The sequence below is a fragment of the Miniopterus natalensis genome, chromosome 21 (assembly GCF_054644295.1).
Source record: "Miniopterus natalensis isolate mMinNat1 chromosome 21, mMinNat1.hap1, whole genome shotgun sequence".
Classification (NCBI taxonomy): Eukaryota; Metazoa; Chordata; class Mammalia; order Chiroptera; family Miniopteridae; genus Miniopterus; species Miniopterus natalensis.
Genome location: NC_142101.1, coordinates 8,654,645 through 8,715,713, shown reverse-complemented (window position 1 = coordinate 8,715,713; position 61,069 = coordinate 8,654,645). Strand labels below are relative to the sequence as shown.

The window sequence follows — 61,069 nt, the reverse complement described above, 5'->3', positions numbered from 1 at the left end:
CTGGGGTCTCCTCCCTGTGGCCTGACCCTCCAGCCCGGTGTCTTCACGGCCCGGTCTTCTGAGAGGGTAATAAGAGAAGCTGGGGGGCCTCTGAAGGTCATAGAGACCTCTTCTGCTCCCTTCTTTTTTTAAATATGTTTTTGTTGATTTCAGAGAGAGGAAGGGAGAGGGAGAGAGAGAGAGAGAGACGTCAATGATGAGAGAGTCATGGGTCGGCCGCCTCCTGCTCGCCCCCTGCTGGGGATCGGGCACGAAACCCAGGCAAGTGCCTTGACCAGGAATCGAACCGGCAACCCTGTTGGTGCCTGGGATGCCCAACCAACTGGGCCACACCGGCCGGGGCTGGACGGTTCTTCCCATGCCTGATCCCGCCCACAGGGTGCTCCCACCAGCAGCCGTCTCTTCCCCTTTTGTCTCTGGGCTGCGCTGGCGTGTCTCTCTCTCCCCCTCTCTTTCTGTCTCCAAACACAAACATACTCAGGAGGCCCCTATCCTAGACTAGACCCTTTCTATAAATCCACCGCCCAGTGTAAAAGCTGAAAGTGCTCCATATTGTTCCCAGCCCCCCTGCAACTGGAGTGCAGTCATGAAACCTAAACCCCGAATCAGGGTCCACTGGGGCCCAGAGCCCGGCCCAGGGGCTCTCTCTGGCTGAAATGCCAATTTCAAGGCTGGGCGCCGGGAGCAGCCATGGCCAAGGTGCTTAGGGACACGTGGCATTCAGGGCCAGTGGTCTCAGAAACAGTAGGTTTACAACATATGGATCTGGGGGAACATAAACATTCAGGCCGTAGCAGGCCCTGGTTTCTCTGCCTTCCCTGACCACCCCAAACAGCTGTTCCTCCCGCTCCCTCTCCCTCCCTCCTCTTTTCCTCCTCTGTCCCCTCAGTTTCTGGCACAGTGTCTCTGTCTGTCTGTCTCACCCCTTCCCCTCTTACCCCCCCCCCGGGTCCCTCCTCTCTCTCCTGTGAACTTCTAGCACAGCGCCTCTGTCTCCTTCCAGAACAACCCCCTTCCCTGATGTTCCCACTCTTGGTCGCATCTAACAAAGAAGCAGAAATACCCCCAATTACCTTGACTGCTGGATACTAAGCCATCGAGCCCAGAGAGGCAGCGATTGCCGCTCAGCATGTCATGGATGCCACGTGCAGTGTCATCCGGCTGCGTGGGCCACGCCTGCTTTGGAACAGAGCCCAGACTGCAGTTCTTGCCGCCTTGCTCTGAGGTGTAGAGCGCGGAGCCCTGGGGGGCCTATTGTGAGCATTTCTGAAGAAATTCTGGGCCCCATCTGCATGTCCTTCATCACTTGGCTGCCATGCAGATTGAGAACCAAGCTTTGTCTGAAGCTTCATCGTTTTCACAAGCAGATGGGCGTTCGAGTGTCCACTTAGTTGAGCAGCGGTGAATGTCTACACTCCAGCCCCCCCCCCTAAGAACACAGCCCCCAGCTCTGTTAGGCTGGGGAGCAAGAAAATATTCTCCGTGGATGGTTGCCTAATGGATATGGTCTCACTCCCTTGCTCTAGGTTTCCAAGCTCCAAGTGTTTTCCTTGCATTCCAGCCAGCCCATTAGAAAACGGTACTTCAGGAGCATCACTCCGGCCCTCACAGACCTGCTTTTTCTGAATTGCACTTGGCATGAGAGCACTGGCCTCATCGAGGCTCTGCAGGAACCAGCCAGAAGGAACTCTATTAAATCCACTCAAGACAGGGGCCGTGAGCTGGCCCGCCACTCCCCCCATTGCCCCTGTGACACCCAGAGAGGTCTGCCTGGGCTCTTGGTTGACAGATTGACCTACTTTTACCTTCTGGGCGCTGAGAGCCTGCGTCTGTTGCTTCGGCCGCTCTCTAGTGCAGAGCTTTGCACTGACCGCCCACAGGCTGCTGTGGCTTCTCTTGCTCTGGCCCCTCTCTTATTGATCTTATCTGCTTGCATGTTGTGTATTAGTTTGGAAGCTTATTTATATTCTTCTTTCTGCTGTTTGAAAGTTGTTATTAATTCGCCAGAATTCATTCTCTAATCCAATGAGACAGGAGTATGTAATATAAAACCACTTAGGAAGGCAAGATATAGTAAATATCTTTTTTTTTTAATGCAAGTAAGTCTCTGCTTAGGCTCTACAAATAAGATATTTTTTCTTTTTTTTTAAATATATTTTTATTGATTTCTGAGAGAGAGGACAGGAGAGGGAGAGAGAGAGAGAAACATCAATGATGAGAGAGTCATCGATCGGCTGCCTCCTGCATGCCCCCTACTGGGAACCAAGCCCCCAGCTTGGGCATGTGCCCTGACCAGGAATTGAACCACGACCTCCTGGTTCATAGGCCGACGCTCAGCCACTGAGCCATGTCGGTTGGGCTATATTAAATATCTTAATTGGAAATCAATGTCTAACTATACTTTTTGAATTGAGGGTGGGTGTAACAAACCACATTTTACCTGGTAGCTGCTATTATGTTAAGGGGCTGACGTGCAGGCAGGGCAAAGGGGACTAATACAGGCCTGCCCGGAGAGCAGTCATCCCTCCCCCCATGAGAGAGACACATCAGTTGGTTGCCTCCCACACACATCCCGACCAGAGGTGGGGATCAGACCTGCAACCCAGGTACATGCCCTTGACCTGGAATCGAACCCGAGACCCTCCGGTGTGCAGGACGCGGCTCTAACCACTGAGACACGCCGGCCAGGGCCCCAACTACAGTTTAAATCATGATTAACAACCTCGGTTCCCAGACCTACCCAGGAGTACATTAAAACACCTTCCCGGAGATTGTCCTTCCCAAGAGCCCCACAGAGCTGGGGAATCGGAGCCTTCAGATTTCAGCGAGTCCTTTGAACAGATGAGCCACCTCCCACATCCCCCCTTCCAGCTGCCACACTGGTTGGGAAACTGGAACAAAAGCCCTCTGTCAACGGCTGCCCCCACCTTCAAGCCTTTGGGCCAAGTTCCAGATGTGAGCATGAGGGCTCACCCTGGGGCGGGACTGGAACAGAGGCCCCTTGTGAACAGAGTGGGGCTCTCTCAGCGACCCGGCCTTTTCTGGCTCTGAGGTCAGCTCCAGGGTCCCTGTGGCTCTGTGATGCCAGGAAGACTCAGGAATCCAACTTGGGACAAGAGGCCCCGGGTCCTGCAGGTTTGGTCTCTGCACTTAGAGCCTGAACTTCTCAAGGGCTGGGTCCAAGGCTGACGATTCCTGTACCAATCCCAACGTTTATGTGAGGTTTTTCCTCACAGCACCACCAGGAGAGTCTCTGATTCCAGCTGGTTGTCCTGCAGTTTAGCTCAGTTCTGAGGTGTCTGCCCAGAGATAGCGTCAGATCCCACAGGTTAAAGGCCCGGTCCCACAAGATGCCACCCCCCCTTCGGGTGCCAATCGCAAGTCTAGGTTGTCACCTGTGCTCCTGACCAACAGATTACAGACTGGAGGTTCCAGCAGCTCCCTCCTTGGGCTTGATTAATTTGCTAAAGCGGCTCACAGAACTCAGAGAAACACTCTACTTACCAGGTCACCAGTTTGTTACAAAAGGACAGAACTCTGAACAGCCAGACGGAAGAGATGCACGGAGCAAGGTGGGAGGGGAAGAGTGGGGAGCCCCTATGCCCTCTCCAAGCCAGACACTCTCCCCACATCTCCGCATGGCCACCAAACCCTGTCCTTTCGGTTTTTTACGGAGGCTTCATTGCGTAGGCATGAGTGATTGAATCACTGGCCATCGGTGACTGATTCGCCCGCCAGCCCCTCTCCCTCCCTGGAAATCGGGTGGGACTGAAAGTTCCACCTCTCTGTTCGGGGTTGGTTCCCTTGGCGACCAGCACCTGCATCTCAGGTATGCGGATGGACAGCTCCCTGTCGTCATTCACTAGACCTATCGGGGTGCAGATTCCTTTGCTCAAATGGGGCGTGAAGGGTGCTTAGAGAACGACCCATGACGGGCACCTGATTTTGCGAAAGTCTCTACTCATTCAAGCACAGGCTGATTCGTCAAGGCCTTTCCCCGCAGGTGGTGAGCTGTGCATGGCCAGCCCCATGCCTCCCCCGGGCCGCCTCCTTTCACCGGCCTCAGGGATCTTACTAAAGGCTCCTCTGTTTACGACCTTACAGGGGTTCCTGCAGGGGAAGAGCCAGCCCCTGGGCAGAGCACAAAGCCTGCCCCCATCTGGCCCCTGCCTGCCTTGTATGCTCATCTCCCCAGCCCACATTTATCTTGAGCACCAGCGATACCAGGCCGCTTACAGCTCCCTGAGGGACAAGACCTTCTAGTCTCTGGATATTTCCCTAGAAAACTCCTGCTCAGCCTCCAGGCTCACTCCAGGCCTGGCTGCTTCTAGAAGCCTCCCTCCCTCCCTCCCTCTGCATCCCGGGCCCATCCTCACCACCCTGTTCCACTCACCCCAGTGGTTCTAACTGCCTGTGTGTCTGTCTGTCCCTGCCAATGCTCAGTGACCTCCCCGAGGTCAGGAGCTGATTCCCTCTCTGAACTGCTCAGGCCACACCCAGCAGGCCTGTGCTGTCCATTCGAGGGAGGAAGGAAGGGAGAGGATCATTTCCGAGTCTCCCGCAGCTAGAGAGCGCTGAGCAAAGTACAAGTCGCTTTACACAAGAAGGACATTCCGCGCAGCTGCTATTGGAGGTAGTGGTGACGTTAGGGTTGTTATTATATCATCTACATTCAAATAAAGGCACAAACCAGCAGCAGCAGGCGTGCAACCCTCATGGAAGATAAAGTCCTTGCCTCAGGGTGGAACTTCTCACTTGGCAAGAGAAATGACTCTACGAAGCAAATGGGGTTGTTTTCCAATTACGCTCCCTTCCTAGGATTTCAGCCGCCACCAGGCGTGACCGTCAAGGGGACCGACCACACCGTCTGCTCATGGGATTAGATCTGCACCTGATTTGTCATGTACGTTTTTCAGGCACAGGACCCGGAGTGTGCTGTGCTGGGAGTTGGTGGGGAGCAGTGTGACCACAGCCCCCGATTTTCAGCACAGAGGTGGTTTCACATACATTATGGCCCCTCCAGGGGTCAGGCCACACCCGCCTCATATTTTCTCCCAAATATATAGATGCCCTACAGGTGGCTCTTGGTGATGGAGACTTGGATTGCAGGTCACCAAAGTCCTCTGGGACCCACAATGCGCCCTTGCCCACCTGCAGTCCCGGGTTAAACACTCCCCCAAGGGGACTGAGCCGAGCACTGCTGGTTACACAGAGCACACATGGGCCAGGTGACGCGGACCTAGGGCCTGGCAGACAAGAGCCCTGGTGCCAGAGTTGTGGGCAAGGGCGACGCAGCCCCGGCAAAGCAGGGACCACCGGGCCCCTTCGACGTTCTGCACGGCTCTGCAAAGAGCAACGTGTGCATATGGCTTTTTCCAAATTCTCAAATCCAAATCATGTGTTCTCTCTCTCAAGAGACGGTTCAGAGGCAGAAAAGTATTTAGACTTCAGTGAGACAGCTCACCTACTAAAAAAAAAAAAAAAATCCAGCCAATATCTACCGTTAACCCCCCAGGAGATTACAGCTGTCAGGCCTGTCTTTTCACAGAGGGACCGTCAAGTTCACAGGATGGTCATCCACACGCGTTACAGCCTCAGACACCCACCTGGAAGGTCAGGGACGGGCGTCTGGGCTTACGGGAAATGCTCGGGATTTTGTTCTTTGGAAACTGAAACCAGACACAGCGACTCTATTACTGTTGAAGTATAAAGTGTCTTTTCTCCCTGACTGCGGACAACGAAGTCTCCTTGCGATGAGTCATTTGTTTACATAGGATCCACTTTCCTCCTGGTGACAAAATCATCCCAGGCCCTTCGAAGACATAAATCAAATCAGCATCATTCCTAAGAGGACATGTCTTCCCTCCACTCGGATCGGGAAGTTCACGGAGCCATAAGGAAAAGCGGCTTCATGAAAACGACACACGTCATTTCAGGTGAAAGAGCCTGAGAGACGAAGTAGTGCCCAGGCCGCTTAATTCTGAGCCTTTCGGCTTTTCTCTGATCCCCCCCGAACACCCTGGGAGACGCGTGAATCGTTACATCTGCTGATCTTTATTTTTAAATATGTCTGTATTGATTTCAGAGAGAGGAAAGGAGAGGGAGAGCCAGAGAGAAACATCAATGATGAGAGTCATTCATCGGCCCTGACCGGGAATCGAACCCCGACCGCCTGGATCCTAGGTCCATGCTCAACCGCTGAGCCACACCGGCTGGGCTACATCTGCTGATCTTACTGAAGCAGAAGAATATCTTGCAGCTTTGTTCTCGGTGCTTCTTTTCATCCTGAGACTCTTTCAGCATTGAAGATCCCGAGTTTGTTGCCCGGCTGGCGTGGCTCAGTGGTTGAGCGTCGACCCAGGAAACAAGAGGTCGCCGGTTTGCTTCCCAGTCTTGGGGCATTGCCCCCAGTAGGGGGTGTGCAGGAGGCAGCCGACGGGCGTTTCTCTCTCACACATCAACGTTTCTCTCTCTCTTTCCCTTCCCCTCTCTCTAAAAATCAATAAAAACATATTTTTAAATATATGTGTGTGTGTATAAATATCCTTCATGCACTCAACAAGCACGTTACCGCACTCGCCCGGGTCCAGGCCGTGCTGGGGAAGCACACAGGGCTCCTGCCCCTCACATCTGACGGCAGCCTGGCCTCCCCACCACTCACCGCCCTGCTCTCCTTCCGACCGCGTCCCCCAGAGCGGGACTCAGCCCTTCCCTGATTGTCACCAAAATAACTCCAACCCACGCACACAGCCTTTGTGTGCACGGCCGACTTGGCCGAGAATTTGGAGAGTGGAGCCGAGCATCGGACGTCTCATCTTTAAAAGCCGTGCCCGGGCCGTGCCCGCCACCGGCTCCGTGCCCCCTGCCCCCTGCCCCCTGCCCCCTGCTCCCCGGCGACCTCACGCTGAGGAATTCCGCCACTCCTTCTATGCACCGCCGGCTCCCCAGTCCCTGTGAGCGGGGAGGAGTCTGTCACCACTGACTTGGTCACAGCACACGGACTGGCCTGAGCCTGAGGTCCCTCCGCTGGCCGAGTGCAAAGGGACAGCTCAGCCCACAAGAAAGGCCCTGAATTAACTCGCTCCAGAGATGGGGCCACCGTGAGCCAGGGGGCAGGGCACCCGAGCTTCTGGAAGGAAGGGGGTGTAATCTATGAGGACTGCCACAGGCCACAATGCATTCAGGAGCCCCGGAGCTATGCATGGTCGCTCAGGGGCAAAGAAGGCCCTGGAGGTAACTATTCTGCCCCTTACGTCACAGATGCAAGGCCCTGGGAAGGCCCCAAGAAGGGGGCACTGAGTCACCGAGGGACTGTCCCCGAGTCAGGTCAGCCTGAAGCACCAGGGGGCGTGGGGACACCCAAGGGTTATAAGAGCGGCCAATGGATTGGCCTGGCGATGCCTGCTTTGGGGACAGGTAGCTATTGAGACCGTGGCACCGCACGATGTATCTCAGGTAAGAGAGGGTCCTGGCCAGGTTCACGTCGAGACGGTCCCTCTGCACAGAAGACGCGGTTTCTCCCACAGCCTCTCAGGAACTGGCCTCGGGTGACCAGCTCCCACACGTGTGCTGCCACCGAGGCTGGAGTGACAACGACGAAGGTCCCCACCTGGGAAGAATCCTGATGGAGCTTCCGACGGAGGCAAACCGGACTGAGCCCACCCCCGGAGGGGGTAAAGCCCGAGGCCGCTGTGAGCGCCGTTCAGGTTCTGCTCCCGGGTCCCACAGCCTCTAGGACACTCACACTTTCAGGCCCGGCTCTTCTTAGATTTTGCTCGTACGCAGTTCATTCTTTGCAGCTCATGAAACTGAAGAAGCCTGGGAATAATATTGGAGGCAGAGGTCAATAAAGCTCTTCGCCCGGTAAAATAATGATAATAATTAAAATAAATAATAACGAAATCACACCAGAGCTGCTCAGCAGGCCTGGCCTTGGCCCCTGAGTCCCCGCGAGGCGGGGGCCAGGCTCGCGCTCCCTGGCTGCACGCAGAGAGAAGGGGCCCACCTCTCCTCTCCTGTTGCCTAAAGGTGCCCGCCTGTCACTTGGCATCACCCTGGTGGCAAAGCCGCACAGCCCCTCCCCTTCCGCCAGTCATTGTCCACGGTGCTGGGGCAGGGCCGACGGAGAAGCGGTGCGCATGCCTCCCGCCAGCGCTCAGCCGCAGAGCCCACCTGGCCCCAGGCAGGCCTCCAGGGCAGCGAGGTTCCAGTTTCCAAAATTAACTCTCCTGGTAGACTTACGGCATTAACCGCCCCAGTAAGCATGCCCATATGTTACCAGGGAGAGAAAGCAATCAGGCCCCTGTCAGCCATGAACTAGGTTAATTTATAGAAAAGAAATGAGTCCGGCCGGTGTGGCTCAGGGGTTGAGCATCGACCTAGGAACCAGGAGGTCACGGTTCGATTCCCAGTCCGGGCACGTGCCTGGGTTGCTGGCTCCATCCCCAGTAGGGGGCCTGCAGGAGGCAGCCGATCAATGACTCTCTCATCATTGATGTTTCTCTCTCTCTCTCCCTCTCTCTGAATTCAATAAAAACATATTTTTAAAAAATATTTAAAAAATAGAACAGAAATGAGCCAGTGGGTGGGGGTGCAGGAGGGAGCAGCTGAGCCAGGCAGGCCCGCGTGCAAGCTCAGGGGCAGTTAAGGGGCAGCAAGAGAGGGCACTAAACGCACCAGAGGCACCTCCTTCGTGGTGCCTGGAGGAGGCAGGGGGCTGCTCTCTGATTCCCACCAAGTTCAGGTTCAGGGACAAGTTCCCGTCGCAGACTGGACTGGGCCCCACCCTCTGAGGCTCGCCCGTGGCTGCCGGAGTCCCTGGGACCTAATAATACACACAAATCAGAACGCAGGCTGCGGGCCCTGGCCATGCAAGGAGAGGCAGAAAGCTGACACCGGCCGGCCTGTCCCCGCTGGCCTTGCCCTAAAGCAGCAGGACATCCGCCCCGGAGCCAGAGGCCCCCGCCTGGGCGCACCGGCAGCACCCTATATCGAGAGGATGAGCGCGCCGGGGGGAATGGCAGGCATGTGGCCCAGCTGTCACGGTGAGCCCAGCCCAAAAAGGCCGCTCTGTCCCCACATCTTTCTCTGGCTCCGAGCTCCAGAGCCAACAGCAGAGCAGAGCAGGGCTCCGCCGCCTCCCTGTGCTCTGTCTGCCCGAGAATGAACCCATGAAATGGCCACCCAGGCCCCGAGAATGAGAGAGGCCAAAGGGAGAAACCTGCTTAAGGAAGGTGGCAGCTCTGTCCTCCAAGCTGCCTCTGACCGAGGAGCTCTCGGAGGAAAATGCCCCCTCTCGTCTTTTGCCCCCCCCCCCACCCGCCGGGCATTTCACGGCTCCGGAGAAAGTTAATAAGCCGGAGACACAGGCTTCTTGATGGGGAAGTAGCTTGGGATTCTATGATCAACTCTCAGCCTTGTTTTCCAAATCTGTAAAATGGGAATGCTTCTAGCTTTTCTCCTGAGCCAGCTGCTCCTAGACCACGGAGGGACGATCCCCTCAGTCCAGTTCCTGAGACTGGCTGCTGGGCAGCAGGCTGTCACCAAGCCGCCCCCATGGAAGGAACGAGGTGGCCCTGGGAGCCACATTATCGGGAGGCTTGGCCGCTGCTCCCAGGGAGCACCTGAGGTTAACGAGACCCAAGTCAGGCATTTGGGGCCTGGGGGAAAGTGTCCCAGCAGTTCAAGGCCAGGCTGCCCTTGCCCCTGGGGCTGGCACGTTGCTATCTGCCTAGGGCCAAGGAGAGGCAGACAGAGGCTCTGCTCAGGAAAGACAGACAGTTCAGGACACCGGACAGGAGAAGTGGAGGGGTGAGCTCCCTGGCATGCTGGAGCCAGGCTCCTGAGGCACCGAGAGGCAACGTCTAAGGAAACGGGGCCTTGGGCTCCTGTCGCAGTGCTCGGGGGGGGGGGGGTGCAGCAAGTGCATTGAGTCACGCTGGCCCCTTGTCCTTCCCCAGCAGGGTCTGCATGCTCTGGTCTCTCCCCCAGGGCCCACCAGAGTCACTCTTGGCTTTAAAGCTTGAGTTCGAAGCCATGTTTACTTGTCCAAGGAGAAAGGGGGGAAAATCAGGCCGCTTGTCAGTGGCCCTCTGCTTCCTTCTAGGGTCAGGCAGGCTGTGTGAAGGAGTGGACAGCTGCCTGTCCTGGGAGTCCCCAGGAAGGAGAAACCCGTGCCAGTCCCCCGGCGCCTGTTCCTGGGAGTGTGACCCTCAGGGCACTGGAGCTGTGCCGGGGTCAGCAGCCAGCCTCTCTGGCCCTCGGCCTGGGGCCCAGGCAGCCCCCACCTTCCCTGGGGCCCTGGCCACGGGATCTTGCTCTGAACCTGGGGATGCTTCCCCAGGAAAGACCAGAGCCGCTCGTGTCCCTTCTCCAGCCGGCCCAGGACAGGGAGAGGACGGTGGGGCCAGGGCCCACCCTGGGGACACAGGGGACACATTAGCTCTAGCCGTCCACCCCTCGGAAAGCACACCCAGTCCCCCCGCAAGAGTAAACACTAGTTTCCTCTTCTAGTACCCCTGAGGCACCAGGATGGACGTAATCGACATTCACCCTTCGATGTGATGCAGACAAGTCAACTTCAGGAGCCAGGACCCCAAACAGCAGCCTCCGATCTGGATGCACCAAAAAGCCAAGCTGCTGAGCAAACAGGACCTCGGGATGATCCAAGATGCCAGCTTCTTCCAGACGTGCTGCTGAACCCCAAAGGGGCTCAAAGGCACACAGCAGAATTCGCCTCCTGACCCCTGCCAGTGACCTCGGGAAGGCTGTGTACTGTGTACCCATCGCAGGCCAAGGAGAGAGCAACGCTGACTCTTTAGGGGGCTGGGGGGGGGGCATCGCTCTCCTCACAACACCGCTGGAAACAGCAGGTCTGCCGCCTCCTCCCCACTGGGGACACGGAGACAGCATCTCGGGTCAGTCTGTCACAATCCTCCAACGCTGCAGGGCTGGGCACAGGGCCTCCTCTCACAGAGGGGGAAGCTGAGGCTCAAAGACATCAAACAATTTGCACAAGGTGACAGGGCTTGTGGGGTGGCGGCCTGGCTCTTACATTTATTTCTGATCATCATTGGCCACTCCAAGCGAGAGTGGCAGCCGTCCTGCTCTCAGGACCCTGTCAGGCCTGGTGTCACATTAGCACAGCCTCCGAGAGCCCCTCCTGCAGCTGCCACCACCCTCGGGTGCCAAAGCCCAGGCTGTTCTAGTCGACTCCCTGCTTGCTCCGCAGGCGGTCCTGCCGGGCGGGGGGCGCGGGGGGTGCTGGCAGCTCTTCACACCCGAGCAGCAGCAGCCGGACCGCCCGGTTATTAAGAAGACGAAGATCCCTGTGAGCTAGAGGATGGCTTTTTAATTCCTGTTTAGACTCTAAATGATCCCCTCAGCTCCCATCCTCTGCCGCCCGGTTCCCTTCCACAGTCGGGAGGCTGACTGAACGAGTCAGAGATGAGCAGGCGCTGCTATAAAAATAGAGGCAGGCGGTGGGAGCTGGCACCGTGCCTCCCCGGGAGGCAGGCAGGCAGGCGGCAGGGCTGGCAGGCAGCTGGGGCTCCTCCCCTCCCCCTCCCCCTCCCCCTCCCCCTCCCCCCTCCCCCTCCCCCCCTCCCCTCCCTCCCCTCCCTCCCCTCCCTCCCCCTCCTCCCCCTCCCCCTCCTCCCCCTCCCCTCCCTCCCCTCCCTCCCCCTCCCTCCCCCTCCTCCCCTCCCCCTCCTCCCCCTCCCCTCCCTCCCCTCCCTCCCCCTCCCCTCCCTCCCCTCCCTCCCCCTCCCCCCTCCCCCTCCCCTCCCTCCCCTCCCTCCTCCCTCCCCTCCCTCCCCTCCCTCCCCTCCCCCTCCCCTCCCCCTCCCCTCCCCCTCCCCCTCCCCTCCCCCTCCCCTCCCCCTCCCCTCCCCTCCCTCCCCCTCCCCTCCCCCTCCCCTCCCCCTCCCCTCCCTCCCCCTCCCCCTCCCCCTCCCCTCCCCCTCCCCTCCCCCTCCCCTCCCCTCCCCCTCCCCTCCCCCTCCCCCTCCCCTCCCTCCCCCTCCCTCCCCCTCCCCTCCCCTCCCCTCCCCTCCCTCCTCCTCCCCCTCCCTCCCCCTCCCCTCCCCCTCCCTCCCCTCTCCCTCCCTCCCCCTCCCCTCCCCCTCCCTTCCCCTCCCCTCCCCCTCCCCCTCCCTCCCCCTCCCCTCCCCCTCCCTTCCCCTCCCCTCCCCCTCCCCCTCCCTTCCCCTCCCCTCCCCCTCCCCCTCCCCTCCCCCCTCCCCCTCCCCTCCTCCCCCTCCCCTCCCCTCCCTCCCCATCCCCATCCCTCCCTCCCTTCCCCTCCCCTCCCCCCTCCCCTTCCCCTCCCCTCCCTTACCCTGCTGCCCTTTCCCTCCCTTCCCCCCTCCCTGCCCAACACCGGAGCCGGGATCCTCTGAGCAGACAGGATAGAGCAGTAAGTACCGTGGGAGGCAGGCTTCTCCAAGGCTCATTTGCCATCTGAGATTCCCCTGCGGCGGAAATGCCACCTCTCTTTCTCCTTGGTATGCGCTTTTTACAGAGAACATTCCAGTTCCAAGGGACCTCCTGCCAGCTCCAAGGTGGGAATGACTGAGAGGAAATACAAGGGCTGCAGCCCAACCCCATCCCGGGGCCCAGGACCCACACCTCCAGACCCCAGGCTGCACCCCCATCCCAGGGCCCAGGCTGCACCCCCATCCCAGGGCCCAGGACCCACACCTCCAGACCCCAGGCTGCACCCCTATCCCGGGGCCCAGGACCCACACCTCCAGACCCCAGGCTGCACCCCCATCCCGGGGCCCAGGACCCACACCTCCAGACCCCAGGCTGTGCCCCATCCCGGGGCCCAGGACCCACACCTCCAGACCCCAGGCTGTGCCCCATCCCAGGGCCCAGGGCCCACACCTCCAGACCCCAGGCTGCACCCCCATCCCGGGGCCCAGGACCCACACCTCTAGACCCCAGGCTGCACCCCCATCCCGGGGCCCAGGACCCACACCTCCAGACCCCAGGCTGCACCCCCATCCCGGGGCCCAGGACCCACACCTCCAGACCCCAGGCTGTGCCCCATCCCAGGGCCCAGGCTGCACCCCCATCTCGGGGCCCAGGCCTGCTCTACCTCCCAGCAGCTGTCCCTGGCTCCCACACCAGCCGTGCTCACAGGCTCCCCGCGTCCACGTTTCAGCGAGTATCTGAATGTGACTCAGACCCGAGAGCTGCCGTGTTCTCCCTCCTGCCCCCACGATGCCAGCTCCCCCCATTGCTCATGGAATAGAGAAAATATATGTACTCAGCAATGAAGGGTCTGCTCAGGCCACCCCCTCTGCATCCTGACCCCCGCCCCACCTCCTCCCTGCGCGCCCACCTCCTTTCGGGGCTTGGAACCCCCCCCCCCCCCGGCCTTGCAGGAGCTGTTCCTTCCTACCCCGCCTGCTAAATCCTACTGACCCTTCAGGGGCCCCTCCACCTGCCCTTGCTCGGGACCCCACTCCCCAGGCGCCCCTTGGCTTGTTCCCTGCTGTCTCAGGCCATGCCCCAGCCCCAGCTTCTCAGGACCTGCCGAGCTTACAGACTCGCACCGATTGGTGGTGTCACTTGATCGACACCCGCCTGCCCCACGACGCTGTCAGCCTGAGGGCTGAGACCATGACCCCCGGCTCTGCGTTTATCTCCCAGCTCAGGGCGGGCACAGAGCTGGTGCTCGGTACCGCTTGCTGAGGAAGTCAGCCAATTAGCCGGTGCCAATTAGCAGGCAAGAGTGGCATGAAAGGAGCTAAAGGATAGTGGAGGCCAGGTCCTGGGCGTGGGGACCTCCCGGGCTGCGGAGGGCAGCTCCCCCGGCCGCGTCCTTGGATAACCTGGAAGATGGGGGGGGGGGCACCTCCCAGGCTGTGCTCCCGCGGGGCTGGGGCAAATCCCAGGGGCCACGCTCTAACCCCTGAGCAACACCATCCCGGCACGTTTACTTACTTTTTTATTGTCCGCCTTAATATTTTTAATATTAACATAAAACATATTTCTTGGGGGAAAAGTTGCAAAAAATATTAAAGTATTAAAAAGGCAGAAGAAAATCACCTATCAGGCCACCGCCGAAGCTGTCGTGGTGACCGGTCACTTTAACCCACTTACTTTGTCCCTTTTGTCCTTCGTTTTCCGTTTTTCACGATTCAGCTGATCCCTGGTGACACGCGCGTCACCTTGGCACCGGGCTGCGAGGGCCCCAGGCGCCTCTGCCTCCCAGCTGGCGACCTGGCATCCCGGGAGCTTTGCAGACCCGGCGCATTTTTTTTTTTGGCTCAAGGACAATACAGCAGCTTTAAAACAAGGCAGCAGGATTCAGGCCCAAACCCCTTGAGCCTGCGTGTGAGATTCGAGGCGTTTCTCGGGAGTGGCTAAAGCCAAACCCGAGAAGGAAGAGATGCTGGGGTGGATTCTTAGGGAGTAAGGCCGGCTGCACCCTCGGAATCAGCTAAAAAGCCGGATCAAGCACTTTAAGTGTCTTACAAGCACAGAAGGGTTGACACGACAGTAAATAATTACTGGGCCCGGGGCTCAGGGAAGCTGGACGTGCAGAGATTCTAGAACCATCTCTTGCTCTGAGGGTGTTTGCTTGTCTCATCACCATCCACACGGGTGGAGTTTAACAGCTTTGCAAAGCCTGGGGCCTCGGGACAGGAAGCTGGGAACCGGGGGCTACACCGCAGGTAAGAGCCGAGGCGCGGGCCAGAAGCAACCCCTGCCCGGCACTGCCACTCAGGTCCCCGAAAGGCAGCTGCCCGGCCCTGAGCACGCGGTGGTGATGTGGGTGCCGATCTCCGGGAACACGCAGGCTGAGCCCCCACGTGTATCTGCAGCTCAAATTCATGTCACCTGGGGGGCCAGCGACCTCAGGCTGCGAGTTTCCTTGGGCGGCGCCGCAGGTTAGCGTTATCCTAGGAGGTCCCTGGCAGGAGCAAATACAGGCCTTTCCGAAGGGAGTCACCTCTATTCGGAGAGTCTGACAAGTGACCCTTCTAGGACCTCGAGCAGGTCACTGTCGGGTACACGTGGGAACAGGTAGGGTGACTAAGAACCAGGACAGCAGGTAGAAAAACAAACCCCAAGACGGAAGCTACTGGGGACCCCGCTGGGGCTTGCACGGGAACTAACCAATCAGCTTCTCTAGTGACCCCCTAACCCTTACCTCCCCTTTGCCTATAAAAATCCACGATGAAACCCCCCGGGGAGTTCAGAGGCTGAGCTCCGGCTCACTGTTTCCCGGACGTGACACCCTGCCAATAAACCGCTTTAATTTCTCTGCTGCCAATAAACCGCTTTAATTTCTCCGCTGCAAAACTCGTGTTCAGTGCTTGGCTCTGCTGAGCGTCAGGTGGGGGGCCCCCTTGGCCCGGAACGCTATTCCGAGGTCTAATTCTACCTTTGAAAGGTTTAAATGAGAGAGCCAAGGGTGCACCCCCCCATCCTTTCATGCCCCACCCAGCCCCGACCCCTCCTTTCAGTCCTGACAATGATCTTCCCGTTTCCCTCTCTCCCTTCCTTCTCTAACTGGACACTGGTCGCATGGATTTGGTGGGGGAAACGTGGCCATTGAATGAGCTCCTGGGGGAAGGAGCAGCTAGACCCTGCTGAACCCCACTGCAAGTCCAGGGAAGCACCTGTAGCAGTCAGTGGGTGGGTGGGGGGATTTTTGTCGTTTTCAATTCTCTCGCAGCCCTGAAACAGATTCTGTAAGGCGGCTGTTCAGTGGGGAACCAGCCAGAAGGCTACCCCTCCTAGTGCCAGCCGCACAGGCCTCCTTTCTCCACATTACTGCAAACTGTACACGCAGAGCCGCTGGGAGCAGTGACTCTTCCCCTCACCCAGCAGATGCATGTGAATGCTCCAGATCTGCACCGTGAAAACACTCAGGTTTCCGTTCACCACACCCCTAATCGCCTTTCAGGCCGAATAATACGTGATACAAGTTACTAAATACGTAAATAGGAGAGCAGGAAGAATATCAAACATTAACAAAACACGGGATGTTTGTTTCTTTTCGGAGAAGTGTTGCAAAAGGGAAAATTTAAATCTGGTACGTTTCCAGCGAAACCACACAATTCAGAATCTTTGAACGTGGTCGGGAAAAGGCTACTATCAAAGGTGGTCCAGAGGAAATGCTGCCAGATTATACTGGGCACTCCTGCCAGCTCTAAAATATCACGGGCCATTTAAAGATCATGACCCCAGGAGAACTGGGTCACTGCCTCCGTGTCTGCTTTACTTAGATCCTAGTTAAGTGATAGGGAGTTTGGGTTAACGAATGTTGAACGTGAAAGTTGGCTAACTCCTGTGATTCTGACGGTTTCCCAGGAGGATTCAGGCTGGTGTGTGTTGGATCCGATATGACTGTGCACGTTTATTGTCAGCAATAAAAGCCGATTCCTTGGAAAGACCGGAATTTAGCCCATTTTTAACCTGTGTCTTCCCCGGATGGAGCAATAGTAGTACATGGTTTCCAGGGGACATGGTATCATACACTTGTTTCATTAAAATCTTAAATTCTGCTGGATGCTTGATTCTCGTGATATCTGGATTTGCAGTGTTTCCTGCCTTGGAGGCCTCGCAGATTTCAGAAGCTTCCAATAGGCCGTAAAAGGAGGGATTAGCATATGCTACGGGGCACAGAACATAGTTGGAGTGTTCGCTCTACTCATAAGCTTATTTCCAAAGAAGTCTATTACCTTCTTTGAGTCAAAATCTATTTCATTTAGGAGCCACTGCTCTTGGGGATCTTGACTAGGAAACATTAAGCTACTTTTTAAAAATAGGGATTGTGCTCTCCCCTAAAAAGTCAAACTCTGTTAATATATTTTGTGCCTTTAAAAGGGGGGACTCTTCTCTCTTTTTACTCTTCTTGTCCAGGCACTGCCTGGCCGGCGCCCCAGTGCCCCCCCCCCCAGGCTGTCCTTTCGCAGGCGCTCCAGAGGCCCTGGCTCCGGGCCCCTCCCGTGCGCGCCCTGGGCCCTGGGCGAGCCCTTCTGGACGCCACCATCACCTGGCACGAAGCCAGAGACCCCCCGATTGAGAAGGGGAGCTGTCGTCCTCACTCACACATGGAAACGGGTTCGTTAAACGCAGAACACAACCGGGTGGGCCTGGTCTCCCCAGATTCCGCGGGGAGCCCTGATTCGGCAGGAGAGGCCTGCGGTGGGTGGAGCTGAGAGCCCTGCGTAAGGCTCTCGGGCTCAGCACCACGGCCAGCGCCCGGGCCCGGCGGGCGCAGCGGGGGCGCCACAGCCCCGAGCCAGGTGCCAAGGGGCAGGGCGCTCAGCCGCCGCCCCAGCCCGCGGGCCCGACGCACCTGCCAGTTTGGGGAATGGCTGGGATCCAGAGGGGAAACCGTGCCCACGGGAAGACTGAACTACGGGCTTGTAAGGAGCGCACTTAGCATTGTGGAAAGTGACATAAGAAAAGGGGGTCCCTCTTGGTCCCCTGTCCCCCGCCGCTCCCCACCCCGGCAAATAAACGCAACAAACGACTTTACGCAGCATAACAGAATGGCTGAGTTTAATGCTTCAAGTTTTCCTTTTCCTTCCACAGGGCTTTGTTTTAAAAATAACAAAATGAGGTAAATAAGTTAATGTATGTACACGTTATAAACACTGTGTCGGTTCGCGGCGGCTGCAACAAAGTTGCTGGAGAGAAAGTTGCTGCGCGGTGGCTCGAGGTCCGCCGCCTGCCTGTCGGGCAGAGGTGTCGTCCTGAGGAGAAGTGGCGCGCTGTGGGGACGCGGGGTCTAGAAGCATTTGCGGTGGACGATGGACGGGCCGGCCTCGTCGTACTCCTGCTTGGTGATCCACATCTGCTGGAAGGTGGACAGCGAGGCCAGGATGGAGCCGCCGATCCACACGGAGTACTTGCGCTCGGGCGGGGCGATGATCTGCAAAGACACCGAGTCAGGCGGGGGCGGGGGCGGGGGCGGCCCGGGGCGCGCGCGGGCGGGGCCGCGGGCGGCCACCCACCTTGATCTTCATGGTGCTGGGGGCCAGGGCGGTGATCTCCTTCTGCATGCGGTCGGCGATACCCGGGTACATGGTGGTGCCCCCAGACATGACGTTGTTCGCGTACAGGTCCTTCCTGATGTCGATGTCGCACTTCATGATGCTGTTGTAGGTGGTCTCGTGGATGCCCGCCGACTCCATGCCTGGGGGCCGCGGGGGGAGCGTGAGGCGGCCCGCGGGGTGGCGGGGCGCGCGCCGCCCCGGGGAAGAGCGGGGATGCGCGGGGACGAGAGGGGATGCGCGGGGACCGGCGGGGACGGGCGGGGAGCGTGAGCCGGCGCGCGGGGTGGCGGGGCGCGCGCGGCCCCGGGGAAGAGGGGGGATGCGCGGGGACGGGACGGGCGGGGCCTGGGGGGGACGGGCGGGGAGCGTAAGCCGGCGCGCGGGGGGGGGGGGGCGGGGGGGGCGCGGCCCCGGAGACGCGCGGGGACGGGCAGGGAGCGTGAGCAGGCGCACGCGGGGGCGGGGGCCTGGGGTGGAGGGACGCTTGGCCCCGGGGACGGGCGGGGACGGGCGGGGACGGGCGGCGCTCACCGATGAAGGAGGGCTGGAAGAGCGTCTCCGGGCAGCGGAAGCGCTCGTTGCCGATGGTGATGACCTGCCCGTCGGGCAGCTCGTAGCTCTTCTCCAGCGAGGAGGAGGAGGCGGCCGTCGCCATCTCGTTCTCAAAGTCCAGGGCCACGTAGCACAGCTTCTCCTTGATGTCGCGCACGATCTCGCGCTCAGCTGCGGGGCGCAGGGGCCAGGGGGGAGGTTTCAGCGCGCAGCCCCGGGGCCCGCGCGCCGCCCCGCCCGCCCAGGGTGCCCGGCGGCCGCGCACCTGTGGTCACGAAGGAGTAGCCACGCTCGGTGAGGATCTTCATCAGGTAGTCGGTGAGGTCGCGGCCGGCCAGGTCCAGGCGCATGATAGCGTGCGGCAGGGCGTAGCCCTCATAGATGGGCACGTTGTGGGTGACGCCGTCGCCGGAGTCCAGCACGATGCCTGCGGGGGCGGGGCGGGCAGTGAGCGCGGCCGGGCCCTGGGGGCGGCGAGGCGGGCACCGCGCGCTCGGGGCGCAGGGCGGCGGGGCGGGGAGTGAGCGCGGCCGGGCCCTGGGGGCGGCGAGGCGGGCACCGCGCGCTCGGGGCGCAGGGCGGCGGGGCGGGGCGCGCGGCGGGCACTCACCGGTGGTACGGCCGGACGCGTAGAGGGACAGCACGGCCTGGATGGCCACGTACATGGCGGGCACGTTGAAGGTCTCGAACATGATCTGGGTCATCTTCTCGCGGTTGGCCTTGGGGTTGAGGGGGGCCTCGGTGAGCAGGGTGGGGTGCTCCTCGGGGGCCACGCGGAGCTCGTTGTAGAAGGTGTGGTGCCAGATCTTCTCCATGTCGTCCCAGTTGGTGATGATGCCGTGCTCGATGGGGTACTTCAGCGTCAGGATGCCCCTCTTGCTCTGCGCCTCGTCGCCCACGTAGGAGTCTTTCTGCCCCATGCCCACCATGACGCCCTGCGGAGCGGAGACCCGGGCGCTCGTTACCGCGGCGCCGGCCACGCGAGGACCCCCGGCCCGGCCCCTCCGCGGCGCGCAGCCTGACCTGGTGGCGAGGGCGGCCCACGATGGACGGGAACACGGCCCTAGGGGCATCGTCGCCCGCGAAGCCGGCTTTCACCAGGCCCGAGCCGTTGTCGCACACGAGGGCGGTGGTCTCGTCTTCGTCGCACATGGTGCTTGGTTTCTGCAAAGACGGCGAGGCCGCGGAGGTGACGGCGCGTCGGTCCAGGAGGCCCCGCGGGACCGACGGACCGCGCGCGTCAAACCGGGGGACGGCCGGAGGGACGGTGTCCAGCTTCCCTCCCCCGGGCCCAGCGCTGCTCTGAGCCGCGCAGAGAAACACGGGGGCGTGGGGACCACGCAGAATTTCTCCACCCCGGGAGCCCAGGGGCACCGTGTCCCCGGAGACCGCTGCGCCTTCGCCGCGCCACCCGCTGCGGGTCAGGTGCCCGCGCCCACCCTCCCCTCGCCTGGGGGGCCCGCGATGCCCACTCGCCCGGCGGGTGCGCGGGCGGAAGGGGCTGTGGGAAGGGCCGTGAGGCACCGTCCGAGGAGGGGCGGCTCATTCCGGGGCCCCACGACTTTCCGGAGCACAACCCGGGCGCCTTTACCCGGATGGCAGCCCAGGGAGGACGGGCCCTCGCTGCCCCTTGGCTCTGGCGCTCGTGGTTGGGAGGCAGTTGCTTTGGGGGCGACTAAAAAGAAACCTTTGTGTCCCTGGGCACATGCTAAATGCCAGGTAGAGCAGCCAGAGGAGGGGCGGGTTTGGAGACGTTCCCAAAGGCCGGTCGTCTGGTGGCCCCGGGTCTTTAAAGGGAGCCTGGCTCCGGGGACCAGGGCGCAGGGCGCAGACTTGGGGCTGGTCAAGTGGGTCGGCGGGGCCCTTGTCCCTCTGTCCCCTTCGGGCTCCTGCCCTACCTGGGCGGGCGGCTACACCTGTCGCTCTCCGGCTTGGGCCCTGGTCGCCACGGGAGGGACGCAAGGCTCCTCTGGGCGATGTCCGCTGCGGTGGCCGACGGCGCCCCGCTCCGGTTTTATAGGGCCCGCGGGCGCTGCCAGCCCCGCCGCCCCGCAGGAATGTCGCTCCCCTTCTCGAGCCATATTTGGGTGTTGGGCACTGGAGACCCCTCCCCCGGCCGGTTCGCGGCCTGGGCCCCGGCCCGGGTCCCCTACACTGACCAAAGAAGGAGCCGCCTGGCCCAGGCCCAGGTAATGCGGGCCGGGCCGTATATGGAGCGTCTCCGGGTCGCCGGCCCCTCCCGGCCCGGCCTGGCCGCCCGCAGGAGGGGACAGGGTGGCGCGAGGGTCACAGCGCCCCGGGGCCGCGCCCGCGCGCCTGCGCTCCCGGCTGCACCTGTCCACTCGGCGCGCTGGGCGCTCGGACGGCGACTCCCACACTGCGCCCTTTCTTCGGGTTCTTTCCTCGGGCCCCAAACCCTCCCTTGGCGACCACGGGGAGGAGGGAGCCGTGTCCAAGGGGGGGGGGGGCGCTGAGAGGCTGGGGAGAGGCGGTCACATCCCGCGCCCCAGGCAGGGCAGGAAGGCGACCCCTCCCCGGGACCTGCAGGCTCCATGGCACCCCAGCTCCCGAGTCCAGGGGCTGATCCAAGCCGCCCCCCCCCCGCCGAGAGGCCCGGCGCGGGAGGGCGCGCAGCTGTCCCCGGACAGACAGCTGGCGGCGCGCGGCGGGGGCGGGGAGGCGCGGGCTCCGGGACAGGTCCAGGCAGGGGCTCCGCGCGCTTGGGGCGCAAAGCCAGGGCACCCGGAGCTGTCCGCTGGGTGACAGGCAGGGCGCCGGGGGCACGTAGAAAGCAACCCTATGGGCCGTTCCCTCCCCGCCGACGGGGCGCCCGGGCTGTGCTGGGCCGGCGGGAGGGTCACACCCAGGGCCCGGAGGCCAGTGCTCTGACTGGAGGAAGCCTGCTGTCCTCTCTCAACAGGAAGGACAAGGGCACCGCACTGGACAGGCGCCGTTTTTCCTTCTGCGGAGCCTGAACAAACTCTTTATATTTAGAGGCCGCGGCTTGCCAAGGCCAGGCTGCGCGTCCGCCTTGGAGGCCCCATCTCCGCGGCTGAGGCGCTACTTACACCCCTGGTGCAGGGCCGCACCTGCCCAGTGCCCTGGGGCTCCGGCTACTTAGGCGCAGGGGGCGAGGGGTCCCGGCGGCTGCCTCCCGTCCCCCCAGGGCAAGAGCAGCTCTCACCTTGCCCGGGAAGGCAGGGAGAGACGTCCTGCCCTGAACTCAGGGACATGCTTTCGGGGGTACTCAGGGGTGTGGTGCAAGCCAGAGTGGAACCATTCATTTTTCGGAGGTGCTTAAGTGTCCCCCAAATAGCCACAATTCCCGGTGGGTAGCGGGACTCAGCAACGGGGACAGGTGTGGGGTCCCTGGGGACATGAAAGCGCCTGTAGCCCCCACATCAGGGCGACATTTCCTAAAATGACCCGAGTCCACGAAAGAACAAGAAGTTTGCTCAGCATCGGGCCTGTGCAGCGAGAACAAAGGGCCGTCAGTTAAGAGCGACGACGGTTTCATATTTAGCCTTTAAATAGAACCATGCATGCATTTTTAATTGATTTTACAGAGAGGAAGGGAAAGGGAGTGATTTGTCCCGCTTCCTTAGGCATTCACTGGTGGATTCCCTGATGGCGGCTCGAACCCACAACCTTGGCACATCAGGACGGTGCTCTAACCAAGGGAGCTACCGGGCCAGGGCTCACATTTAGCCTTTTGCATTATTTTAATAGCTGAGGGACCACATTTCATTTTTAATGCCTGCTCCTGCCGCCCGTGGGTAGTGAGACACTGGAAAAGCAGCGGGGGGGGGGGGGGGGGCGGCAATTTTGGCCTTGAAGGCAGGAAGCAACCGCTGTAATGAACGAAACACCGAATGCTTTGCTGACGCTGTAAAGGGGAGTGGGGTTGATTTTTCCGAAGCTCTTGCTCGGGGCCACTCTGATCCCTCCTACAGCAAGCTTTTCTAAGCGTCATCCTCTAAACGCAAAGAGGAGTTTGTTCCCGCTTCGCAGAAGGAAAATTTATTAAATTTATTAAAATTTATTAAATTCCAACACACATGGAAAGCTGTGAATAAATAACACTCGCAGCTCGGAGGAGTCTGCTGGAGCAGCGACGCCCGGGAAGACGCTCCTGAGACCGCGGCCCAGCCGTCTGCTCTGCCCGCAGTGGGGCTGGCTCGAGGGGTCCCTCAGCACCACCCTGGGGCTGCTCAGTCCCGTCGGGTCTTGTCCAATTCTCACTGGCTCAGGGAACAGACCTGGGGGGGCAGAGGGGGCATCTCCATCCTATGCCTTGGGGCGCCCGGTGCTGTGCCCGCCTATTCCCTAAGACTGGCTCGAAGGTTAAACTAGGTAAGTGCCGGAGACACAAGAGACAATAAAAGGCACCGTATCCTTCTTCTAAGTGTTCGGAGGGGCTGAGAGGTTAGCAAAGCACGTTAAAAATCATTAGATGTGTTCACTCACACACATCAACGTCACAAAGGGGAGTTCATCTGATTTTAAATGTATTTGGACTGCACAAAGATTTCTGTACAAAGCTTTATTATAGTATCACTTAAAACAGAAAACCAAGCCCAGACTATTAACCTAAGTGTTTTAAGACTGGGGGGGGGGGGGGGGGCGATAACGCTGCAGCCCTGTGGTAAAGCATCCTGCCGCCACTAGAAAACTGTATCTTGAAGAATACGGGAGACAAGCGTTCTCCAAGGGGATGGGGGACTGGCTCTTGGGGGTGAAAAAAATCTTAGATATTATGACGACTGTGGCTTCCGAAGGCCATGGCACATGAAGATACACAGCCTGTCTGCGGTGTCCCACTTTCATGGGGGGTGGAGGCGCAGCGTGATTAGGAAACCACCATCTACAAAGGCTCCTGAGGAGGAATAACAAAAAAAGCTGAGAAACACAGCAGGTCCCCAAATAACGTCGCTTCGTTCAGCATTTCGCTGTAACACTGATGAGACGCCATAGGAGCTTAGCTCTTATTTGTATCCGTTAGCTGGTGGCAAAACTGGTTTAATGGTCGTTTCACCGCAGATCTGAGAACCTATCGCCTGAGTGAGGGCTTCCTGCAGGAGGTGAAGGCCACACAAACGCTTACAGCCTCGCACATCAGAAGGAGTCGGTCACAGGATCTGAGTCTGCACAGCCCCAAATATTCTAAGACATGGTTCAAAATGGCAACTGAGGTTGTTTCTGGCTGGTGGAATTACAGGGGTTTATTTTCTTCCATACACTTAAAAAAAAAAGGTTTGCCCTGGCTGGTGGCTCAGCTGGCTGGAGCGTCATTCCGGAAGCACACCAAAAGGCTGTGGGTTCAAATCCCGGCCAGGGCACGTACCGAGGCTGCGGGTTTGATCCCCGGTTGGGACGCGCATGGGAGGCAGCGACTGATGTTTCTCTCTCACCCCCCTTTCATCTGTCTCTAAAAATCAACAAAAACATCCTCGGGTGAGGGTTAAAATTAATTAATTAAAATTAAAAAACAGCCTCACTCTTTGACTTAGTCACAGCCGCGAACTGTGTCTTTCAGAAGAGCGTTCAAAGATGGGAAGAGAAGCCCATCCAAGGCAGGCGTTTCTTGTCCTCAGAAAACCTTATAGCACCTTTAGAACTTGTCATTACCGATTACTCAATGCATATAAAAAATCAATAATCCTTTGATAAAGGTGACATCGTGGAACAAGTTTTTAAAATTTAGAAGAAAAAAATTATTCAAAATCATAGTCCTAATCTCAGTTATTTCTCAGCGCCCACCTGACAAGTCCCTCTCCCTCACGCCTCTAGTACCCACTATATTCCTGAGCTGGACCCCGGCGCTGTCCCAACACAGGCCACAAACGGGAAGACAGCGGGCTGTCAGCATCCTCCCTCTGACTGAAACGGTTCCATGCACTGTTCTGGTGAACACGCTCGCGGGCTGGGCTGCAGCCACCATGACCGCACCTGGTGCGCCAGGACTGGACTCTCCTCCGCATCTGACCGCTGGCCTTTCCAGCGGCTGGAGCAAGCGGTGAGGTGCCCCTTCAGCTGGGCGGAAGGGGAGTATGCCAGCGACTCGCTCTCCAAGCTCTGATCTGTACTTAAGGCCGATAAACTGAACGACAACCTTGGTCAGGACAAAGCAGCCTGGAGGACCACCACTTTCCACGTCAATCAGCGGCCATATTTTAAAAATCTAGAATGGTTTTTAGTATTACATGTGCTTTCTATTAGCTAGGCGGACTGTGGGAAAGCTGGAATTCAGTAAAAATCATCCTAAAAATATGCAAAGTTGACTGAATCCCAATACTAAGATTATAACTAATCCTAATATTATAAAGAAGGCTACACGTTTTATTTACTAAAATGCTTTCATTAATATTCTTATTTATGTAGAAGTTAAAATTTCCCCAATGCGTTAATCAGTTACCAGGCTCACATGAATCAGGCCCACTCTGTTTTGTCATTTAGTCCAACACTTTATTTACAGGTCAGCAAAATCTGACACTTAATTTACTAGACATTCCCAACGAGCCCTAACCAGACAGACACCAATCACCCAGACTCTCTTCAGCGCACGATACCTAGAGTCACAGCAATTTCAGAGACAATCTAGTGCAGTCGTGTCATTTTTAGGGTCACAGGAGCTGAAGCCTAGAAGTGCCGTGAGCACACAAGCAGCCAGAACCAGGGCAAGAACTACGACCCTGGACAGAGTGAGAGGAGAAAGAATGGGTAGTGAGTACGGAAACAACAATAATTCCAGATGGAAATATCACAGTACTAAAAACCAAAACTGTGCTCACTTTTGTAGGAGCTTCCAAATAAAGTATAAAAACTCATCAAAACAGGTTATAAAACTGTACAAACCACTAGACATTTTTATAAGAAAAAGCTTATACAAATTTTCAGCAACAATGACCATTTTTAAAGAAGTTACATTTGCCCCTGGACATAATATTCATAATTTGCTTTCAAAACAAACTCGAAGTAGGGATTGGACTTTAAGCTTCCGAGCTGCTCCGCCTGCAGCAGGTCTCTCACCTCGGGCAGGTACTCGCTGAGCTGAATGCCTGCAGACACAAACAGAAAGCCGCGTTTTATTTTCGTAAAACTCTCAGATGAGTCAGGATGGGTGGTAAGCACACCTGTGCTTCTATTTAAACTGTCACACCACCACGCCACGGGGATACACTCTGTTTAAATTCCTTCCATCTGTCAGGCACATTTGCAAGTCTAACCATGTGACGTTCTTAGAGGCGGCTTGAGTGTTTTTCCCCTTAGTGGTCAAAACAGCCGGTCTATTTAAAGTCTTTAATGAGGCCTGAAATCTCATTTTCCCCCACAGCTTAAGTCATTCCTCCAATGTGGGAGTTGTTTTTTTAAACTAATAATCACCTGAAAACAATTATTTCAAACAATTATATATTCTATTTGGGAAACAATTTAGTAGAAATACCTTCATGAAAGCTAGCTACAGTGTCTCCAAATGTATTCAAGTTTAAATCTAAACTTCAGGTGGGTGGGAGACTCATTTGGGCTGGGAAGCCAATGAGCACTGATTAAATGGACTGTTTAAACTGAGATCTGGGTGGTTACAGGAGAGTGTGCACAATTTCTCATTTGATATAGAAAACTGGAGGAAAAATTTTAAATTGATAAGACAGTATTTTATAATTTGTTACATTATCATAAAGTTCTCAAAATAATATTTTTTAATACTTCAAAGTGCTTAGCACCACTTTTGTACTGTTATACAATAAAAATCTGAATTAATAAATGTCATGAGGCTAAATCCAAATTACTTATATACATTACCATTAACACTTTCTCTATAATATAGTATTACCTTTCTAAAAATATAACTTTAAAAAAAAAAAAGCGTCTTTATTGAATTGAGAGAGAGGAAGAGAGAGGGAGAGAGAAACATCAATGATGAGAGAGTCATTGATCAGCTGCCTCCTGCGTGCCCCCGACTGGGGATCGAGCCCACAACCTGGGTATGTGCCCTGACCGGGAATCGAACAGCAGTCTCCTGGATCCTAGGTCGATACTCAACTGCTGAGCCACGCCGGCCCAACAAAATATCACTTTCTAAGAGATCAAGTCCCTAAAAAAAATTAACATCTTATTTGACTTCTGTTTTTAAAGTACAGGCCTTCTGTTTAGATCTAATGCTTGATAGTTCATTTTTTTTCTTTAGAGCAGGAGTCAAAGCTCAAATGTCTGCAAAGGCCAGGCAGGTGCAGCACAAGGAGGCGGCCTGGGTCTTGCTGTGCTTGGAGCCAACGCCCCACCCACAGGGGGCAGCACCCTCAGCTCCAGCTGACCGCCTGCCAGGTAAATATTTCAGTCTGGTGGGGGTAAATTTTTTAATGTTTAAGAGAAGTCAAAAACCAAGGCTTCTGTAAGGCCTCTTCTCAACCACTGAATGCTGGTGACTAATTAGAAAAATTTAAAACCCCACGTAATGATACGTGCATTTTGTTCTGTACGTACAACATACTTCAATAACATGTGAAGACAAAAATTAAAGGAAACCATTACTTCTATCACATTGATTTTCAGTGTCACAACCAACATCTGCGTCCATTCCTTGTCTGCTGTGTGTCACATGGAGACTCTGCTCAGGGCAGGCACCCATGACCCGGTGGATGGAGACTTCACCTCAATACATGCTCCCCGATTGCTGAGGGAGGAAAAAAGCCCTTCCTTCATTCTAAACCAATCCCTTAATTCTGAATATGATACTGTTTAATCTTAAACCACCTGGCATTTGACACCTTGGCAAATCCCGATTATTCTAAAATTTCTAGAACTGAGGAGTAATGTTGTCATTTCCAATATTAACAAACCACTTACCATCTTTTAAAAGTTTCTGTAAGATTTTCACAAATATGCTGTCTTTAGATACTTCAATGGGATCATCTTTACCATCTGAACTGGACCAGCTACAAAATAAAATCAGTGTAAGGGCAAAATGAAATCATGGGCATATCTGAATATCTGAAATAAATGATGTCTGTTTGCTATTGTGGTTTTGTTTTGATGGTGGGACATAGGCATAGCAAAGCTTGAGTTTTGTGATACTGTTTCAGGTTTAAACATTTAAACAAGGGAGCTTTAAATGTTGACTGTACTTGGAGTCTTTACATTAGATTAAGATGATCACTTAGGTCCCATTCACCAAATGTAACTGTTATGCACTTGATGTCAAAACCAAGTAGTGAGGTGTCTTTCCCAAGGAATTTCTATACAGAAGTAATCAACCTAGTAAGGGCTCCCGAGCGTGATCTTTCCGAGCACAGGCAATAGTTACAGTACATTATAACATAATCAGTTTTTCATAAAAGTAAAATTAGGTAACTAGTGTCTGGTCTGTAAGTTTGCTTTGTCTAGTTGAGATGATCTGCTACTGCAATCCCAACACCCCGAACCACTGCTTTGTAGTTAGTAATCAATGGATTTATCTCACATGCCAAACAAAAAGCCAGGAATTCCAGTCAAATGACAGCATATTCAGTTATGATCAGGAAGAGAATCTAGTAGGCAGAGCTAGAAGCCTCAGAGGGTGACCTCCAAGACCAAATTTAACAGCAATTTTAACTATCTGGGAGTGAGCAGAGGAAGAAATGCTTTAGTAAAAATAGTTCTACTACGATTTCAAGCACCAGAGGAAAGAGGGAAACTGTGAGTGGGGAAGGCTCTTAGCACCCAGGTCATGCTCTCTGTAAAATTCTTTTCCTGGAAGCGATCCATCCCCACAACTGGTTATTCTTAGTCTTCCTCTGCCACCAACTATCCCCATCCCTGTAGATAAAAACCCTCCTCTGCAGGAGCGGGATGAATGTGAAAAAGAGGCCTTGGTAACAGAGGAGGGCACTGACCATCAAATGGTCATTAACTTTTTATTAAAAAAAAGTAGCCTCAAGTATTGTTTGGCAGAGCTGGCCATACTTCAGTGAAAATAAGGAACATGCATTTTTGTGCAAACTCACAGTCTAAACTTTAAAATAAAAAAGAGAGATTTATGCCAGTGGCCCTAAGTTCTTAAGCTATTCCTTAATTATTGAATAAAAAAGTTAAGGTTACTAATGCAACCACTAAATTTTTCACAATATATTAGTATATGTTATAATGCAATTAGGTTACAAAACTACTTAATGTATAATATAATATTCCTAAGGAGTACGTTTCCAAAACTGTACTTCAGGTTCACCTATGAAAACTTACTTATCTCTCTGGAGAGCTTTGCAAAGGATTTCCAGTTTCAGGTCTTCTGTGTTTATCTCTTCCTCCTTCAGAGCAAAGCAGAAAGACTCTCATTAAGTCCTGATTTAAAAATACATGCTCAAATCTGAGTCTTGACAACTCCTAATTTTGCGTAATTATTGCTTTAGTTTAATTCATAATTTTAAAACATTCCTTTTCTTTAAAACATTAACAATTACACAGAAGAGTAAGCCAATTAATAACTTGTGACTTAGTTTATGATTATTCTTTGATAATCTGGTTTTGTCAGAAACTCTGAGAGGGTTAAGATTTTAAACATGGTAATGTAACAGCCAAAACACTGTTCTTCTTTTTAAAAACGTATTTTTTTTCCTCTTTTTAAAATTTATCGGGGTGACATTGGTTAGTAAGACGACAGGTCTCCGGCGTGCGGGTGTGTGACACGTGCTCTGCAGGCTGCACTGTGCCGCCTCCCGAAGCCGGCCTCCCATCACCATGTACTCGGCCCCCCCCTCTGGCGGCCACCAAGCTGGTGTCTGTGCCGAGCGTTTGTCTCGTGTGCTCATTTGCTGCTTTCAGTCTTATATCTCACATATGAGTGAAATCACATGGTTCTTGGCTTTTTCTGTCTGACTTACTTTGCTTAGCATGATATTCTCAGGATGTACCCGTGTTGTCCCAAATGGCTGTTTTTAAAATCCACCAAACTACTCTCAACTGCAAGGCTAACTACTTATTCTACAGAATTTTCATTGCAATTTTTTTCAAAGGCTGAGGAACAGCTTCTCTTAGGGTGAATACTATCAAGAATAAGTTAACAAAGCAACATAAACTGAGGAACTAATAATGACTTAATAAAGGAAAGAGAAAAAAGTACCTCGGACTTTGAAAAGCAGCACCGAAACGAGACGTGTGGGATGTGTGAGCACTGCCAGGAAACGAACTCTCCCGGCAGCTTCTCTAAAGAGCTGCAAGTAACCCAAGAGTGGGGGGAGCTGAAGCAGACGGCCTTTTTCACATTTTTATGACTGGCTGAAAGAGGGGTTTTTCCTTCGTCTATGTGCCTGTGTGTCTATGACACCTGCCTGCAACCGTCCGAGCGACCTCACTCACCTCCTCGACATACTCCAGCAAGTCCAGAGCCTTCTTGAAGTCATACTCATTGGCTCTTCTGTTTTCTTCGCAGACATACAGCTACGGCAAGGATAAGGAAGGTTCAGGGAGAGTTTAAAGATTTAAGTGAGACTAGAGAAACATCTGGAGAAAAGACGTCATTGTCTTTCAAGTTAAAGGTTTTTTTTTTATAGTAAAGAAGTGTCACATTTGCAAATTATACTCCATCTACCTCACAGTAAACTATCTTTGAAAATATGCACATGTTCAATCAGCAATTAACTTGAATAACTTGGCATTATACTTCTAAATGTCAGTACACTATACTCTTAGGTTCCAGGCAGCACACACAGCTCAGCATTCTTTAAAGTATCCTCTTTGCAATTAATTGCTGCCCTTGAATTTTAAAGCTGGCTACAACGCTTTGAAATGTTGCCCCTTCAAACAGTTATAACAATTGAGATTATGATAAAGCAGGCAGTTGGTCTACAGTTTACTTGAAAGGTAAGAAACAGACAGCAACATGTTCCAGCAGATTTCCCCGGCTGGTGGAGCACAGCTGACTATACTCACTCCTGCATTCTGCAAATTCCCTGTGATTTTATAATCAGAAAAACACTTGCTTTATTAAAAATATCAATTTGAATCTCCCTATCTTTTTATAACTACTTATGACAAATATGTAGTTGTTAATATAATCAGAGCAAATTCAAGATAACCCTATGGCATCATTCTTGCATTTGAAATACTTTCTTGAAAGAGTGGAGGTGCAGCTACAAGTATATATAACAACAGAGCTGTCTTATCTAGGCTGCAGCCCACAATCTAGTGGTGCCCTCAGGATGGGTTATGTTGCAGAGGAAGACTGAGGATGGCAGTTACAGGCCATTAAATCCAGGTCCTTAAACCATTTTTCTTATACAAGAGCCTGAAATGTATCTCACGGTACATATCTGTCCTGTGCTGAAGAAGTAATATACAAGTAATTTCCCCTGGTCGCCTGGATAAGCACCTTCAGGAATAGATGGAGATCTGCAGGGAGGCAGAGACTGGTCCATTGCTTTCTGCTAACTGGTGTCCTGCTCCCAAGCAGCTTCTAACAACTTACTCCAGGGGAAAGTTATCAGAAACAGGAAGTGGAAAGATGACTACTCTTAGAAACTACACCATATGGCCCAAGGAACCTTGAGGTTGTTTGGAGACTAAGAAAGTACAAGAATTGGAAAAGCACATACACTGATGAGCTGCGGTGCAGTCAGCACTGGCATTGTGCTGAGACTCAGCTGCTTCTCCGCTAGCAGCTGTTCAGGCAGGGTTTCCTGATGCAGTAGAAAGCGCTCCTGCTCAGCCATTTCTAGAATTCAAAATGAGAGGGGCAGAAGGGGAGTAAACTTTTACTTCTGCTCTGTCATAAAACACACCGGAATTTAAAAAGCAAAAGGAATGTTTCTAAAGATAATCTCATCACTATTTGATGATCTTAGAGTGCTTTAATTCTGCTTATTCTTGCTTGAGTCCTGATTATGTTAAAACATATTCATGGTTTGATCCAAGTCATGTAATTATCACAGCAAACAGAACTAGTTAAAAGGTGAGAGGAGAGGGTAGGAAATGCACCTACTGCTTAAAGAAGTGGTAGAGAGATGGCTATTTCGTGAGACCCAGTCCCCTAAATCTGGCCCAACAAAACGTCCCAAGCCTGAACATTTCTGGCAAGAATACACACAGGCGGTATTACATGCTGCCAAATTACATCACTCCAGGAAGTATGTAATGTGCGTTTGTCTCACTGCTGGTGCTGGTATCTGTCAGATCTGTGCAATGAGACTCTAAAAATATGAGACTATCTCCTCCCCCTAACCCCTACACTCAATGGTCCCAAGTTCCTTTGATGACCAATGACTGGCTTCCCCAATCACTTTCTACATTATGTAGTTGGCATTCTTTTTTGGTAAAGAAGCATTTCAATGACTCCTCCCCTTTTGCGTATCACTGTGAATTTATGGATTTTTCTTTTTCAAATTGAAAGAAAATCCTTTACCATCATTCTTTTTGGTGTTCAAATTATCCCCAAACTTGGCAAGGAGAGTGGGAGCTACTGTGTTGTTTGACATCTCTGCATTAACCTTGCTTTCTGGCCCAACAAGACGTCCCAAGATCACTTCTTCAATAGGCCTTCATTTCCTTTTGCTGAGAAATGGTAGTGAAACACCAAACTACGGGACGAGGTATCCTCATGCTCCTGGGGCGTCATGGCTTTTAGGTCTTTGTAGTGGACAGAGCCAATTATTTTTAAACAATCATGACTCCATCTTTTATCTCTAATTCAAATGCAACAATACAGGAGTCATCCCTCTAGATCTCCCTTTTCCTTAATTCTCAAAAAAAAATAACAATATATTCGATCTTTTTCTCAATCTACAACACACACCAAGTAGTTTCGCAATTATGACACCAAAAAGCTTTTAACTCAGAACCCAGAACTTCAGAAGGACCACTCCCTACAACAAACCCCAGAGTAAAGGTCACAATTCCTCTGCAGTTTTCTTCTTAGAATGTGAGTCACTAAGGGTGTAACCAGACTACCTTGTTCAAATCACTTGAATCTATACCTTAGGAATTCTTATTTAAAATATAAATTACTTTCCTCTAAAAAGAGAATCCCGAGTATATAACTGAATTATCACCCCAGGGCACTGAATAGGAAGCATCCCTCGTAAAGGAAACACGGGTCCTATCTCTAATGGGTCCCATTCAGTGATACAGGGACGTGTTATAGGAGTTCACTGGTAGCACGGCTCATGTGTACATCTTCTTGTTCAAATTCTCTTTACCTTCAATTTTTTCCTGTAGTATATCTTCTGAAAAATCTGAAGCTAATGCAGCCAATTTACTCAAACCAAGAAGGGTTTTTTTCTTTGCAAAGTAACGAGTTTCCATATTTGCCAAACCCAGAAGTGTTGCATGAGCCTACGATAAACAAAATATGAAAACTGTGGTAAGACCCTGGTTACTAATTCAAGTTGAAATAAATGTTAAGCACAACTCAAACCTTTCCCCCTGAGCTACATCAATGAAAAATCCGGTCAACATTAGCAAACCTAAAAATGATGAGGACCATACATACTTCTAGCAATTTCACAATAAAGTATCAACCACCCACACTAATTACTGGGAGAAGAGACACATATAAAGCACTTGCTCTATAACAATTATATATTCAGCATCCTCTCAAGAACTTTGAACTGATTTGTCGACTATTCTTACTCATAATTTGAACTTTTTTTTCTAAATCTTCACCTGAGGGTATTTTTTCCATTGCTTTTCAGAGACTGGAGGCTGGATGAGGGGGGGAGAGAAAGAAACTTCGATGTGAGAGACACATCGATTGGTTGCGTCCCGTACGTGCCCCGACAGGGGCTGGGGATCGAGCCTGCAACTGAGGTATGTGCTCTTGGCTGGAATCGAACCCAAGACCCTTCAGTCTGCGGGCCAACACTCTAACCACTGAGCCAAACTGGGTAGGGCTGAACATTTTTATTATAAGAAAATACTTGTTACAAAAAAGGTCGAGCATTATTTACATGTTAATCAAATTTTTGTGCTTTACTGTAGTAGTCGAATCACGATGGACTACATTTTTAAATTGAGATATTAGAAGTGATGGCAACACTACCACAAATCAAATTCAAATTATGTGAAAGAATAAGAGATACACATTTAAAATGACTTATAAGTAGTATTTTAATTACTAAAAACTAAAATAAAACTAAATAAAAAGTTACCGAAATCTGTTCCATATAACTGAATCATTCTTACCTTTTCTAATTCTTGGCTGTTAATTTCATGTAACCAGCTGAGATGTTCATGAGCTTGCAAAAAATCTGCCAACTGTCCGTGCTGAGCAACGGGCTGAGATAATAATTTGCCTCTCTTTCCTTTCTCCAGATACCAACGGAAGAGAAAGTCTGAAAAGTTCTATAAATAACACAGCCAAGAATCCAATACTATTTAGTAATAGTTTTAAAAAAGACATTTCTGATAATAAAATTAAATTTCTTCCAAAGGTCTTAGATTCCAGACTAGAAATCTTGTTTTAAACACTAATTTCCTGTATTATAGGGTCCTCAAAAACCACCTAATTGATTCGCCACATTTGACAAATGAGGACGTTCACATTTAGAAAGATCTTGCTCAGAATCAGACTCTAGATATGCATTGTCCAATATGATGGCCATGGGCACAAGGAGCTGTTTAAACTTAATTAAAACTTAAGAATTCAGTACCTCAATCACACTAACCACATTACAAGTGCTCATGACCACATGTGACTTGAGACTCCTTTTGGACAGCACCTATAAGCCACACCACCATTATCGCAGGAAGTTCCAGGGGACAGTGCCGAGACTATCATTCCAGAATAAAAGATGCTCAGGGGTAGAAGTCTGTGTGAAATGGCCATGCAGGCTGGTATGATGAATTGGAATCTAGAGAGGCCCCAGCAGCCCAGCCCGTTCCCGGCAGGGTGTCTGCTGAATGCCAGGTGCTATGGGACCACGGGCCAGAAGTATTGTATCTAAGCTAACCAGAAGAAGACTGTATCATTTTCCCAAAACCCCATGTAAGCTTGGAAATTATGAAGCCTCAATAGAGGAGCTACTTTCAGCGTCCCAATGTATGTTACCTGGTCCGCAAACTGGGTCATGTAGCGCTGGAGTCTGGTCTGGTTGTCAGTCTGCTCGCACATCTGTACTAAGATATCAAAGTCACAGTATTTTTCTGCTAACGAGGCAGCCCATGAGTACTGGCCTAGTGTAACTGTGGAAATAAGACCAGGTAGAAGAAAATCTTGTTAGTGAAAACTTAAGATGTAATCAAAAAACATTACTTGCAACTTATTCATATTATATACTAAAAATAACTAATGGAATAGAAACCTTTCCAGTTACTGGCATTTAGTTTCAGAATCCATATAAAATTATTAGAGATGCAAGTTCAGTCCCTCGCTTCGTCACTGCCTACCTCAGGTGCCATTCCCTTCCTTCACGTCCTGGCAAAACAAGGTATGTCTCCCAATCCCAATGAAAACAAGGTTGACTAAATCAGCACAGAAAGCTGGACCTATTTGCTTTAAGCTTCTGGCACAGTTGGGGTAATGATATTACACTGAATTCTTGCAGTACTGATCTGACTCCTTCATTAGTCCTGCAAATTCAAAGACCCATAACCCGAGCTAAATACCAGGCACTTACGAAGTGGAGATAAGAGCTCTGATCTTTTCTGTGCATATTCGATGTCCAGGTTGTTAAATCTTTCTTGATCACTGGTTCTGTCCAGAGACTTAAGCTGACAAGCATAACCATCCAGGAAGCAATCAATCAGTGCGACCAGCTGCTCTGTCAGAATGTTCCTGAGGTTGCTGTCTGCCTGAGGATAAACCATTTTCAGGACAATCCCATGCTGGCGTATGATTGCTGTTCGGATGCCAGCAGGACCACTTGTTGCTGTGAAATCATACAAAATAATATGGTGAGGGCTCCATAATGGCTTGGGAAACACCAACTGCCTAAAAATTGTATTGCTTCACCACCAATGGGAAATCAAATAGGGGTTCAGCTGACGCCTCTCTGTCCTGCTCAAACCCCATCTCCTCTACGGTGACTTCCTCAACAAAGCCAGGTAAACAGGATCCTTCCTTCCTTCTAAATTCCTTTCATGCTGCTCCACTTATTTTCTTGTATTAAGTCAACATAAAGTATAGTCAGTATCTCCAGGGCCAGAGCCTGGCTTCTCTAAATAACTATATGCATTAAAACCTAGCAGATGTAAAATAAGTACTGGTTCAATAAATAAATCACGAGACCTATAAATTATCCCAAGGGAATAAAGCAATTTTCACAAGAATTGCTCTTTTTGGAGATGGCACTAAAGTTACTTTTCATTTCACTTACAAACCTGCACAAGAGGAATGATACAGCTTCCAAAGATGATAACTCATTAGAACACACTTTGAATAACTGCTAATAAATCCGTATATTTGGGCTCGGTGCTTGCAACCTCACCTGTCCACGGAATATATTCAGGTTCTCTTTCTAGTGGCTCTTCTCTCCCATACAAGGAGTTTCTATTCTGTCGATAATAACTAGCGGCTTGCAGCATGTCCTGGAAAAAATGAAACGTTATCACATGCAGAAGGGATGCATCCCAGTATTTCTCAAGGCAATCTGAAACATCAGTCTATTTATATGAAAAAATATTCAACAGAGGTCTGTAGGATAACTTTTGGGTTCTTTTTGCATTTGAAATTTGTTTAACTCCATAACCTAACTTCAATTTTGGAAAAGTATAGTAACCAAAGTAAAAAAACCATTATTATAAGGTACAATAGCTAAAATTAAATGGAACATTTTAATCAATAATAAAAGTAGTGAGCTTTTGAGTAATTAAAAAAGAGACTTATTTATAACAGTTACATTAACATTAATACATTTGCAATGCCTTCTCCAAAGAAAAGGTTTATTCTACCAAATAGAACTCAGGATTACAGAAACATTTAACATGCACATGGCAAATATTCAAAACAGTTGTTAACTGATAAAATGGTATTTTTCTAACTTTTTTGAATTAACAAATGGCAAAACTCTTATGAATTACTGATATAGGGGTAGAAACCACTTTCTACCTGTTCGCACTCTGGGCTGCGATGTGCTTCAGTCTTCACCACATTTTCCTACCTTGAGAATACTGTTCACGTTGATCACCACCTCAGCCCATTCTACTGATTCCAAAGGCGTATCCTTTAAGACTTGCTCCTCGTGTGCCAGCAAACACTCACAGATGGAATCCACCTGCGACACCTGATGGAGCAGAGGAGTCAGCCACATATAAGCTCATTAGTCAGAAAACAGTTAATGGTGAAAATAAATTTAAAAACCAAGAAAAGCTCAAATCTCCTAACTTTTAAAAGTGAAAGGGTCCAAATAACCAGGTGTTACAAATAAGCGAATTCTGAACTGTTACCAAGTAGATTTTTAAATTAAAATACCAAGGACAGTCAGCCCTTCATAGCTGTGGGTTCTGCATCTGTAGGATCCAAATACTGGGGGGAAATGTTACACTGTCACTGGCAGGTACTATGTATTGAGGCCGGCCATGGCTGCACCTGTACTGGGCATGCACAGACTTTGTCTTTTCTTGTCATTCCATAAACATTACGGTACAACTATTTACATGGCATTAGGTATTGTAAGTAATTACATCATTATTCTTATAAGTTATGTAGAGATGACTTAAAGTATACAGAAGGATGTGCACAGGTTATAAGCAAATACGATGTCATTTTATGTAAGGAACTTAGGCATCTGCGAATTATGGTACTGGGGGAGGATTCTGGAAACCAGCAGATACTGATGGGTGGCTATAACTGAAATATTTTTTATTATAGCTATGAGTGCTCAATGCCACCTTTAAATAATACTAGGTTACAAATGATGTCATATTACAATGTAAGACACCAAACTAATGAATCACACTAATAAATTAAAATGACCCAAACTAATAAACTTGCTAATTTCTTTGAAAAATTCCTCCTTAGACACACAGAAATGTTTGTAGAAGAGCAGTAGCTATTATAGAAACTAAATACATAACTTCAAATGTTCTTTTTTGGTCATTAATTAGCACAGGAAGGTAACGGTGCACGGAAACACTGGTTCCCAGTTTTGGCTAACAGTTAAGCTTTCCCCCTTTATTTATTAAGGGGGCATTTGCTTAGTATTTAGAGTTCACACAGCATTGGGCACTCAAAAGATAAGAAACAAAAATCAGGTTTGTTGCCCTCCAGGACCTTACAAAGTAAAGGAACAAGACACACACACATGCAAAATGTGACCCAAACAAAATCACTGTCTTGCACATGTGTCCTTCCCTTTGTGTTTTTGATGTCAGTCCAAGGCATCCTAAGAACCCTAGCAAAAAACCTTTGGCATGTTTAATTTGTAAGATTAAATATAAGGCTTTCTTACACTGTTAATGTAAAAATGATAATGAAGGCATATATGGTAATATTAAAAGCAGATGAAATGCCCAGAAAAACTGAACATAGTTCAGTGTCTCAAGCTATTTTTAGGTTATAGTACATCAAATATTAAAAAAATGAGACTTCCTGGCACAGTCTGTTAGATGCTAGCTTACAGCTAGACTGCAGGAGGAAGAACATAAAATTCGAGGCGCCAAATAGAGTTAAAAGTCCCCCAAATGCAGAAAACAATTCCAAATTTCACAAAACTGGGGGAAGTGCTAGCACTGTTTCTAAAATCAGATAATGGTACAAAGGGAGAAGGGGACTGTCCTAGTTAAGGACTCAGAGGCAACATGCTGGCATGCCCCCCAAATAGTGCATTTAGTGCCGGCTCAGAACCAGGCTCTGTGGTCTCAGTACCACAATCAGACTCTCAGTGTCAGTATCTTTCAAGCAGAGAGTCAAGTATCCCCCTGCATTCTCCAGGTTGGGAGCATCACCCCAGTACGAGAGCTGTCTATGTATTACAATGTCTGGCTCCTACCAGCTGCCCAGCATCTCAGTCTTTTCTCTCTCCAAAGTTTACACATTTTTCTCTGAAAATAAATTTGATTTTAAAAGTGAGGTGTACAGCAGGATCCTAGCAGATAGCTGAGGAAAGTTTAGTGAAGGGGCTGTTTAAAAAGGCGTGGGCAGGAGTGAGGGGACCAACCAGGGATGGAGCAGCACATAGGGTTAGCTACAGGAGGAGCCACTATGAAGCCCAGGCCTGAAGGGGTACTGGGAGGGAGCAGCTACTGGAAATGCAGAGCGAGCAGCCAGATAGGAGCCTTGGTTTCCGAGTGGGCAGAGCCACGGGGTGGAAGCAGGCAAGGAAGGAAGTTGGGGAAACAACCACTCCAACCTCTGACAGTGCATCACCCTTGGAAAACTCGATGGGAAGCCAGAGGCAAGGGAGCCCACAGGCAGATGCCTCCTGGGGCAGAATCAAAAAGGGGTTTGGAGACGAAAGAAAACAGCAAGCACAGGGCAGGGAGGGCTTCTCAGTCAATTCTGCAGGCATCAGGAAAGTGACAAATGAATGATACTTTGTGGGTGATAATCTATCCAGAAAATATGGAGTCCAATTTAAAATTTTGATGAGATCTTTTGTCCTCAATCTTGTCCCTGCTTGGGGCATGATCAGTATGTAAATGGCACAGCTCTACGAAGCCACATTAAGGAAAGAGAGCAGACTCATCTTACCTCTCTAAAAAAGATGTCTGCAGGGGTCAGGCTGGATGGGATGTCGCAGGCCCTTTTGTTTAAAGCAATCAGTATTGCGGTGTTCACGAGGTCAGGCAGCCGGGAATGGTGGTTCTTGAGAACAATAGCAGCTGACAACTTTTCTGCGTGTTCGCAGAGCAACAGCCGTGTTGCCATGGGCACCCCTCGTACTGGGAAGGTGCGCAGACGTCCAAATAAGCCAACCTTGTGAAGAGACACACACACACATACGTATTCTTGGAAAGCACTTACAATAACACAAAATATGCAGTCACATTTCCACCAGGAACACGTGGGGTACAGAGCCACTGCCCTAGCTCTCCCCTAGAAAGTACCTCCAGCTGTCCTCCTTTTGGCTATTTCCAACACATGCACATGCACGCACACGCACACACGCACACACACACACACACAATGCAGCCAGTGCCACTAACACCTGTAGGAAACACAGACATTCCAGTTCTAAGATCAGGGTTACTCCAGAGCTTCTGTCCACTGCTGTTGTCTCTACCAATCTAATTTCTCAAATTATTTTTTCTGGTTATCAAAATGGTAAAATTGCTCCTTCCTATCTGCATCCATTAACTCCACTAGACTCCAGACCTCCGTGGGCTATGAAATCAGCAATCTCCATCTTCAACAACCGACTTCCAGAATCCTAAAGCAGGGTGCGTGCGCACGTGTGTGTGTTTAATCCTTTGCATCTCCTACCTCTGATTTACTTGATGTCCATTTCTGGTATGTTACTAGGTCCTAAGAGTTTTCCTAAGCTTTCTATTTGATAAAGCATTGCAAAAACCTGAACTACAAAAGCCAAGAGACAGACATAAAGAAAATAAACACTCTTCCACATTTTAAATATAACCCATTTCATTAATAGATGACCTAATTTCTTAAATATTAAGGTTTACTTTAAATACAGAAGAGTACACAGAAAACAAAAATAATCCAAATCCCCAGAGAATTCCTACTGACATGAGTAATTAATGCAGAGGGTTGGAAAACTTAATGGTACAGAGAGGCACAAGTCTCCAGTCCCCAGCCCAATCTCCCTACAGTAGTTGTAGTTAATTCAGTTTCCTTCATAACTCTATATGCTTTTACGGTACTTGGATGTTAGAAGTTATCTTTTTAAAGCACAAAAGGAGCCATACTGTATGTATTGTTCTGCTCCTTGTGTTGATGGCATCCTATTTTTTTCACCAAACATTTAGATATTCCTCATTATTTTTAATGACTAGAATATTTCAATGATAAGCCTGTCTTAAGAACCTGTTTAATGGCTATTTTGAAATAAGAGGTACATTTTCTTTCCTGATTTGAACCTGCTTCCCAGCGCCCTCAGATACTGCAGGTGTAGTTTTACGTGAGGGTGCCCATACAAAATCAACTCATAAAAACCTAAGTTTTACATAAAAGCACAGAGGAAATCCGAATGAAAGGCAAGATTCATAGGATGTCACAAGGAAAACTAAAACAACATTTCTGCTGAAATACACTATTTTTCTGCTTTTCATTTTATTTTCAATGCAACTCTTATACTTGAAGTAATAGGCCTCCATGCAGCCCTGGACTTTAAGTCAGAAAAGAAAATGTAAAATACCAGTCATGCCCTACCCGATGAAACACCTCTCCTCTTGTCCTGGGACAGTATAGCAAGTGTCCTGGGTCCCTGTTGACAGTGACGGGGATCCTTACCTGGTGAATAAAGTCCATGAGGAAAGAATGGGCCTTCATCTTGTCTTCTAGCTGGTGAAGGATAATCAGTGATGTGTTGCTAAACCCAGGTGCCTCTGTTGAAATACAACAACAAAACCTAAAACACATAGCATACGGGCTTTATAGTATGCTATAGTATAGTATAGTTACTGCTATTAAAATAAAAAGTAAAGAAAAATCTATACAAAAGGAAAGCACCAACCTTTCAGTGCAGTTATTTATAACGTCACCCAAGAGTTTAAAAAATTTAAAGAAAATTTTGGATGTTTGATACAATTCATACCGCGTTTATTCAAAATACAAAATATGTTGTTGCTAGCTTAATCATTTATTTTATATCATTAAAGCTCGCCAGCTCAAAAGAAACCGTCAAAGAAAGAAGGTAAACACTTAAGTTTTCTTCCTAAACCTCTAATGAGGCTTAGCAAGTTGCTAAGTAGAAAATTAAGGAGAAAAATCGATGTTTGAGACAGTTCCTGGTCCCTGGGAAGCCTGAGTGCCCCAGAGCTGCAGTGGAAGTGTCAGAGGGACAAGTCGCCAGGGCAAGTAGGAAAGAATCAGGCAGAGACACATGATGTGCCCCCTCTACATCCTGGGACTTGCTCACTGCAGCTCTTAGGAAAATATATGATTTCTATCAGCCAAACAGTGATTATGCCAAAATTATCACTTAATTTGAATGCTAGTAAGTGTCAACTGCTATCTATTGACACCAGTTTCCTTTCAGAAATAAAATGTTGTGGCAGCTAAGTAGGGCTAATTATTCGTCTTCAGCTAGAACAAGCAGATTTGCCCCAATGGTCCTTCAGTTCCTATTCTATCACATAGATCTGCTTGGAGATCTTCTCAAAATCTACTGTAAGAAAAGTTAAAACCAAAAAAAAAAAAAAGTTAAAGCCTTTTAAAACATAATGAATTAATATAATTGTTAAAACATAATGAATTAATATTATTGTTTCAGCCCCACCAGCCTGGCTCAGCAGTTGAGCATCGACCTACGATCCAGGAAGTCAAGGTCCGATTCCCCGTCAGGGCACATGCCCGGGTTACGGATTGATCCCCAACAGGGAGTGTGCAGGAGGCAGCCGATCAATGACTCTCATCATTGCTGTTTCTCTTTCTCTCTCTCTCTCTCCCCCTTCCTCTCTCTGATATCAATAAAAACATATTTAAAAAAAATGTTTCAGAAACTTAAAAAAATATGCTTTGAGAGACACTTTAACAAAAGAACCAGGATGTGCTTCTCAGAAGAGATCACTCCATAATATTAAAATCAGGATGTTCTTACCCTCGGGGACAGACTCTGCCCATCGTGGATCAGAGGCTGGATAATCATCCACCAGGTCCACACTGATCTGGGCAACAGCTCTGTCTAGTTCACAATCAGAGTCCAAATCTGAGTGAGAGGAGAACAGTTCGTCGACCATCATTTGAGCATTACCTAAATCTTTTCTGAAATAAAATTGGAAAACAAAAGTATTAAAGGAGGCAAAACATTTTCAATACTCACCATGAAAAAGTTAATTTTCATGAAACATAAGTCCCATATTTTAGCCCAAAGTTAATTACTTTTAATAAGATTTATTTAAAAGGGACAACTCTTATGCATTCATTAATTCACCAAATACATAAAAGTATTAAAGGCCAGATTGAAGCTGGAAACCTAGTTGTGCTACAGATTATGGGAATACAAAGTTGACTATGGCAAGATCAATCAATAACTAACTATTTTAATCAACAGAATAAGTTTCTTAAACTCTCATAAACAAAAGGTTTATATTTATATTGAGTTACGTAAAATGAAAACCAAATTAATACAAAACATAATTTCAAAAAAACAAACAAACATGCTATAAAAATAGTAGTATTACCTTAGTAAGAAACTAAACAGATAACACATTAGCGGCCATCTACCAATTTCGACCCCCAGGGAGCACTTGGCAATGTCTGGAGATAACTATGTTGTCACAAGCTGGGAGAAGGGTACTACTAAGCATCAAGGGGGAAAGGGCAGAGATGCTGCTAAACACTCCACAATTCACAGGACACCCCCGCAATAAAAAGTGCCTGTCCTCAAATGCCAACAGGGACAAGGCTGAAAAATCTGGCTTTAAGGTACCACAATTCCATTTGTGAAGAGTCTAATTCTTTAAGGCTATCAGCTAACACTACCCCAGAAGTGATTACTTATTAACCTCACAATACTTCAACCATTATAAACAGGGTAAGTCAAAAGTATAGCCGTGCTAGAAGCCTAAGGTCACTACACTCTCAAAACTCAAGGACAGGAATTCCGTTTTGTGCTTAATAATCTTCTCTTATAAAACATTTTAAAATTACTATACTGGGTTGAGCAGTGTTCCCTTCAAAATCCATGTCCACCCAGAACCTCAGAATGTAATCTTATTTGGAAATAAGGTTTTTGCAGATATGGTTATGATGAGGTCATACTGGATTAGGGTGGACCCTAAATCCAATGACTGGTGTCATCATTAGGACACATGAAGACAGATATATAGGGTAGGCCATGTGACAATGGAGATGACTGGAATGATGCATCCACAGGCCAAGGAATGCCAGGAACCGCCAGCAACTGCCAGAAGCCAGGAGAGAAGCAAGCAAAGAGTCTTCCCTAGAGCCTTTGGAGGGAGCATGACCCTGCTGGCACCTGGATTTCAGACTTCTGGTCTCCAGAACTATGGCAATACATTTATATTGTTTTAAGCCACCCAGTTGGTAATTTGTTACAACAGTCACAGGAAGCCATACAATGACTACGGTGACTTGCTCCATCATTTAAATTTTGAGATGCCACAAATGTGACAGAATTATCAAAGGAAAACTTGTGCAAGATAAAATCATGGTATTTTAATTCAAATCTTGGCAGTAGGATTGAACACCAAGCAACAGAACAAGATTAAAAGAATACTATTTAAAACAGAACCAAAAAACTGGTCTAATGGTGGCTTCTCCTGGACAAGAAACTAAGCTCAGTAGATCGTTATGATGGCACAGGATTTTAAAATTGTAAAAGCACTATAGAGTCTGTTAGCTCTCTTGTGAGAGTGAAACACTATGAGCTAAGAACTGGGGGACATGGAGGTAGCAAACCCCAAATATTTTTTCAAAACAAACATCTGCTAGAGAAACTAATGATCCTTCATGTATTCCAACTGCAACCCCACTCAATCCTTCACAAAGGAAGAAAAAGAAATTCTGAAATGTTAAGGAATCTGTCTGAAGTCTCGCACAGCTAATTAGTGGCAGAGCAAGGGCAGGATCACAATTTTCCTGAGTGTTTATTCAAATGTGAATGTGCTTCACCTTCTAAGGAAGGTACCAGGACACATAATATGCACACTACATGTCTAGGACTAACTGAAATGACTGAATTCATCTTAAAACCACAACTAGTAGGTCAGTGAGTATAACAGACTGAATGCAATTCTCCTCCTCCCTGTACATACTCCCTGGGTGTGCCCTCCCAATGGGACCACCTCTGTGACTTGCTCAGGCCAATGGGAACTTAGCAGATGTGACCCAAGCAGAGACCCAAAGAGCACTGTGCACAGAAGCTTACTCTCTTGCCACTTCTGGAACCCCGCAATGTAAACAAGACCAGGGCAGCCTGCCAGAGAAGCCACATGAAGCAGCCACAGCCCCCAAAATGTGAGTGAGTCTAGCCAGGACAGCTGGCAGCTGACCAGTAAAATGGCCTTCTAAACCCAATCTCAAACAGCCAGGCCTCAGAATCATGAGCTATATCAAATAAGCCACTAAATTCTGTGGTGATTTTGTACACAACAGAACCCAACTAACAGGCCAAGTCTAATTCCTTTATCACACCGATAAAACATTGTATTTGCCTTAACACATAAAAGATGCCTGCAAGCTGTCTTCATGGTCACCATTTTTAATGGTGCATTTTCATGAAGGGGAGAGGATATGTTACACCATGTTTCCCCCCAGCCTAGCTGGAACCCTCTCATGACTCCCAAGTTCAGAATAACAGTTTGCTAAAGTGCTGAAGTTCAAAAAAACATTTTCTCCTTAATGGAATCATTTCTCCAACTTGCTCCTGCCAGTCATCAAGTAAGTGGCATGCCAGTAAAATGTGTCCTCAGACTTAAAATGAGGCATAATTTTAAAACGTGTTACCTGCAGTATTGCAGAAAAGCAGCTTTGAGCAATCTGATTTTATCTTCCTGGGCTATGATTTCATTCTTTGTAGAAGTATCAAAAACCATACACTGTAAAATAACAAACCATAATTTAGAGATGACGGTATCAGAATAGTCTTAATTATTGGACTAAAAACTGGGCCCACCTATGATAGCAACAACACAGGTACTCCAGCTGTTTACCATCTCTCCATACCAATAGTTTATATACATAAAACATTTACTGGAACAAGATAAAATGCACCAAATAATCAAACAAAGTCCTATAGAAAAGGTACATATAATTGAGGGATTATATTGTGAGTAAAATTATTTGGGATTTCATCATAACCAACACAACCCTACTATGGGTTTGCTCTTATACAACTCATCACAATGTATATTACACTAAGCATAATGGCTGATTCAAGCTTATGGATTTGAAAAATTTTAAAGAAATGGAATATTATAAAACAGCTTTGGAGCATCAGCAATATTACAAAATGCACAGTTATGAAATTTAAAAAAAAAAATCACTACTTTTTGTTGAAACTGTACCAAACTGTTTCAGTTTTGAATTACAGAAATAGTCTATATATTTCACATACTATTCAGTATTGTTACCCCAAACAGTATTGTTTATGTCTCCTATAAAAGAATGATAAAAATCTTATAGATTAGGGCATTTCAGGTTTCAAGATGACAGAAAAATAAAAGTGATGGTTTTCACCCCACTCTCCCTCTCAAAAATCATCCCAAAATAACAAGAAAAAGAAACACAACCAGCAAACATCTGTGATTCGACCCACTACACATAAAGCCAGAAGCCAGAAGCCAGGAGGAGGAATGGCAATGACGGAGCAGAGAGGAGACGAGGCAGACCTCCGTGGTGCAGGGGCAGGTCCTGAAGAGGACTGAGGCCAAGGAAAAGGAAAGAACGTGCGGTCTGTAGAGATCTGACTGTGGGAAAGCTGGGACAGGCACCTATGGAGCTGCTGCAGCGTGTGGGAAGATTCAGCCAGATGTAAGTAAGCAAATATAAAACTAGTCCATCACACACTCCAAGAATCCCATGAAGCAATATAATAAAGGAAATGTAATCAGTACATCACTTGACTCAGTGAACTGTAAATATTCATGCTGTCACTACAATGGAAAAGAAATTATACTGGGATGATAAAGGCAGAAAAAGAAATATGTGACCCAACTCTCAATTTCTATAACAGGAAGTCAATATATTAGGTGAATTAGGAGATAACAATATATGCGTATTACTTAGAAATATAGAAAAAAAGACAAGAAACAGCTAAAAAGACTTAAAAGTAGTTGCTTCTGGCAGAGAGGACAAATGGGATGAGAGAGGTAAAAGAACCAATGTTTTCATCGTAACTTTTAAAACTGTCTGATCTTTTAAACACATTTATAGGAAAGTGTGATAAAAATTTTAAAATCATACAGAACCACATTACCTCATTGCTTGGTCCAGCAACTGAAGATGCTAAAGAATCTTCAAGGTCCTCTGCTAAAACGGACACATTTTCCCTTGAAGTAATAGACACCAACCCGCTGTTTCTAGAAAAGAAGATAGGAACACCGCCACAGGAACCAGCTCCTAAAATACTGTCCCCTAAAAGACAGAAAACACACAATCAATTCCACAGAACAAACGCTTCCTGAAATCTCCCACCCTAGGCAGAAAATCACCTTGACACACTAAGAACACTTTCTTTGCCTTTACAATATCACTCCTACTTTGAACTCAGCTCTTTAATCCCAGATAAAATGCCAAGAATCTGCTGCTATTTGAAGGAGCAGACTCTGTGTCCTTCAGTGCCTTGCAAGACAGCAGCAAGTAACCAAAAAAAATGAAATTTTTCATTCTGTAAAATTAAAAATAAGCCAACTGGGGGTGGGGTGGGGAGGTCTAAGGCTGCTCAGTGCCTTACTTAATGCATCCTACCCACCCAGTCAAGGTTCTCATGCTGGGCCTGGAAAATCTAGGTTCCAGCCTGATGCCTCACCTGGATTCTGCCCTCTGCCCAACCCCTTTAGATAAATATTCTGATTAAACCACCTGATTGGCTTTTTTTCACTCCTGGATGCCTCCCCCCAACACCCGAGATTCTTCTTAGCCAGTGGTCTGGACACACAAAAAGTAACTCACAATAAGTCACTTTAACTAGGAATAAGCAATTAATTCTTAGCAATTAATTCTCCTTCTTGGCCTCTCTGGAGAAATCACCACTATTTTTTAACCATAAATAGGACAGTATGGAAATTCTACTACACTTTTGGCTTTCAGTAGGGTTGTCACTTCAGCTACTATCAGCGTGTGGTACTGAAGTCTCAGTAACACTTGGCGGAATCGTGCTTGAAGCAACACTTAAGGAAAAGAATGAAGACTACTGAGAATGACTAACGAGCTTACTACTGTCGCTTTCTAAATTGCTACTGTACCTTGTGTATCGAAGACAATTTTCTCCTGAGGAGGCGAAAACTTCCCGGTTCCCGTGGAGCACACAAAGACGGCACTTTCACTGTACAGATACGTGGTCTGGTTTGAAAAGTCTGGGACCATCAAGCGACACACAGTCAACTCTTCAGACTGAAAATTAAATTAAAAATTATACTGAATGAGAACTGAAACAAAAAGCTTGTCTGTATGATTTTATAACTTCCATTTTTGTACAATACTGTCTTATAACAATGATAAAATAATTCAATGATTGTCCTTATGAAAGCCTAGACACTATCCAGGAGACGACTTATAAAATATGACAGAATAAGTTTATAATAAACATCAATTAGAGAAATTCACTTGTTGAACTGCAATTAGGAAATTCTGAAAACATTTTCATGGTGATAAGCTGGAAAATAAAATGCAATGTCTAAAACACATCCAAGCCCTGAAGATGAACCTCTCAAAGAATTTGACCCCGCAATGGTTAGGAAAAGAAAACTCAGCATATTATCACTGTGACTTAACTTAGAGATCTTACCTGAAAAGGTGGATTATACTGAGTGACTTCTACAGTTACTGCATCTGACATTTGGTAGCCATTGTCTTCTACCGTTACCAGACAGTAATAGATGAGACATGGACTATCTGCTGGGTGCCACGCTGCTGCCAAAACCAGGAGCCCATCACTAATCAAAGCAAAAGAAAGATCTGCAGTCTCTTTGGAAAGCAGCATTGCTGTTTCTTATATAGTTAAACACTCACTTATCATCTGCCCTAGAAATCCCACTCTTAGATATTTACTCAGGAGAAATAAACACTGGTGTTCACACAAAAACCTGTGTGTACTGTATATTGGACATCATTATTAAAAAGAATCCTCATGTTTGAAAAAACATGAAACTATTTTAGGTTGTAAAGATGGTAAGAAGATAATCACAATTTTGCAAATCAGTAAAAATTTGACAAATTTTTCTGAGTACACATAAGTAATACACTTGAGATTTTAAAAATCTAAACTTGACATCTAAAACGAAGGTCTCTGAGCTTTGTGCCAGTAATAACAACCTAGTAAAAGAACTTATAAGCCTGTTCACTGAAAATATAAGCCTAGGCTGCAGCTCTGGTCAGAATGAGCAACCAGTCAGTGAGTACCAACGAACATCAGGAAGACAAACACTGCTCTTAAACAGAAGAAACTCATGCAGGTGCAGAACACTGCAGGGGTCACCAGACCTCGAGGACAGAGGGTGTGCGACTGGATAACCTGGAGCAAAGGTGGGGAGGAGGGAGAACGGGTGCTGAGTCTCACAGCCTCGTAAGAGTCTTGCTGGCACAACAATACTGGAGAAGAGCCCTGGGTCTGACCCAGCAGAGCGATTCCAAGCCTGTTTCTCTTCTCTGTTCTCAAACCATGTCTCCATTCTGAACACTGTGAAAATGTCCACATCATTTGCCCACTGTGAGCTGTGTCCAACAACAGTTCTAAATTTCTGAAAGTCTGAAAACTGGTAAACTGTATTTAATTAAACTGTTTGTGGAAATTAAATATACACAATTATTTTTACTTCTTTGATAGTTTCTGTAAGTTTTTCAGAAACTATAAAGATGGATCCTACTGATAGCCTGAGACAGAAAAATTACACAGAATTGCAATATCCTTCCAAAAAGCAAGTCCATTTGTTCCACTAAACTAAATTAATCTCAAACACATAAAAACAGTCCTTAGCTTCTGGTAAGTCTGTACCTGAAGGATTACAGCCATGCGTTTGCACTCGTTATGAACTTCCCCACAGAAACCACATTACGCACGGATTTTAAGTTCCACATCACCTTTGGTTTTTAAGCTAAGTAATAACATGGGATAAGTTAGCTTTCTCAGTCTAACCTGGATTTTCAGCACCACTTAGAGTGTTGTTTCTCAGAGGAAATTCATTCTGAGTACTAACCATGGCTGAGTGCTAACTTGTCCCACCAAGAAAAAACCTCACTCAATAAAGCCACAAACATAGGCTTCCTAAGGCTCCTTCGGCAACAGAAAAAGGGCCACAGAAGCGTTCCCGGTATCTCTGCTGAGGAAAGAGGTGACATTATGAGCCCCCACCACTGGGAAAGGCATCTCTCAGCAGTGAAAGAGAAGCTCCAGTTGTGAGAGCAGAAAGGCTGTGTCTCTAACTAGGGGAGACACTAATGTAAGAACACAGCTGAAGGTTGAGAACTGCTTGTATCTCTCAAATGAACTAGCATCTCTAGATAAAGCACACAAAACCATTCAGCAAGGCATAATGGTATGGTAAGATTAGCATTAAAAGAAGATATAGTAAGACTGGTCATCATTTTATAACAAACATCAATTTACTTTCCCCAACAATTACCTACATTCTTTATGACAAATGAATTGCTTACCAGTTTTGCTTCAAATCCAGATACCGAATGTTGACCCCTTCTTTAATAGCTTCATAGTTACTTTCAGATCCCTATGTGAAAACATCAGTAACGTAAGCTCCTTGAGTATAGGAGTTTCTGTTAACCTTTGCATCCCCAGCACCTACTACACTGTCTCATACACAGTAGTAGCTCAAACAATTACTGAATGAGTAATGCATTTTAAAAAGTATTAAGTAGCCTGGCTGGCGTGGCTCAGCAGCTGAGCATCGACCCAGGATCCAGGAGATCTCGGTTCAATTCCTGGTCCGGGCACATGCCTGGGTTGCGGGCTCCACCTCCAGTAGAGGACAGGCAGGAGGCAGCCGATCAATGACTCTCTCATCATTGATGTTTCTCTCCCTCCCTTCCTCTCTCTGAAATCAATAAAGACATATTAAAAAAAAAAAGTATTAAGTAAATCAGTGCATTACAATATTTCTAGAGATTGAATACCCCATTTCTGTGTATCTGATGGCTAAAAACTGTGTATATTATATTATGTTCTTATGAATAAAACAACTAAAGGAACAAGCACTCTCATGTAACCATAAACGTGAATTAGACATGAATATTACTGTTTCTTACCCAAATAGCATCAGCGATGTTTTCCTTCAGGGCTCTGTTGATATCCCAACTATGTACTTGTTTTTCTGAAGACTCATCAAATTCCCATTTATTGATGTTTGAACTTGTCAGACTATAAAAGCTTGATCTCTCTCTATCCCAAAGGACACTTGAAAGCTGTATGGAGGAGGGAAAAGTCAAGCTTACAGATTAAGTTCCAATGTTAATACACTTTTTCTAAAATTCAAATTTTGTATATTTTATGATCCTTAATTAGCATTTCTAGCAGAATTCTTCACTTAGGATTCAAAGGAAGGAAACAGACCTTGAAAACAAGGCAGGATTTCCACAGGCAGAAATATAAAACAGAGGCCCAAGAAGGGCAGAGGTGGGAGGCAGGAAAGTGAAGGGTCTTCAGAGAGCTAGTAGTCCTATTAAACTGGACTGTAGGTTATAACAAGAGGCAAAAATGAGGTTCAAATGAGAAATTAGGGGCACACAGCAGTCTTGAATATAGGTCTGTAACCCTAGTAAGCACGGGAGATATTATCAATGGCTTCTGCACAGCTCTGTGTTACAGGAACACGAACCTGGCAGGAACGTATGGAGTTGGATATATGTGAGTATGTCATTTTGCCTTTTAAGCATACACTTGCTTATGAAGTATAGATGTGTGGTTTTTGTTTTTGCTGCAAAAAGCTTTGTTGTTTCCATTTGGTCCACGGCATGGGAGAGGGCTCCAGGGTGGCTAAAAGGGTGCCTAGTGGTTTCAGGGAGAGGCTCAGGCAAAAGCCAGACATGTTAACTTTTAGGTTCAAAGATCTTTCAAGGAAGCAGAAGACAACAGCATGAAATCAGAGGGAAATAGCGCATTAAAAAGAGGATGTGCTTTCAGCGAAACAGGGCTGGGCATGAATCCGCCACTGAGCAGTTCCATAACCACGGGCAGTTTACTTGGTCTCACTGAAGCCACTTCCTCATCTGCAGATTGGAGAGAAAGCCCTTTACATCTTAGGTTGTAAAACTTACACGAGGTAACAAACACCGAGGACCCACCAGAGCAGGTGCTCTGAATGCTGGCACCCATCCCTCTCCCTCACTGCTCTGGAGTTCGAGGGAGCCCAGCAATAGATCTAGATTAGAGTCATCCACACAGAGCTGGAGCCACGGGACTGGAGAACACAACTGGCTAAGTCCAAAAAGCAAAATTAGTCCCTACACACATTTACACTTTTACATACTAGTTTTAATTCAAAGAATGCACTATAAGATAATCAGTGTGCCTTAAGGATGTTAATGTTACAGGGTAGGTGAGGTAGTTAGTATAAACTCATTTGATCTTCATATTAAAAATGTTTCACTGAAAAGATCAAGGCTTTATTTCATGTACACTACTGTTTATATGGAAGCAACACCAACTTCATAGGAAATGTCCAACTTATTGATTTCACTAAGAAACAAGCTTATAAAACAGTTACTTTGTCAACTTACTATGAGATCACTACTAGGAGATAAAATTCCCAAAAGAGAAGAAACCTTCCGACCAATCCCTGAGAGCACGCCTTGCCCCTGAGGCAGGATGCGCTGATGAATCTTTCCTAAGTTTTCAGGTGTCAGCCGAATCAGCTGGCTTCCCGATGAAGACAAAATAAAACTTCCTCCCTGTGAACAAATATTGTGAAATTAATTCCGGTAAGCATCTAAGACTAAGGTCAAGAAAATTAGCACAAAATGCTTTGATACAAAGGAAAATCATCTATATGTTAAAACAAATCTAAAAGAATAAAAAAAGAAACAATGTTTAAAATCATTTACTTATGAATCCATTCACTTAATATTATTAATTCTACATAGAAAAACTTCTGTTGTAGTTTTTAATTGCGTATTTTTTTCTGAAGAATATTCACCATATACCTGCACTGCTGTTAGGAAATTGTAAGTCTTATCACCTCCCAAATCTACAAAAGTCTCTGTGTAGATGTCTTCACCAGCAAGACTTGGCCAATACCGAATGGATCCTTCTCTGGTGGCAACCATGACAGCAACAGACTGAAAACAAGATCATAACACTTAGCAATCATAATAAGACGACCTCATAACTGGGAGTCTAATGGAACTTATATTAAAAACCAGGACAATTTATATTTGATTAGGAAAAATCAGAAATTAAAATTCCCTTTTCTATTTTAAAAATTATCATGCAGTAAAATTGAATTTTTTTCTTTTGTTGCACAATTGTATGAATTTTAACATGCTTAGACTCATGTTAACTACCACTACACAATAAGGTCACAGAACAGTTCCATGAACCCCCAAAATTCCCTAGACCAATTCCTTTATAGTAAGGCTCTTCCCCCATCCTAACTCCTGGCAACCACTGTTTCCATCATTACAGTCTAATCTTTCCCAGAATAGCAAACAAATAAAATCATATAGAATGTAACCTTTTGACACTGGCTTATCTCACTATCATAATGTATTTGAGACTCATTCAGGTGGTTGTGTCAATAGTTCATTCCTTTTTACTGCTGAGTAGTATTCCATTCCATCGCTGAACCAGTTTGTTTATCTATTTACTTGCTAAAGGACATTTGGGTTGTTTCCACCTTTGGCTATGATAAATAAAGCTGCTATGACATTAAGCAGATTCAGTTTTAACTGTTCTAAGGTAAACAGCCAGGAATGGATTTGTTGGGTCACATGGTTAAGTATATTTTAACCTTGTAAGGCAGTGAAAATCAAGTGGCTATACCATTTTTGCATTCCCACCAGCAACGTATGAGTTCCAGATGCTTCACATCCTTGTCAGTACCTGGCAGTGTCAGTATTTTTTATTTTAGCCATTGTAATAGGTGTGTAGTGGTATCTCATTGTTGTTTTGATTTGCATTTCCCTAACGGCTAATGACGTGAACATCTCGTGTGCTTGACGTCCGTATACCCTTTGATAAAGCATCTGTTCAAGTCCTATGCCATTTTTAATTTGGCCTGTTTCCTTACTAAGCTTCGAGAGTTCTATGTAGTGGATACAAGTCTTTTGTCGGGTATTTGATTTACAAATATTTTCTCCCAGTTTATAGCTTGTCTCTTCATTTTCTTTTCAGTGTCTTTGGCAGAGCCAAGTTTTTAATACTGATGAATTTATCCATTTTTCTTTTATGAATCATGCTTTTGGTGATTTCCAGGAACTGCTCACCTAAACCCAGGTCATACTGATTTTTTTCTGTTTTCTTCTACAAGTTTTATAGTTTTACATTTAGATCATGATTGTCTTTGAGTTAATCTTTGTATAAGGTATGAGGCTCAGGGGGAAATTTTTTTGCATAAGGATGACCAATGGTTCCAACACCATTTACTGAAAAGACCATAATTATTCCACTGAATTGTTTTTGAACCTCTGTCAAAGACCACAGGGCCACCTTTGTGTGGTTATCTATCCTGTTCTGTTCCACTGCCCTATGTGTCCATCTCTTTGCTAATACCAGTGTTTTAATTCCTTTAAAGTTATGTCTCAATTAGGTCAGACAGTCCCTCCAAATTTAGAAAGCCCTTATTTGAAAAAAATTATTTCAATAAGCATTTAAGTCACCTACCTGAGTAGAATGTGCTTCACCTGAGGCAGCAGGGTAGGAGAGAGCTACCAAGTTGGCGCTCCAGTGGAAATCACTGGGTGGCAGCTGAAGTTCTTTGCAAACAGATAACTGTAGAACAAAGCCAAACAAAAGAACTTTCACATCAAATCCAATTTTTTGAATATGCATCTGACTTCACTATTGTCTTTCTCTGCATATTTTACATTCTGATTCATTGCTGGAAATATCATTCTATAAGTACTTTCTTCTCACAATTTTTGATAGGGCTTTCAGCAATTTTAAAGCAAAGTTTCTTAAGAGATATAAAATCAGGAAAACTTAAGAGCTAGACCAGACTCTGAATATCAACTAGTTCAGTCTCTTCCCGGACTGAAAAAAGGTCTATTGGTTAAGAGAAATATGTAGGCTTCCTAAAGAATTTTCCCAGTCTAGTCTTGACTTGGTTATTTGACATTTAAAATTAGCATGACTACAGAGTAATTATAATAAGTTGCCTAGAAAATATTTCTTAGACTCAGCCGAATATCAGGCTCCCTCATAGGGGTCATGCTAACTCATCATGCCCCCCAAGACTTCTCCCTCGCCTATGCTCCTAATTACAAATACAGTTTTCTAGGCAGCAACAATACAGGGGACAGGAGATGTGAAAAGTTTAGGTACACAGGAGTCCCAAGTTCCCACAGAACAATGGCCTAGTGATGAATAAGTGGTGCAGGAGAGTATGATCTGGAACAGACAGAAAAAGAGGTTGCTGAGGCTAAGTTACTAGACATACAAATGACAACCTCTGTGTGAGAAATGAACAACTGGAAGTTAAACTAGCAATGGTAAAAAGTGGCATCATTTTTTCCTATTTTATTAAGCATCATTAAGTAGATTCAGTGAAACACAGTCCCTACCTTCTTAGAAATAAACTGAGTTCATTAATTTATGTGATGACATTTAGTCTTAGACTTCATTAGGCAGACTGATTAGCATGACATTCATTAAAAATTTCAATGTCTCTAATTTTATTAAATGTAAATAACATGGATTATTTAAAAATTATTAAAGGGGAGAAACTTTATTACTAATACACAAATGTGTATGCATGCTCAGTATTTTATAGACTATGAAAATGCAAATCCATTAATGCTTGAATAGATTCACATTGTCCTCCCAACAACTCTGAAAATTTAGGGTAAAAATTAAAAGCTAGTCGGTTCTCCTCTCCTCTATCTCCTTTTATCTCTCTAAAGAGCCATTACCTTAGAAATAGGTGACAAAGCAATCTTCCAAACAATGAGTTTGTCTTTGCAGACCAGACAAGCCCATCCGCCTTCATCTATGTTAACAGTCAGCTGGTCATCATCTAAATAAAAATATAAGGTACATAGTTCATTTTAGCATATGAATAAAGCAACTTAAAATTTTCTTTTACCAAAATCTCTTTTATTACCATATTCTTCACCAAAAAAATATTATCACTCAAGAAAAAGATTCATTCACAACAAAAAATACTCCTGAATATAATTCAAGAGTTATCAATATCCAAAACAAGAGATCCATTTGATTCTGATAACCACTTTTAGAAATATACCTAAAGACAAAAAGTAGATGCTGGGCCTAGGTTTAATACTTCTTAATTTTTCTTATAAACACATATCTCACTTTCCGTAATACTTAACACTCATAATTTTATTCTGATAAAGCAACACAAATAATAAAGCTTCCACTTAACTACACAAAACATTTCAAGGAAAAATCATGTTTCTTCAATAAAACATGATTTTCAAAGAAGAGGTCTTTGAAAGTATGATAAATTACTTCATTATATGGAGACATAAAGGGTTATGTTCCCTATTAAGTGACAAAACCTAAATTAGCATACTGTTCTTTTAAGCATTAGTGGTAAACCTCCATAAACATGTTAACAGCTCTGGAAATTTAATCAATTTGACTATGCTCTTTGTTGAAAGGGAAGTTAAAGAGGCAAAATAAAAGGAATCAATAATGTACAAGCTAAAATATCAAATTATGCCCAGGCTAAGTGTGGATTTTTGCTGAAGTGGATGGAATATCTACTTAATATTTTTTCCCCTCTACTGGTGAGCCCTAACTTAACACACAGCACTTGGCAGGTTTTCATGTGGGGAAGAGTTCTTCAAGTTTACACACTGCTTCAGTGTATACATCCTCACTTCCAGGGACTTTTGCACTGTTTGCTAGTAACATAGCTTGGTGGCATGAACCAGGAGTAAGTTACAAGGTTTTAACATATGATACACACTATATATACTTTTAGAGGCGAAAAATATGTATTATATATATTTAAAACAGAAACAATGCATGGTAGAGGTTAGCAGAAGTTTAGTTGTCTGGAAACTGTACCTGAAGCTCCCAAGGACTTAACAGTCAAGATGTGCAAGTGCAAGTTGATGAGAAATATTCCTTCCTCTAGAATGGAGTACTTTAAACTTTTCTGACTGTCATTCACAGTATGAATACATTTTACATCATGATGCATTCACAAACAATTTAAATAAAACAAAACTTACGTTAACATTATATGAGATGTACTCTGATATTCTGCATTCTATTTTATTTCATTTTTAAAAAAATGCTAGTTATAAATCACTGAACTGATTTCAATACAGTTTGTAAAACAACATTCCAGAAAATCACAAAGATCTAGAATTGAATTCTTAATAAAAATGACTTAGGCGGATCACTGAAGATGCTCTGAACTTTGCTCTTCCAGTCAACAGACCCTCATCCTTAATGTAGCCTCTCTGAGGCTTGTGTGGACTGCATCTTCCAACTTCCCCTCTACTTCTCTGCCGATAGAATCTTCTAAAGGTACACCACATAACATCACGAATTTGTTGTTAGTCTCTGGGATACTATACAAGATCCAGAAATAGAGCTAAGACTTGATTTTACTGTACTATTAAACATGAGGCACTAATTTGGCTTTTTTAAAAGCTAAACTTCATATACTCAATTAACTTTTGAAATTGGATTGAGTTTTGCATATGCAGTACTTACAACCATTAAAGATCTAATTTGACTGTGCTAAAATGAACTTATTCTGCTTCTAAAATTTATTATATATCTCAATTACAATGAAAAGCCAAATAGGTTACCTTTCTTCCCATTTAGGTAAAGGTATATCAAAGAAAGCACAAATTTCAATCTCCATGCTAGAACTAGGCTCCATTTGAATTGCTAATAGGAGGAAATGGAAAATGATACCCACCTTCAGCCAATGCTAGGACTTCCATGACTTTAACAGGAAGAGATGATCCAAACGTTTTCACATCATAGTTCATAGCCTCAGTTATGGAGTGATGTGGGAACATTCGTGTAGGTGTTCCTCTTAAAAGAAAAAAAAAGGCACCATATTACTTCACCATAACTTAAATTTTCCATTATCCTAATTTTTATGTATACATTTTCACAATAGAGAGAAGAGCTTTGATAAGCAAGAAATATGAAGTGGAACAGTGAAAAAAACCTCTGGCTCGAGTATTTGGTGTAATCAAATGTATTTTTCATTAAAAAAAAAACAAACTGACAGGATTTAGAAAACCTTGGCCTCAGACTCTTAAACTCTAGTTTAAGAGTGTGCCATTCACTTAAACTCTTTATAACTCCACTTCCTTAGCTGTGAAATAAGAAGGTTCGACTAGATCAGTGTTTTACAAATTGTGGGTAATTTTGAGCGGCTCGATCAATAAACATTTTTGAAAAAAAACCCACAGAATATAAAATAGAGTTTACCATACACTGTGGTCAAAAAAGTTTTACAAACTTTGGATTATATTTTCTTTAAGCTCTCATCACCACTAGAATTACAGGAATCTACCAGATCTGTATAATCAAGCAAGAAACGAAATGGGTCATGAGTATCTGCTGTTACCTGGTCTTCAATACAGCAAATACAGCAGTAGAAATTGTATTTTATTCTCACCTTCATTTTAACATTCAGAAAAATAATGTAAAGTTACCAATTTAAAAGTTATTCTATCTCTTATCATATGAAGATTAAATGAGGAGACACAAATACAGAGTAGTCGAGAGCTTTGTTTACCAAAAGAGTATTGTAACAAAGGTTTTTCTTTAAATGATCACCAGAAGGTAAGAGGAAATTTCTTAAAAAACATTAAATAAAGTACAACTTTTATTCTGTCTTTTCTAAAAGGAGAGGAAACACTAACAAGATCAGCACTCTGAAGGGCACTTTTCAAATGCAAAAGTCAAGGACACTATGTATTCTTTTGTAAAAAAATCATTTCTCCTTTAAAATACTGCAGAATTTCACCTGAAACTAATACGAAATAATACTGAATGTAAACTGTAAGTGAAAAAATAAAATAAAAAATTAAAGTACTGCAAAATTTTATAGATAAATTTTACTGTAAGTGCAAGAACCAGTATTACCGTTTTCCTACAGGGGAAAATTCATTTTTGATAGAGGAATTCAAAGGAAACTATTCAGAAACATGTCACCTTCTGCTAAAGTTCTAAATTAGTTATGAAAGGGGAGTGGTGTGGCCCACTGAAGTGGACTGGTGCGCCAAGTTTTTATTTGGTAACAAAAGCCTTTCCCTATTAACTTAGTTACAACTTAGCTCCTGTAGCTAAAAGCCCTTTATACTTCCAATCAGCAGACAATAACGGCAGCTGGTACGCTATGCACTATACAAGGACCTTCCAGCGCTGCAGGTCCTCATTCCCACCATCACTTTGTGTCTGCGTCGTGGCATCTCACACGGACCCCTCTGGCCTCGGTGCAGCAGGCTGGGGACGGGTATTTTCGCCATTTCACAGAGGAAGGGTCTTGAGACACTTACACCGGATCACAGGGTAGCGAGAGGGAGGGAGGGAGGTGACCACTGATTCACACCCAGTGTGTGCTTCACCTCTACACAGAGATAACTCCCTGGAAAGTGCGACGCGGAGGCCCAATGAACGAGCTACGGCGAGGCTGAGAGCCCGCAGCGGTGCCGCGGCCCGTTTTCCCGGTACTTCGGCGTTCGCCGGGGGCGCCTCAGGTTCCGGAGGCTCTACCCGATGAGGCCCGCCGAGGCCGTAGCCTGCGAGCCGCCAGACCCCACCGGGGACGGCCACTTACCGCGAGCTCAGCGAGCTCCGCCGGCCCACCGGAGAGAAGAGCACCGGGGAGCTGACTGCGGACCCCATGGGCAGACCCTTCCTGCCGGTCGTCCGCGGCGTGGAGCCCGGCCCGACTCCGCCCAGCGGGCCCCTTCGGGATCCAGGCCCCGGGGTCCGCGGAGAGGAGACGGCCGAGAACATGACGGAAAGAAAAAGCTACAGAGAGCTCGTGGGTTGCGGCCGTGGGGGCTGAAGCTCGGCCCGCGCGCGGAGCTTGAACACTCAAGGGGCGGGAGGGCGCGCCGTGAATACGTCAAAGCGCCGCGCCGCGAATACGTCATAGCCCCGCGCCGCCCCGAGGGGGCGTGGCCGGAGCGGCGGGGAGAGGAAGGAGGGCGCGTGGTGATGACGTCAAGCGGCCGCGCGGACCTGCGAATGCGGTGCAGGCGGTGGCACCCGGAGGAGCGAAGGGGCTGGGGCGTCTCTGGCGCAGAGCGGTCGGCCCCGGACGCAAGGGAAAGTGAAACTGGGAAGCCAGGTGCCATTCTGACTCCGGGGCGGGGCTGGTCCCCCACCGCCGGGGCGCGGAGCTCCCGCGCGCCGCCTCTCCCGAGCCCCGTGGTAAATGGAAAGCGTCGGTTCCCTGGCCCGGGAGGAGAGGGGAGGAGGCCCGTCCGCCTGACTCCGGGCTCGCGCTCGGTGTGGTGGTGGTTCTTCGCCGGGTTTCTCATTTTCCGGTTCAGCGCCGCCTGTGCAGGTTCATTCACACCAGCGACCCGTCCGTACCTGCGATCCCGGCCTCGCTCCGAGACCGCAGCCCCCCGTCCTCCTGCACCTCTGTCCCTTTGGGAAACTGGCCGGCGCCCGAGGGAAAGAGGAAAACTCGCGGGGGCGGTCCTGAGCCCGCCTGCGCCCCGACGTCCCGGCACCTGGCAGCGCGCAGGGTCGCTGGTAGACGCCATGTTTGCGCTCCCTCTGCCCTGCACTCAGCTGCCCCTTTTTTCGGCCTTTAGTCTTGTGTCTATTCCCCTTTTCTGCCTCCTTGCCCGCTCAGCCCTTCACACTGCCAACATAATGAACTAAGGTGGCCTTGAAGCTGCTCTTGGGCTTGTAGATTCTCTGTGGGACTCATCGCTGCAACCACCGGCAACAAAGTAGCCAGAATTGTTTCCTGCAGATGTCTTAGAATTGTTAGAATTGCATTCCCCAGCAACACAGTAATCATGATATTATTAAAATGGAAAGGCAGGGGGACAATTAAGAACTCATTATGGAAATTATCCGAGACAGTCATTTTCAAGGCATTCATCTAATTCTCATCTAAATGGCAATGGAACTTTAGGGGAGAATTCTAAATTTCAGTGTAGGTTAAACATCCTTCAAGCAATGAAGGACGTGCATTGTTTTCATCAGTTCTGGAGTCAGCAAACGTTCTGTCAAGGGCCAGAGAGTCAGCATCTCAGGTTTGAAGGCTGTATGGTCCCTGTCACAACTGCTCCTGAATGAGTGTGTCTCTGTTCCAATAAAACGCTATTTATGGACACTGAAATTTGAATTTCATGCAACTTTCATGTGTCATGAAATAGTTTTTTGATTTTATTTAAAACTGTAAAAACCATCCTTAGCTTGCAGGCCAAACAAATCAGGCAGAAGGTTGCAGTTTGCTGACCCCTGCACTGGCTTTGTGAGGGAGGCACAACCAGCACCTAGCACAGGACCTAACAACATAGAAGATGCTCAGTGTTTATTGCATGAGTTGAATAAGTGGAGATAACCAGGAAAACACTGTGATGCTTCAGATGTAACAAAACATGCAGGAAAAAAACCCAAACACATGAAACCCTAAAGGAACATTGACAA

At 47.8% G+C, this 61,069-nt stretch overlaps 2 protein-coding genes across 2 annotated transcripts; both read right to left on the bottom strand.

Annotated features, from left to right (window-relative positions):
• Positions 1–17,509: 17,509 nt before the first annotated feature.
• Positions 17,510–20,546, bottom strand: ACTA1 (actin alpha 1, skeletal muscle). The gene is made up of 7 exons (XM_087828949.1): positions 20,474–20,546; positions 19,599–19,739; positions 19,186–19,510; positions 18,841–19,002; positions 18,555–18,746; positions 17,982–18,163; positions 17,510–17,899 (listed from the first exon to the last, which is right to left on the bottom strand). The coding sequence occupies exons 2-7, from the start codon at positions 19,725–19,727 to the stop codon at positions 17,756–17,758; spliced, it is 1,134 nt and encodes a 377-aa protein (XP_087685075.1). The 5' UTR covers positions 19,728–19,739; positions 20,474–20,546; the 3' UTR covers positions 17,510–17,755.
• Positions 20,547–25,018: 4,472 nt separating this feature from the next.
• NUP133 (nucleoporin 133) lies at positions 25,019–59,479 on the bottom strand. The gene is made up of 26 exons (XM_016196033.2): positions 59,229–59,479; positions 57,351–57,469; positions 55,360–55,463; positions 54,113–54,220; positions 52,435–52,569; positions 52,012–52,182; positions 50,542–50,697; positions 49,936–50,006; positions 48,071–48,218; positions 47,529–47,676; positions 46,541–46,698; positions 45,070–45,161; positions 42,200–42,363; positions 40,891–40,985; positions 39,172–39,396; positions 36,641–36,763; positions 35,969–36,068; positions 35,159–35,410; positions 34,591–34,724; positions 33,726–33,884; positions 32,741–32,876; positions 31,142–31,260; positions 29,907–29,987; positions 28,794–28,858; positions 27,423–27,511; positions 25,019–25,633 (listed from the first exon to the last, which is right to left on the bottom strand). Exons 1-26 carry the CDS (start codon positions 59,408–59,410, stop codon positions 25,497–25,499), a joined length of 3,471 nt encoding a protein of 1,156 aa, XP_016051519.2. The 5' UTR covers positions 59,411–59,479; the 3' UTR covers positions 25,019–25,496.
• Positions 59,480–61,069: the final 1,590 nt, after the last annotated feature.

Coding starts and splice junctions, on each gene's coding strand:
- ACTA1 (XM_087828949.1), bottom strand. CDS start 19,727: ATGTGCGACGAAGACGAGACCACCGCCCTCGTGTGCGACAACGGCTCG. Junction 18,747..18,840: donor CTACTCCTTCGTGACCACAG/GTGCGCGGCCGC, acceptor TGCGCCCCGCAG/CTGAGCGCGAGATCGTGCGC. Junction 18,164..18,554: donor CTTCCAGCCCTCCTTCATCG/GTGAGCGCCGCC, acceptor CGCGGCCCCCAG/GCATGGAGTCGGCGGGCATC.
- NUP133 (XM_016196033.2), bottom strand. CDS start 59,410: ATGTTCTCGGCCGTCTCCTCTCCGCGGACCCCGGGGCCTGGATCCCGA. Junction 48,219..49,935: donor CTGGATTTGAAGCAAAACTG/GTAAGCAATTCA, acceptor TGCTTTGATTAG/TGATGGGCTCCTGGTTTTGG. Junction 40,986..42,199: donor GGCAGAGTCTGTCCCCGAGG/GTAAGAACATCC, acceptor GTATTTCAACAG/AGGCACCTGGGTTTAGCAAC.